The following is a 62,625-nucleotide window of genomic DNA, read 5'->3' as shown; positions in this document are numbered from 1 at the left end:
TGGGGAGACAGGCCTTTCCTGGGTAGCTACCGTCCAGTGATTGGCCAGGCTACTTCCATGAGCTCCGAAAGTGTGGCTCAGGAGCTGGCCCTGTCTCTGGGAGCCTTGCTCTCCTCACAGAGTGCAGGAGTGAGGGTTGCTCCACCTGCTTCTCTTGGAAGGCAGAGAAGAGTTGGAAGGAGGAGTCATAGCTTTGGCTGCTCCCAGAAATGGATTCTCACCATCCCCATTCTGAACTGCCTGTGGACACAGCTTGGATTCATTGGCTTCTACCACAGTTGTTGCCAAAGCAAAACCGTCAACTCTAGACTGCCACAACCACACAAGTTTATTTCTTGTCTTAGGAAAAATGAGTCAGCTCACCTTTCCCTCCCGCCCAGACTGAAGATGTCTCCAGTCCACTGGAGGTGGCAGGAAACCACATGGTGGCCCTAACACTCTCAGCTCTGAGGGTCCCTGTGTCACATAAACTCACATCATCATGGGGACAGGGAAATGACATGCTTCTCTGCAGGAAATCACAGCTGTTGGGGAGACAGCTCTGCTCTGTGAGTCCTGGTGACTCAGTGAGCCCAAGTGACCTTGGGGACCCCAGTAACAGCAGGGAGGTTAGGCTGAACTCAAGTGTATTTATGGAAAAGGTCTGCAGGTCCTTTGCTGTGGGAGGTTAGCAACATGGCCATCAAGCTGGCTCCTGGAGAAAGCATGTCTACCAGACAGATCCTGGAGCATTGGACCACAGGAGTAGGATGGACTCTGGCTAGTGGGGGTGACAGATTCTACATGAGGTTGAGGGGACACTGTCCAAGTTAACTCAGTCATAGCTATTGGGGGCCATAGAGGTTTCCTAGTGAGATCTGAGCTTGCTTTACCCAGCAGGACTGCTTAAGAGGATGAATGGACCACAGGCCTGGGTACCAGGTGTTTGGAAGGGTCTACACTTGGTTGTATTGAGCAAGGGGATGGTCTTTTGCCCCTCCCCTTGGCATTGTTATAAAAAGGCCTTTTGAATCAAGTTCTGGGCTAGTAGATAAGGATCCAGGCCCTCCTAAGGCTATCCTGTGTTTCTGTCTTTCTCTCTTCCGTCTATATTTGTATCTAAATCTCTTATCCCTCACTCCTCAAGAGTACCCAGGTAGAGGTGGGGGCACACAGTCATCAACATCATGGATCTTTCTCTTATTTCTTTGGACATTCTGACATCTTTCCAAAGAGATAGCTTTGATTTTAACTGTAACAGGTATTTGATTGTTGTTTTTAATTAAATTGATAAAGTTTTGATGCAGTTTCTCTGTATCCCAGGCTGGTTTGCAACCCTTGATCCCTCTGTCTCAGCCTTCCAAGTGCTGGGGTTATTGTAAGGGTTCTGTATATGAGCAGCTCCTCTGGCGCCTTATTACATCATCAGCGGGTGACTGCATCCCAGCCTGAAAGCCGGACGTGTGCCCCACGCTCTCTCTTTGCACTCTCTTCATGCTCTCTTGCGCGGTCTTTCTGTGCGTCTCTCTCTGCTCTGGGTCTCTGTCTCTCTCTTTCTCTGCGTCTCTCTCTCTGCTCTTGGTCTCTCTCTGTCTCTCTCTGTCTCTGCATCTCTCACTCTCTCTGTCCTACCCTCTCTTCTCTCTATAAAGCCTATGCTAACTCTGGTAACCACGGCTCATGACTCTTCCGCTCGTGACTCTTCCGCCACCGACCTACCAGCGCCATATACCCTTTCAGTTATAGGTATATGCTGCTACAGATGGCTATCATTTTTATCTTTGATTCTCTCAGACAAGTTCTTACTATGTAATTCAGATAGACTGAAACACTCTAGTAGGTCAGGCTGGCCTTGTACTCATGGCCATCCTCCTGTTTCAACCTCCTGAGTGTGGGATTAGATACACGTGCTACCATATTTGGCTAGTTTGTTTACTTCACAAGAATTAATTTCTGGGGCTGGGAAGACAGGTAAAGTGCTCAAAAGTATTTGAGGCCCTGGCCAATCAGCCATGAGAGACCCTAAGTCTCAAAAAAAAAAAAACCACCAAAGTGGACAGTACCCAAGGAACAACACCCAGGCTCTCCACACTCAGGTGCACTCATGCACACTCTCACACACCCACCCTTGCCCACATGTGCATTCACATATGATGTGCATATGCCCCCAACCCATATGAACATACACTAGCACACAACATTTCTACTTTCTAGACTGTCCTTCACCACTACTACCGCATTTACTTAAGGACATCGCCTTGAAGGATTTATAAATGTTACTGAGTCAAAAGTACTGGTCAGAGGAGGGATCTTTGGTATAGACATCAGAAACAAGGAAGTTAGCCTTCAGAAAGGAGTAAGTCAGCAAATTTGTGTGAAAGAGCTGGTTTTGACAGGAAAGATGGAGCCATGGAGATTTGGCAAAACAAAGGAGAATGGCAGAAGAAAACTTGTTTTGCTTCCTCCCCTTCCTCCTCCTCCTCTTCTTCTCCTCCTTCCCACCCTTCCTTGGTGTCATCTTCCTAGTCTCCCAGAGACAGGGTCTAGCTATGTATCCCTGGCTGACCTGAAATCAGCTGTAGTCTGTCTGGTCTCAAACTTGGCCCAAGGTCAGGATCACCCTGCTAGGTTCTTCTGCATTCTTCAATTTTAAGAAAGAGGGTGTTGACCTGGTCAGAACGTCTAGGAGGAATTTGAAAACAAAGAAGGAGGTCATGAAGGTCAAGGCTAGGCTAACAAATCACCTCAAGCTGCTCGGCTGTTGCTGGCTGCTGCTGGCTGCTGCTGGCTGCTGCTCAGTTTGGAATCTGATAAGGCATGAAGCCAAACACTCAGGTTGGACCAAGATCACATTAAAACACTGCTGCCTGGAAGGAGACCCCAGAAATCAGGATCTTGGAACGGGGTAAAGCAGGTGGTGACTGACGCTCTGGGAAGGAGATTTGAGGAATCTGGTGGCTTGGTGCAACTGTTCCCCTCTTCCCAGAGTGAGCAGAAAACAGAACTGGAAGCAGAGCATTCGTGTCCACCAACCCGTGATCTCTTAAAATCAGGGCTCACACTTGCTGTGTTCTTAGTGCCTTGCCCATGGTAGCTATAGTAAATAAAACTATACATTTGACAGCAACCTTCAGAGTCTAGAGAAATTAGTGACTTACTTTTCTGTCCCTCAAAAGTCTGGTGAGGTACAGAGTCCACACGGCCAGGGTTCCAGGCTTCTGCTGTCTTCCTGTTCTGTGAACCCTCAAGAATTGACTTCATCTGCACATTGAAGATGGTCATTAGTGCAAGAGTCACGTTAGTGCAAGGGTAGAAAGCTGATGGTGAGAGCATTCCCCGGGGGTGGGGCCGATTCACACTCCCCCACACCTGTCTGAACAACAGAGCCACAGAAGCACATAGAGTTGCTATGGAGAAAAGAGGAAATGGAGAAGACAAAGGATGGGCTTCTCTTGTCTCTTGCCAAACTCCACCCTACAGTGAGAAGCAAGAAATCTCACTGAGAAGAGGAACAACCTACAGATAGTGAAAAGGAAGTGTGTGTGTAGACACATCATGTGCTCATCACTGCAGCTCCACAGTCACAGACACATGCAATGCACCTAGCAGGCCATCTCTGGACCTGTGGCACCCTCCCTGTGTCTCTTCAGGGTCTTCCATTGTGATCCTCTCCAAGGAGCAGGATGGAGGCAGGTTCCTCTCAGGGAGTGGAGGCAGGTGCTGCAAGCAAATGCCTACTGTGTGCTGCTTGACAGACTGAATAAACAGCAAAGGGAAGAAGGAAGTGGAGCACCAACATCATGTCTCTGCTTTCTACTCGTGGATGCAGCATCGTCAGCCACCTCACACCTACCACTGTGTGTTTTCCATCATGGCGGCTAAATTCCCCAAAATCATGAGCTCAAATAACCCTTCCCTCCTCAAGCTGCTTTTGGCTCGTTATTTGATCACAGTAAAGAGAAAAACAGCTAACACAAGGCCTTTGAGAAGGAAGGGAAGAAGAGAAAGGTAACAACAGACAGAGAGATTGGTGACAGTGTCTAGTAAGTTTTTGTCAACTTGATACACACTAGAGACTCCTTGAAGAAAGAACCTCTGTTGAGCATCAGACTGGACCAGTGAGCTCGTCTATAGGGATGTTTTCTTGATTGCTAATTGATATGGAAGGGTTCAGCATGTTGTGCCCAGATTGTGACCCCCAGAGAGACCACCAAGGACGAGCATACCAGAATGCAAAAGCAAGGTTTATTTCCATTACAAGTCGCCACAACAGGGAACTCATCTCAAGCACTCACTGGCCGCAGCACAGTGAGGCAGGGAGGAGTTACTCTATCTTGGGGAAGATAGTTTTTATAAGCAAAACCCACAAAATTTCTTAGAGGGGAGGGGGTTAGTACAGGTCCATCCTTGATTGGTCCAGTTTTTCCCAGGCCTGCACTTTGTCTTATTTCAGCTTATCTGTTTGCCCTGTTAGGAGATTTACAACCCATCTCCGGGGTCTGGTCATGTTATCTCCAGAGAGGGGCATCTCGTGGTTAATTGGTCACCACCAGACATCCTGACTTTGTTCTTTTGAAAACACCTGACTTCACCCTCTCCAGGAAGGAGGAACTGACTCAGTTCTGTTTATTTTTAAGGTATCTCTTCCCTCAGCTCTTTTGAGTTTCTGGGGAAACTGTGTCTGGGTCTTTGGTTGGGGTCTTTCACAGTACACCATGTGTGATGCCACCCCTGGGCAGATGGTCCTGAGTTCTATAAGAAAGCAGGCTGGGCAAGCCATGTAGAGCAAGCCGGTAAGCAGCGTTCCCTGTGGCCTCTGCTTCAGTTCCTGCCTCCAGGTTCCTGCTGAGTTCTTGCATGCTTCCTTCAAAATGTACTTGACATGGAAGACAAATAAAGCCTTTCCTCCCAGCAAGTTGGTCTTGGTCAGTGTTTTATCACAGCAACAAAGATCAGACTAGAACAGATAGGTAGATGGATGGATAGATCAGAGAGACAGACAGATGTGTTTACCTCACCACTTGACTGACACACAGGGTGGCTTTTTCCATTTGTAAGGGACATAGACTCTCACCCTCATGATCCAGCTTCTGCCTCTATCTTGATCCCCTTTTCTCAATCATCCTCTTTTATATTTATTTATTTTCTCTGTACAGGGTTAGTTCTCTGTGTAGCCCTGGCTGTCCTGGAACTCGCTCTGCAGACCAGACTGGCTTCAAATTACCTGATAGCCACCTGCCCCTGACTCCCAAGTGTGGAGATTAAAGGCATGAACCACCACCACTGGCCGCTCAAGATCCTCTTTATTGGTCACTATATTCAGCCTCATAAAAGGCAGATCCAGATGGAGAAAAACCTCTAAACAGACTACAGTGTGTTTAAAAATGTACAAAGGCTTGGGAGAGAAAAGAAAAGGGATCTAGACATTCACACACACACACACACACACACACACACACACACACACACACACACACAGATATATCCAAAAAAGAAACCATTAGTCTCAAAATATCTTACATTGGTATGGATTTTTGTTTATGGACACAAATTTAAAGTTAATTTTGTTATACTGTATTTATGTTGCTACTCTTGTGGGGAATTGTGTTTATACAGCTCATTTAATAATGCAATGTATAATTATGAAATACAGATTAATAGCTACCTATTACAATCAGTCTTATAGGTCACGTTAGGTATGTTTTCAAGGTCATACACAGATATATTTAGATAGACAGATGGCCCTTGAACACTTCAAAGACCTACAGAATATAGCATTTAATGTGTTTAATAGCCTAAAATTTTTCATAACACTGAGACATTTCTGTTCCTGGCAGCACTAATCTACTTCAGAGAAGATGATGGGCATCGAAGAAACTCCATAAGGAGTTTGCATTCTTCGTGTCAAAAGCTAACCACTGGGTAAAGAAAATCCCCTTGCCTCAATTGCTAACAGTATACTGTCCAAACTGGATCGGCAGGACACACGGAAAAGCAACTGACAAACTTTGCCAAGAGAAAATTCTCTGCTTCTGAAAAATGTCTGTCAGATATGTATATATATATTCTAAAAAACCAAAAAAAGGACATTTACAAGTAAGGATGGGCCCATTCATCTAGTGTGAAATGTTTTCTAGCACCTGCCCATAGACTGCTTGTTGGAATTGTACTCACCCTCCCTCCTTCCCTTCCTTCCTTCCTTCCTCCCTTTCTTCCTTCCTTCATTCCTTCCTTCATTCTTTCCTTCCTTCCTTCCTTTTTTCTTTTTTTGAGACAATGACTCTGTATAGCCCTGTATTCCTGAGAGAGTCTGTAGATCAGGCTGGCCTCAAGCTCAGAGATCCACCTGCCTCTGCCCCCCAAGTTCTGGGATTAAAGGCATGCACCACCACCACACAGCCCACTTCTTTCTAATGTACCCCTCTCCTACTTACATGATATCTGTGCGTGCATGCGTGTGTGTGTGTGTGTGTGTGTGTGTGTGTGTGTGTGTGTGTACATACCACTGAGTTTAATTAGGATTGATTGTCTGAGCATGGGTAGAACACAGGCAACTTACCATCTACTACTCCATTGAAGCAATGAAAAGCCTTCTCTCAACCAAGGCAGACTTACTAGAGGTTCAAACATGTCATCCAGGAGAAGATGCTCACGTGGGTCTCTTCCCACACAAAGAGGGGAGAACATCCATGTTAGGTGTGAGTTTGGGCTGTGGGTGTCAGAGCCCAGCCTGATAAGAAGATGGCGTGTTGTGGGGTGCATAACTCAGCATGGCTGAGGCTGGAGAGCTGGGAATAGCTAGTTTCAGGCTGAGCCTTTGCCTTTGAACCTTTCAGTTTCCTCTGGAATTTAACCAGGTCTTTCTCATTTTGAAGCTTGTATTTGGATGGTGTGTAGTGCTTAAACATTGAACAGATGCTTCTGAAGGAACAGAAGAACAGCTGAGTGACCTGGTGTGGAGACTGGCCCTAGAAGAATCAAGAGTGTAGCTAGTTTTTCTCTGTCCCACCAGCCAGCTCCCGAATAATGACACAGAGACTTCTTTTAATTATGAACGCTTGACCTGTAACTTAGGCTTGTTTCTAACTAAGTTCTTATAACTTAGATTAAGCCATTTTGATTAATCTCCATCCCACCACGTGGCTTGAAGCTGTCAGCTCTCTTCCTGTATGTCCTGCTTCCTCTGCATCTGGCTGGCAACTCCCCTTCTTCTCAGAATTCTCTCTGCCCTGAAAATCCTGCCTAGCTATTGGTCATTCGGCTCTTTATTAAAGCAATCTGTGTGACACATCTTCAAATTGTACAAAAAGATTATTCTACAACACAAGGGGCTGATGTGGACTCATGTTTCCTGAGAGGAAAGCAGCCTTCACCAGTTAACTCCCCTGTGGCAGGATTTTCCTTTTTGACCACCAACCAGCTCTGAAATCATGACATGGAGATTTATTATTAGATATATGAATGGTCAATCTTAGCTTAGGGTTGTTTCTGGGGAGGTGGTTTACATGGGTTCAGGGAGGTCCCATTCATGCCACTTTAAGTGTCTGGCTAGTTCTTATGAATTAATCTATTTCTCATCATCTACATTTTGCCTCGGGGCGTTTTACCTTCCTTTCTTTCTGTATGTCTTACTTTCCTGCTGTCTCTGTCTGGCTAGGGGCTGATCGTCTGGCTTCTGGTGTGTCCCTCTCTTTCTCCCTCATTCTCTTTGTTCCACTCTTCTCTCGAACCTGGATTTCTCCTTCTACTTATTCTCTCTGCCTGTCAGTGCCCATATCCCTCTCCTGCCTAGCTACTGACCGTTCATCTTTTAATTAGATCTACCAGGTGCTTTATTTAGACAGGTAAGGAGGAACAGCCACACATCTTTACATAATTAAACAAATCCACCATAAACAAATGTAACACATTTTTACACAGTTAAAGTAATATTCTGCAACATAAACAAATGTAACACATTTTTACAAAGTTACAATAATATTCCACAACACTCCTCATTTGGTCTCACTGAGCCGAATATCTGGACTTCAGGGACCAAGACTGAGCTACACCTTGGGAACCCTGACATGTGGCACAGAGACTCATTCAACTGCTCCATCTGTGTTTGGAACAGGTTTAGTCACTGAGTTGTGTTGACAAAAAGGCAGGGTGTTTTCTCTCTGTAAGCTACAGACATCCAAAATGACTTTTATGCCTCTTGGTGAAGCCGCATTTCCCAGATATTTGGTAAAACACCTGTATGGTGGCCCAGAGACTTTGTCCTCCAGGGAACTGGGGCCCTAAAAAGAAACATGACTTATCTTGTATTTTCTCCTCCACTGGAGGCCATCAGAGGAAGAAAGGCCTAGGGAGGCACTGTAGGATGTTCTGAGAGGGAGAACCTGAGTGGGTTCCAGATTCTCAGCTGTCCTGCTATAAGAGGTGTCTGACCCCACAGTACCCCAGAGTCATGGTACTGCTGACCACATCATTTCCTCATAGAAATATTCTTTTCTAGGCTGGGGAGATGGCTCAGCTGGTAAAGAGCTTGCCTTTCTTGTAAGTAAAAGCACATGAGTGTGATCACCACAACCTATGGGTTTTTTATTTTGTTTTGGTGTGTGTGTGTGTGTGTGTGTGTGTGTGTGTGTGTGTGTGTGTGTGTGTGTCTGTGTGTGTCTGTGTGTGTGTCTGTGTGTGTGTGTGTGTGTGTGTGTGTGTGTGTGTGTGTGTGTGTGTAAAGCTGGGGAAGTTTTGTGTGCTTGTAATGCCCAGCTAGGAGGTAGAGTCAGGTAGGTCCCTGGATTTCTCCACCAGCTAGCCTGGTCTACTTAAGCAAAGGTCAGAGCAATGAGAAATCCTGTCTCAGACAATAGTACAATGACACCTGAATTTGTCCTCTACATACACATATGCACCCACAGTGTATAAACACACACACACACACACACACACACACACACACACACACACACACACACCCAGGTGAGAGGTATCATTTTCTTTCATTTGGAAAGTATTTCTGTCTTTACTGGGCATCAGAACTGTGTACTTTCACCAGGCCAACTTCATCTCCCCCAGAGCACCTCTGAGGCCTGTTCACCCAGAGGACTGCACTGAGCATGCTCAGGAGCAGGGGCACCTCCAGAAAGACCAGGAGCTTGAAGTAGATGCTGCTCAGCAGGGACCTGCAGGAAATGAAGGAGACAGAAAGTAAGCTGTCACCGGGCATAGAGGTCTCAGTCTTCTTCGTGTCCATGTCCTAGACTTCAGTGAGCAGATAAGGACAACCTAGATGCATGCAGGATGGCCTCCCTGCGAGTGCATGGCTGGTCATGCTGCCTACAGGCTAAGCTCCAGCTGGGGAAGCTTTGCCTGATTCCCACCTCTCTTCTTGAACCAATCCCTTCTCTAGTTGGCTGGTCGTACAAGCCCACAAAGATTTCAACTTGTGGTTTGACTCAAAGTCAGAGAGTCAGAGTTGATGTTGCTCTCCAAGGCTGCATAATAGGGTGCAAAGGCATGGTCACCAGTGTCCTATACTTCAAGGCCTAATCACAAGATGCTTTGCCGTGGGGCATGGGTTACCAGGTATTTGGAAGGGTCTACACTTGGCTCTACCTTGTGCTTTGATCTTGAAAGGGGGAGGTCTTTTGCCCCTCCCCTTGCTAGTGTATAAAAAGCCTGTTAGAAACAACTCGAGGCTGCTGGGTATTGACCCAGAGCCCTCCTAAACCTATCCTGTGTTTCTTTTTTCTATGTCTACTTCTATATTTCCTGTCTAACATTTCTCAAATTCCTCACTTCCTCCTTCAAGGGACCCTTCAATAGGTCACGTTGGAACCCCAACCCTGGTCTCCTGACAGCTGGTCTCCCAGAAGTCCTCCTCATCTAGTCTGCATTCCAGTCAGGCTGCAGGTTTCCCTGATCCGTGACCTTTTGACCTTGGCTTCTGCTACACTGTTCACCCAGATTGACCTGCCCAACCTCATCACTGCCTGTGTGGGAGCTGATATACATCCTAGGAGGCTTGGGAACACTAAATTAAGAAATGGTTGGTGGCTGCTTCTGCTCTGTCACATGAATTGATACTCATGTTGTAATATTTTTTTCTTGTGTTCATTTATTTTACCCCATGGACCATGAGGCCCTGAACAGTATTGATCCCCTATTCCCACCTCTTTGTCATCCTCATCCCCTGCCCAGGACTCCCTCTCCTTTCTTGACCATCCTTGATTTCTCCTTTGGCCCAACACAAGGCCATCCTCAGCTCATGGAAAGGATCTACAACTGCAGATACTCTGTGAGTCACAGGTTGGCATGAACATGTTCCTGGAAGTTGGAAGAGCTGCCTCTTGTCAGACCATTCATCAGATGTCCTGACATGTTTCCCAGGACTGACCTATGTGCATGCTCTACATTCTCTTGAACTCTATACATTTCCGGAGCCTCATATGCTCTGTCTCTCCATAACTAACACTCCATCCACTTACAAAACAAATTAACAAAACACTTCCAAAGCAATAGGAGACAGACAAAATTTAAAAAGTTTAAAAAACAAGGTTGAAATATTTTGAGACATGTTTGTATACCTTAAGATTTTTTTAGCAGAAAGAACACAATAGAGGTGGGAGCGTGGGCAGGACTAGGTAAGACCTGAGGGACAATTCTCAGCGAGGGTTAGTGAGGTGACCTCTACCTTGGCTACAGGGGGATGTGGGGGCTAGTGTTTTAGCTGTGTCCATGACCTGGAGACGTGACCCCAACAGGCTGGGAAGGAATTATTCCAAAGCAGCTATAAGGTGCTGGGAACTCCTCTGGACACCTTCAAGAGTGACGAGCATAATACTGGTACAGCATAGCCCTCAGTTTCCCATGTCCTCCTCTGCACTGTGTAGACCCCACACTGGCTGCTGGCGCAGAGTTGCATTGGAACAAGATTTGTTTATGAAGCTGGAGCAGGAGATGATGGGAGAAGACTCTCTTCTAACTCAGAGGAGACCCAACCATGGCCCTTTGTCCTGTCCTCTGGGGGACACATGGGGAGACAACAAAGTCCAGGCTCAATCTCTTTTGCCACTTAGATAAAGATGTTGCCTTCCTGTAGCTGAAGCTTAGAAGGGAAGTCTTGGTATACTACAAGGTAAAAGGTTGGGGAGCCCGCCTCAAACTTTGACATGAGAATGTAGCAGCCCCAGTGTCCCTCTAAGATAGTTACTAAGTTTACCAAATAAAATTACAAGATGGCCAGGCCAATTTGGTATTCAGATAAGTGACTTTTTCAAAATTATAAATATAGCCATGTAATGCTTGGGATGTACATAGGCTAGAAATGAAAGGTTTTTGTGTATCCTGGGAGTCCTGGGCATCTATGTTTTATCCAGGGGAGAGGCCACAGGGACAGCCCAGTGATGAAAGAGCTCCCGGGGTCCAGCTCTGCTTACCAGGTGTGGGTGTTGGTTTGAGTCCCTCCATAGTTGCCAGTGTTCTCCATGGTTGGTGGTGTGGATGTCAGAACTGGGGCCATGACTGACATTATTTTAGTTGAAGTTTCTGGGGCTAAAGACACAAACAGAACATGGTTCACTTCTCCTGTGGACAGTCCAGCTCTAGATATGGCCTAATCTTTTCCCACTAATAATTAAGGAATTTGCTCTCCAGTCACCATCCAAACCTTTGCATTAATTCTTTTCTAAAGAAAGTGATGTGGGAGCAAAGCAGCCCCCTTTAAAACCTGCTTCCTCCATGGCTCACTCATTACTGCCTGGTGTGCAATATGCAGAAAAACTTCAGTTTCACACTTTTTGTCTATTTTGAAAAATATTTATTTATATGTCTATGGGTGTTTGCTTGCCCATATCTATGGCCACCACATGTATGGGCATCATGTGCCTGTAGTTCCATGGAGGCCAGAAGAGGCCATCAGATCCCTGGAACTGGAGTTGAAGATGGTTGTGAGCTGCTATATGGGTGCTGAGATCCAAATCCAGTCCTCTGGAGAAGCAGCCCATGCTCTTAATCACTGAGCCATCTCTTCAGACCTAATTTTGTCTATTTTCTTTACTGTAGTTGTTTAAACAGACATAAATCTGATCCTTATTACTCTATCTTATGCAGAAACAGAGTTTCTGTGGCTTCATCTATTTTGTGTTAAAGGGGTGGTGTTTGGGTGTCAGGATGGGAGTTTAGTTCAGTGGTAAAGTGCTTGGCTAGCACACCTGAGGTTCTGAGTTGAGTCCCCAGATCTGCACAATTGAGAATATGCAAGACTCACATGTGGGGGCAGGAAGTCAAGGCCTCCCCACCTCACCTTTATCCCAGTAGAAAACAGGACCAGCAGAGTTGGCTATGTTTATATTTCCCAGTAAGACTTTTACAGTAATGAGTTCAGGGTCCTTGATTCCTCACCCCAGCCAGAATCTTCTGGAATTTTTTCTTACCTGGGTCAATGTTCACATTAACTTTAAAATGGGGATCAGAGCCAGTTCTCTGAATCGCACACCAGTAAATGCCAGCATCGCTTATCCTCAGGTCCTCCATGATCACTGTGACGATGAAGTTTGTCTGGTCGTCCCTGATGGACACACGGTTCTTCCTTACCAACTGCTTTGATGCATCGGTTTGAATGAGGATCTCACATGTTCTCAAATCAGCTCCTCGGCACCAGAACTTCTTGTAATCCTTCCAGGATGAGTCATAATGGAACTGCACAGTCAAGGAGCCCTGCTCCTGACCCCTCATCGTGTCTGGCCCTGTGATTGGATCCGGAGCAGTGGAGCAGCCTGGAAAACACAAAACCACGGACCACTGATATCCCACTCCAAGAATGGGACACAATATTCTGTGCTGAAAAGACTTCACAACTTATCATCCATTAAGAGCAACCCCTTTCTCAAGACAGATCATCGCCATTCTATTGGTCAAAGACTCAAGAAAAAAATGCTGACGGGCACAGTTACAGGTCTCAGAAGGAAAGTGGTGACACTGAGCAATCATGACTTCTGTCATCCACACCTCTTCACTCCCCAGTAGACAATAAAAGTACATTTCAAAGGATTCTTTTGCAACCATTTTTGTGTTACCCTGGAGCAGAGGACGTGTCAGAAGGGATTGTGCACAGGACGCGATCCTGAGTTCATTGCAGTACCCGTGACCCTCAGAAGGTCCATCTGAAGACATCACATTCTGTGGCCATGCAGAGGCCACTTGAGGGAGTCCAGCAGTCTCTAGGGGTTGAGTGTGTGTGTATGTGTGGCGGGGCTTACATAGGAAGCACAAAACAAACATTTAAAAACAAGCATTTACAAACAGTAAAGGAAGCCCTTCAGGGTATCAGATTCAACAATAACAACAACAATAACACCAAAGTGTGTTCCTAATGGCACAGGTAAGAAAACAAAAATTACTAAATGTAATTATTTCAAACTAAAATGACTCAAACAACGAATGGAAAGACAAATTCCAGCCTGGGAGAGCATCTTTTCAGACTGTGCATCTGACAAGAGGTTAATTTCCAGACTATATGAGCAGGAATTCTACTCAAGAGTCCACCAGCAATCATCATCCAGTAGAAAATTATCTACTGAGGCACTGTGGAGAAGGCTTATTCAGCGAGACACCTGCTGTGTTAGCCTAAGCATGAAGAACCTGAGTGTGTGTTCCCAGCAACCATGTAAATGTCAGGAGTGTTGGTGTGTCCCTGTAGCCCAGCACAGAGGTGGACAGTAGAGACAGGGGATCCTGGAAGCCTTGGCCATCCAAGGCAGCCTCAGTGTCAGTATGGAACCCTGTCTCAAAACATAAAGGTAGGAGTAGGACATGGTGGTGCATGCTTTAATGCCAGCACTCAGGCGGCTGAGGCAGGCAGATTTCTGTGAGTTCAAGGCCAGCCTGGTTTATATAAAGATTTGCAGGCCATCTGGAGCTACATAGTGAGACCATGTGCCAAAAATAAAATAAAATAAAGTGTGCATGCTCACTTGTTCACATCCATGCCCATTGAGCAGATGAACAGCACACAGTTCTCAAAGGAGGTGTAAATGGTCAATAAATATATGGAGAAATGCTCCATTTCACTAATTGTCAGGGAGATTGATGCAAATCAGAATCACAGAGAGCCATCATCATCCCCCAGTCAGAATGGATATTACCAAAAAGACAAAATATAACAACTGTAGATGTGCGTGTGGGACAGTGGAAGTCTCACACGCTGTGGGTTGGAATGTAAATTCAACATCTGTGGGAAACAGTACAGAAGTTCCTCAGAAAAGCATAGAACTGCCACATAATTCAGCAGCTACACTCAGGGATAAAGCCTGTGTTGGTGAGCTTTTTGTCAACTTGACACCACCTGGGGGTATGCAAAGAAAGAATATCAGTTGAGAAGATGCCTCCATCAGGTGGGCCTGTAGGCAAGTCTGGGGGACATTTTCTTGATGTGGAGAGGTCTAGTCCACTGTGGGTGGTGTTACCCCTGGGTAGTGAAAGAGAGCAGGCTGAACAAGCCTTGGGGAGCAAGCCAGTAAGCAGCACTCCTCCAGGATCTCTGCCTCAGTTCCTGCCTCCAGATTCCTGCCCATCTTGAGCTCCAGCTCTGGATTCTCTCCATGATAGACTGTGATCCGGACATATAAGTAAACAAGCCTTCTCCTCCCTGAGTTCTTCTTGGCCATGGCCTGTATCACAGTGCCAGAAAGCAAGCCCAGAGCCCAGAGAATTAGTGAGTTACTGCAGTGATCCTTTTCCTGTGTTTCCTGCAGCAGATTCATAACAGCCATGGCACAGGATCAGCCTCGATGTGGATGCATGGATAATAAAGTATGATACATAAATGCAGTGGAATAGCATTGTAAAAGGATTGAATTCCATCATTTGTAGCCAGGGATGGGATTGGAGGAAGTCAAATAAGTCAGACCCAGAAAGATGCTATCACACACGTGTTTCTGTTTATATGTGGAAGCTTAAAAGTTATTCTCTGGGTCTAGGGGATGGGGAGATGGACAGGTCAGTGAAATGTTTGCTGCAGAATCAGGAAGACCTGAGTCTGGATCCCCAGAACACATGGGTAAAGCCAGGTGAGCTGGGGTGTGTCTGTAGCCCTAAGAGCTGGGGAGTCAGAGACAGGAGGATCCCTGAGGATCACTGGCCACATAGATGAGTCAGTGCGGTCCAGATTTAGTGGAAGACCCTGTCTCAACAAACAAGATGGAGAGTGATAAAGGTAACCAAGGCTAATCTTTGGCTTCCACATATATGTGTGCACCCACATATATGTACCTGAGCACACACATACACACACCAAACATTTACATGTGAATATACTTCATGACCCATATTTTTTTCAAATTAACAAAAGTTCACTTCAAAAAAGTAGTAAATAGAATAGTAGTTATCAGCCGGGGAAGGGTGCCAGATGTAGACAGAGAGAGAGCTTAGGATGTAGGGGTGTTGTTTGGTGAGAGTGACAACGTCTAGTTGTACAACACAGCTGAGAAATATGGTTGACAATTCAATATTTCAAATTACTTCATAGAGAAGATTTCAAATGCCTCTAGTACAAAGAAATGACAGACTCCTGTGGTGGATGGTGAGCTACCCGGATCTGACCATCACATCCTATATATACACATGCAAATATGACATTGTATCTATCAGTTTCTTTTTTCTTTTGAGACAGGTCTCCCTGTGTAGACCAGACTGGCCTTGAACTCACAGAGGTCCACCTATCTCTGTCTTCTGAGTGCTGGCATTAAAGGCATGCACTACCACACCCCTATAAGTATGTTTAATTACTGTGTCAATTAAAAATCGGAATGGAACTGGAAATGGAGGTTCTCACTAGAAATCCCAACACTCGGAAGGTGGAGGCCAGAGGATCACAAGTTCAGGCTCCTCCTAGACTGCAGTGAGATCCTATCTCAAGGTACCAAATATAAAGCTATAAACATATTTTAAAAGAATTAGTTTGTTTATTCACTCATCCTCCCTTGTGGAGCATCAGTATTGAGAAACACATTCTGGAAGGTTTTTAAAATTTTGTTTTTGTTTTTGTTTTCCTGCAGCACCCATAGGATCCACCAGATGCCAACAACTTGCCTTTTATTTAGGGAGTAAGCAGCTGGTGAATGAATTAGCCCTTCCTGTTTTTTCTAACCCAGGGCAGACTCTGTGTCCTGTGCCACCACTGACTCTGTGATGTCTTAAAGCCCCAGCTACTTACCTGGGAGGAAGAGGAGCAGAGCAGGGAACAGCCACATGGTCCTGTCTCCTCTCCTGGCTGTGGTGGTGACAGATGCCAACACCTTGCAAGAACTCGAAGCTCAACCTGAATTTCCTTTAGGTATCTCTTGTTTACGTCCTAGACAACTTCTCAGTTGCACTTGATTCGAGAAAGAGGATGTCAGTATTTGAGACCAAGTCATCATATGTGTGATGCAGCTGGATAAAGAGGGAACTTCCTCTGCTGCATAGATGCAAGGCTGTATCTGAACTTGAAAGATGGGTGGGACTCCTAAAGGGAGAGGCAGACAGATAGGACAGTAGAGACAAATGCAAATACGGAATACAGCAAACCCTTCTGCTCACCAGGGACACGTGTGAGTGCAGGGGATCATGGGAGAGGAGAGCATGTAACAGGCTTTTCTGTGGACTGTCAACTCCCAAATAATGACACAGAGACTTTTTATTAGTTATGAAAGCTTGGCCTTAGCTTAGGCTTGTTCCCAACTAGTTCTTAATACTTAAATTAACTTGTTTATATTAATCTACATTCTGCACATGTCTTGTTCTGTCTCATCAGAACCCTAGTCTGACTTCCTCCACATCCCACTGGGGAATCTCCTGCACCTCTATTCTTTCCCAGAGTTCCTATCTCTGCCCAGAAGTCCCGCCCGTCCTCTCCTGCCTAGTTTGGCCATTCATCTCTTTATTAAACCAAGCAGTTAGCATGGAGAGTGATACATCTCCACACATCATGCAAAAAGATTATCCCAATATTTCCCCCTTTTAAAAATCCAATAAAGTGCTTTTTCTCTAACATCAATAAACTATATGCAATGAAAACAACAATCAGGTAAGAATTACATTCCCAGTGTCCAGTCCATTTGTAGTTAGCAACTTTGGAGAAAGTACTCTATCATCTGTCCTATCTTGATGAGTTCAAAGTTTTGTACCTAAATCACTTTCTGTCATAACTTGTATTACTAGGGAAAAATATACTTTTAGACCTAGAAACACCTAAGCACATTTTCAAGCATACAGTACCTGTTCGTAGGTTTTCTCTGTCTGGCCTTGGCTTTCTGCTTGCCTGCAGCATTTCTCTGACAGCGTGAGCTAAGCCTTAAAGGGCCCCTGTCCTGACAGACTGGACAGGGAGGGGTGGTTGTATTCAACAAGCACCCACAAGCCTGCCAGGGAGACTCTGGTTTTGAAACTTCTTTTCAGCTTTCTCAGGAGGGTGACTGCAATAGCAAGAAAGCATAAGGCAGCCCAGGCTAGCCCAGTGGTGAGGGGCACTGCTGAAGGCTCAGCCTGGGGCAGCACTGCTATGAACTCAGAGCAGCGATTTCTCTGGTCAGGGACACCTGTCACAATGGCTACTGGGGCCACAGGTGTTCGCTCAGAGAATGGGAGTATTTGGGTTTGAGGCAAGGTCTCATGTCGCTCAATCTGCCTTGATCCTCCTTCCTCCAGCACCAAAGTCCCGGGATTTCAGGCGTTCACCACCATGCTCAGTGTTATGAGGGGCTGAGGACTGAACCCAAGGTTTCACGAATGCCAGCAAGCACTCTACCCACTGAGCTGAATCCACAACCCCTTGTTTTGTTTTTATAAGACAGAACTTTGCTGTGTAACACACATTGTCTTTAAACTCCCTCCAGTGTGAGCCTCCCAAGTCCAAGTGGTGGGAATCTGCAGTTGGTTTAAATCCAGAGGAGCAGTTGTGTCAACAAATATAGGTACAGAGTATGTTTGGTATCAAATTCATGGGAGGAACATTTAAGCATATATATATATATATATATATGCTTAGGATGGTTAATCTTCATTGCCCACTTGCCTGGCTTTGAAATCACCAAGGAGAATACCCTGTAGGTGCATCTCTGAGGGTGTGTACAGGGAAGTTTGAAGGGGATGTTGGCAGTTCTAAAAACTGTAGGCTGAAGTCCATATTCTGTCATACTCATAGACTGGCACTACCCCAATTGTCATCAGAGAGCCATTATCCAGTAACTGGTGGAAACAGATGCTGAGACCCACAGCCGAGCCTTGGTCCCAGCTTGGGGAATCCTGCTGAAGAGAGGGAGGAAGGATTGTACCAGCCAGGGGGGACAAGGACATCACAAGGGAATCCCCAGAAATAGCTAACTTGGGCTCATAGGAGCTCACAGAGTCTGGACCAACAGCCAGGGAGCCTGGGACTCCTGCATGGGACTAACCTAAGCTTTCTACATATATGTAACAGTCATGTAGCTTGGTCTATTTGTGTGACTCATAGCAGTGGGAGTAGGGCCTATCCCTATGCTTTGGCTGGCTTTTGCGAAATTATTTCTCATACTTGGTTGCCTTGCCCATCCTTAATACAAGGAGAGGCTTTGTTGCTATCTACGGGAGGCCTGCCCTTTCTGAACAGAAACAGAGGAGGAATGGATGGGGGTGGGGGATAGAACCGAGGTATGTGTGGGGGGGGAGAGGATAGAGGGGGAACTGTGTTCAGGATGTAAAATATAAAATTTTTTTTTAAAAGATGCTGATTGAAGGAAAGATTAACAACACACTGCCATCTACTGGCCTAAGCCACTTCAGAACATCTACCTTAAGGTTTAAGCCTGACAGGTAATAGGAGTTTTAAAGAATCTGCAGCCAGGACATTAAACTGCTACAGAAAAGGGTCTTAATCTAGGTCAGTCTCATTGCTTATTAGAAGGACATCAAGATCTGAAGGTGTGACACTACACACGCCCAGTCACAAGGCAGGCAGAAGAGCTGAATCTGCCCTGCTAACTGGTCCCCACCTCATTCCTGAAGGCCCATCTGTGCACCTTAGGTCAGTCCCCATGCCTGCTGGGAGCACCATATGGCCCCAGGCATACATCCACAGCTCTGAAGTCTCCATCCTCTGGTCAGAGGTCACAGACTAGCATCTGAGGTTCTGCGTGGACTAACAGACACGTTCTGGTTTGCCCACAATAATTTAAGGAAAATTTGTTGTCTGTGTAAGTTCCACTGTGGTTGCTCTGTCCTTGGTCCAGAACCCATCCCTTGGTAGATCCATCTCTCCCTGGGCTCTAGGTAATGTCACACATTCTTCACTGAAATGTGTTAGACTGGCTTTTGACAAAAACAAAAACAATGCTGGGAAGATGGAGAGTTCAAGAAACACTGTTGAAATATTTGGATATCCACACCCTAGAAAACTAACTGCTCCCCCCAATGCAGAACAAGAAATGTCAAAATAAATCAAAATTCGTGAGCTCAAATGTTAAATAAAAAGCTACAAAACTCAGGCCTCTGGGCTGCCAGAAAGTGGTGAGCTCCAGTGTAGGGAGAGACCCTCTCTCAAGGGAATAAGGTGGAGAGTGATAGAGCGAGACAACTCACATCTTCCTATGACCTCTGCACGCTAATGTGAGTACACACACACACACACACACACACACACACACACACACACACACAAGGTGGGGTGGAGCAAATAGATATAGTAAAGAAATGCTTTACAACTCTATAAAAGTTGCAACAAATCAAAGGCAATTATTGATTTTTTTATAGACAATACCAAACACAACATTTTAAATAAAATTTAAAGAACTGTGTGTAATCAAAGTTTTAAATATGTGGTCCAGGGAGATGGGTAAAGTGCTTGTCATGTAATCATGGGAACCTGAGCTTATAAAACCTTCATAAAACCTGGCACAGTGGCACACATCTGTAACTTCAGCACTGAAAGTGGGGGAAGCAGAGCCAGGGGACTCCCAACACCGACTTTTCAGAAACTTTCCTTCTTTTTTAAAGATTTCCTTTATTTTACATGTATGAGTGTTCTGTCTGCCCATATGTATGTATAAGTGCAGTGCCCACAGAGGCCAGAAGGATGCAATGGATCCTTTGAGCTGGGTTCTGAGACAACAGTGTGGGTACTAAGAACTGAACTTAGTTCCTCTGCTGTAGTGGGTAGCCATTCCAGCTTTGATCTGGAAGTTCCAACCCCCACTGAGACTTCGGCAACTGTCACACCTACAAGGCGGGGCCAAGGGCGGGGCCAAGGGAGGCACCTGGAGACCTGAGATCTGGATGGGCTGCACTCTCACTCTGTTCCGGGACCCTGGACGGTGGAGGTGGGCCAAGCAGAGCTCCAGAGAACACTGCTGGACTGCGATACACCTTCCCTAGACCCCGCGACCTATCTATCCCATAATTTGTAAGTTACGCCATTAAATACATCTCCTTTTAACTACGTGGAGTGGCCTTAATAATTTCACCAATATCTGGCACTCACGTGGGGCAAATCCCAAAGGCCTGGGTGGCTCCCGCCCTCAGCCTCCTCCCCGGCTAGCGGGTACCTAAACCCGCCTGCAGAGTTCCATATAACCAGGGAACCCCTACACGGTTCCATTCCCGAAAAAGGGAGCAGCTAGTCTGGTCTCAGTTCCCTAGCTTAGCCCAGAGACCAGCAAAAGAGGCCCTCCCCGGCTTCCTGAGTGCCGGCGCCAGCTCCCGCCATCTTGACTCCAGCGAGCTGCAGTCAGTCAAGATACCAGCAGGCCCTGCTTTGTAGCTGTACCAACACCACCTGCTGGCTGAAAAGTGCTACTACACCCCCCAAAACCATGAAAGGTAAGCATATCGTTTCAAGTAAAAGTACTTGATAATTTGACACCTTAAAATTGACTAACAAATTTTGAGTAATTCTTGTAATGTGGCCGACAACATTACCTCACAAGAATTTGAAAACCTTTTTGCCTGTATGATGAATGACATCTTCCTGGAAATATACGACCTTCCTAAGGCATATCTGGCCTGTACCATTTTGGCATTCATTGTAATAATTCACACAGTGTTCAAACACTGGTTTAATAACAAGAACAAAGATGAGTCATTATTGGGACTGATACAGGCTTTAAGCGAGAGCAATGAAAGATTACAGAAAAAGATTCTCTGGAATCTGCTAACCAGGATTTACAGGCTTTAAAAGATAGCAATGAAAACTTACAGAAAAAGATTCTTTCTGTGAAATCTGCTGATCAGGATTTACAAAACAGGCTTGTACCGAAAATTGATCTTATTGATAATAAATGTGAATATTTAATGGACAGAACACTAACTCTCCAGACACTATATAAGGAAGAAAGATTATCATTAATTGATAAGATAAGGTCCATGGAATCATGTGTTTCTGAGGAACATAAAAACTTCTATGATTCCATGAGAAATCTGGAGTCCCTTGCCAGAGAGGAGGTTTACTCCCTAGAACAGACCCTAGGTGCTCATTTGCAAGCCTTAGAAGAAACTCTCAGTAAACATGACAAGGGACCTAATAATCAGAAGGGCAAGACCATAGAGATTGTAACATCTCCAAATGGCTCTCATACAATGGCTTATCCTGTTATCATCCATGAGAAGCCAGCGGATGACACACACCCCGAGCCATATAATACATATACATTACAACCAATTTCAACAAGGGAATTTAAAAATAAAAAGGAAGCAGTAGTTACGTATGGGATACACTCCGCATATGTAAGACAGATGTTAAATTCGTGGTCTACCTCACATAGAATCATCCCAGATGACTGGCATCAGTTAATTTCAGCTGTTCTAGAATATAGTCAGCAGCTACAGTGGAAAAGCTGGTTGAGAGAAGAGGCAAAAAAATTTAGAACAACAAGGTAAACTCAGAGGTTTTGTGATCTCCCAAGATCAAATACTTGGTGAGGGATGTTTCGCTGACAGGAATGTACAAGCCACTTATGATGAGCATACAATATCCCTATGCCATACAGCAACTCTAAATATTTGGGAAAAAATTCCATAACCTGGAAAACCAACTGAGGTATACACAAAGATATTTCAGGGACCGCACGAAACCTTCACCGATTTTTTACAAAGGCTGAACACAGTTATAACAAAAGCTATATCAGATAAAGAATTAAGAAAAGTATTAACTGAGTCCTTGGTGTTCGACAATGCTAATGCAGAATGCAGAAGAATACTTACACCATTAAAGATCAGATCAGCTCCTTTGGAAGAATGGATTCAGTATACTAATGGTGTTGAGTCTCGTAACTACAGTAATGAGGCTTGGATAGGAGAGACAAATCCCAGAGGTGAAAGAAGGCCCCGTGTTACCAAATGTTTTAAATGTGGTACACCAGGTCATATAAGTAAAACTGTATGTGGGGTACTCCTAGAAGTAGTACTCCTTTTAGGAATAGCCTAAACAGGAGACCCCAACCACCTCCCGGATTATGTAGAAGGTGTGGCAAAGGCCAACATTGGACCAGTGAGTGCAGATCAAAAATAGATATACGAGGCAACCCTTTACTGGCGGGAAATGCCTCAGGGGGCCTCTTGCAGGCCCCCAAATCAAATGTAGTATGAACATTCCCAGTCACTGTGGAAGAAATTCCTCTCCAGGACAACTGAATAAACCAATGCCTAATGTAAAAACTGATACTGCAATGGATGATAAAACAGCTCTGATAGGTGGATCACAGTTTACAAAGAACACTATAAAACAAATATTTTGGCAGACCTCCATAAATGAACAAAGACCAAAGCTTAGAATTCGAATTAATGGCCTGGTTATGGAGGACCTGGTAGACAAAGGTGCAGATGTGACTATAATTACACTAAAATCATGGCATCCGAATTGGCCTCTTCAAGAGGTAGATGTCCAAATTTTAGGGATTGGCACCCTATCTCAAATAAAACAGAGTTTGAGATGGGTTGAATGCATAGGGCCAGAAGGACAGAGAGGAATGCTGAAGCCTTATGTAGCAAATGTAGCAGTAAATCTTTGGGGCTGAGATCTGTTACAACAATGGAATACCCAGATTAAAATTCCTACACTTTCAGAAAAGGAATATAGACTAATGCATGTTTCTAGGAATAATATCATGACATGCTATAAAAATCAGTCACCAACCATTCAGGCTGTTCACAAACAGAACACGACTGCTGTTGAACTCTCAGAAGTACCAACTGCCTTACTACCTTTAAAATGGCTAACTAATAAACCTGTCTGGGTTGGACAATGGCCTTTGACAAAAGAGAAGCTACAAGCTTTAGAACAGCTGGTTCAAGAGCAGTTAAATGCTGAACACATTGAAGAATCTACCAACCCTTGGAATTCTCCTGTATTTGTTATTAAAAAAAAGTCTGGTAACTGGAGAATGCTGACAGATCTGAGAGCTATTAATAAAGTAATTCAGCCAATGGGCTCCCTACAGACTGGGATGCCCTTGCCCTCTCTGCTACCTAAAGAATGGCCTATAATAGTTATTGACTTAAAAGACTGCTTCTTTACCATACTCTTACAAGAAAATGATAAAGAAAAATTTGCCTTCACAGTACCTAATTGTAACAATTCTCAGCCAGTCAAGAGATATCAATGGAAGGTCCTCCCACAGGGAATGATAAACAGCCCTACTTTGTGCCAATACTTTGTGTAGAAACCACTGGGGATAATTCGTGTAAAGTTTCCACAATCCATAATTTATCACTATATGGATGATATCCTATTAGCTGATCCAAAGTTAGATACATTAGAAAGCATGTTTGAAGAAGTAAAAAAAGTTTTGCCTCGCTGGGGACTGCAAATTGCTCCTGAAAAAATACAAAGAGGAGATTCTATTAATTACTTAGGATATAAGATAGAGCTACAAAAAATTAGACCCCAAAAGGTACAACTAAGGAGAGATCAATTGAAGACTCTTAATGATTTTCAAAAGTTATTAGGAAGCGTTTCCAACTTACTGGGTATCATGGGAATACCCAAAGATGGACTACAAAATTTGGCTAATACTCTAGAAGGGGACAAAGAACTAAATAGTCCAAGAGAATTATCAGCCAAAGCTGTGAAGGAATTGGCTCTAGTAGAAAAGACAATTTGAGAAGCACATGTGGATCATGTGGATCCAGAACTTAAATGCATTCTTGTCATATTCCCCTCCAGACATTCCCCAACAGGTATTTTGATGCAGAGGGAAGATATTATATTGGAATGGATATTCCTACCATGTAAACCAAATAAGAAATTAAAGACTTATATAGAAAAGATCTCTGATTTGATTCAAAAAGGTAAACTAAGACTTCGCCAGTTGACAAGAATGGACCCAGCAGAAATTGTAGTACCTTTAACTAATGAGGAAATTTCATCACTATGGAAAGATAATGAATACTGGCAGAGAGCCTGCAGTAGCTTTTTGGGAGAGATTAACAACCACTATCCCAAAAGCAAGAGAATAGAATTCATAAAGAAGACCGAATGGGTCCTTCCTCACATTGTATGACAAAAGCCAATTTCTGGAGTCCTCACATTCTATACTGATGCAAATAAATCAGGGAAAGAAGGATATAAATCAGGAGACTTAAGTAAAGTGGTACAAAGTCCATACCGCTCTGTACAAAAGGCAGAACTGTATGCCATTCTGTACTGATGGACTTCACAGAACCCCTCAATATAGTTACTGACTCTCAATATGCAGAGAGAGTTGTTTTACATATTGAAACTGCTGAATTTATTCCTGATAATACAGAATTAATTTCATTATTCATACAATTGCAGGAAATCATCAGAAAAAGGGAACATCCTATATATATATATAACACATATCAGATCCCATACAGGTCTGCCTGGACCTCTAGCACAAGGTAATGATGAGATTGATCAGTTACTAATAGGTAATGTGCTAGAAGCCTCAGAATTTCATAAGAAATACCATGTAAATAGCAAAGGTTTGAAGAAGGATTTCTCCATCACTTGGCAACAGGCTAAGGATATTGTGAAAAAATATCCTACTTGTTCCATCTATAACCAAATTCTATTTCCTGCAGGGAGCAATCCAAAAGGTATACAAAGAAATGAAATTTGGCAGATGGATGTGTTTCATTTTGCAGAATTTGGAAGATTAAAGTATGTACATCATACCATTGACACCTATTCAGGATTTCAATGGGCAACTCCTATGAGTTTTGAAAAGGCTGATTCTGATTACACACCTATTAGAAGTTATGGCCATCATGGGAATACCTGTACAAATTAAGACAGACAATGCCCCAGCATATGTCTCCAATAAAATGAGACAATTCTTTGCTTATTACAATATAAAGCATGTTACAGGTATACCACACAATCCCACAGGTCAAGCAGTCATAGAAAGATCCAATCGAACTTTAAAGGATATGCTAAATAAACAGCAACAGGTAACAATGACTCCTAGAAATAGATTGCATAGTGCTTTATTAACCTTGAATTTTCTCAATGCTGATGAGAAAGGAACAACAGCTGCGGAGAGACACTGGACAACAGACAAAACTCCTGAGCTAAACCAACCGGTTTATTTCAAGGATGTACTGACCTCAGAATGGAAACCTGGATATGTTCTACGTTGGGGAAGGGGTTTTGCCTTTGTTTCTGCAGGAGAAGAAAAGCTATGGATACCAACAAAATTAATAAAAATTCGATTCGAACAGGAAAAACCCCTTGATGAGGAGAAGTAAAAGATCATCCACCAATGTGACATCTCTACAAGTCGTAAGAAAAATTTAACAATCAAAGGTTGGGGTAGGGTTCTGTTTTTGTCTTTCCAGGATAATGGAAATACCCATCTTCCAAAAATCATAAGGCTTTGGATATCCGGATGTTTACAGCAGAAAGAAAGAATCTATTGGTACCAATCTACACATGGTAAAATCTCACTGTCTAACATCTATCTCTCTATCAATCTAGAAAAGTTGTGGTTCCAATTCAATTATAAGCCAAGCTGGCTTTGGAGATGGAATTGGCTCACTCCTTCTCTAAACCCAAGCATATTGCTAAAAGAAAAGTTTGAGAGATTCTTCAGTCCCATATCAGAAGAGCCCTCTGGTGTGGGACAGAAGGACCAATAAAAAAGGACCATTGTCTTCTAGATTCTCATTCTCTCCATGCTTACTCTTGATTTCTCAGAATCCTTTCTTACATGCTATGTCCTCTTTAAATCCAAACCTTCCATTTTGATAACCAATAAGTTTTTCCAATAGCAACCTCAGAAGTCTCCAGTAGGAAGATGGGGCCCCAACAACAACAACTCTACCCAATCCAGAATGATACCATGGTAATCATCAACATACTACACTTCTTGCCAGAATTTCAGACAATCTTACCCATTACTCTAAGACTTGCTGCAGAACCTACAGTTAGTCTAACTGAGATTTAACTATCTGAGCTCTCTCACAGTCCCCAACAGAGATAACATCACCCCCTAAACAGCAGGAAGAAATTCTAAGAAAATGACACCCCTTCTCCCTTAGGTTTCATAATTCTCATGGTTATGGATGATGGTTATAGGGTTGGGGATGGAAGAAAATATTAGACTCAGTATTCTAAAAAAAAGAGAGAAAAAAGGGAAAAGAAGAAATGGAATGGATAGGTATAAGATATTATGGTAGATTATTATATATACTAGTAAACAAATTTAGTAAAATAGGCTTAGATAATTTGCACTGTATTTTGCACTGTTATGGATTCTTATATGTTGATACAAATGTAAACTATTTTTATATTCCTGTTTAAGATAATTTGTATATTGATACAAATACAGAACTATATTTGTTATAATGTACATATATTTCTACTCTTATTTGAAATATTTGTATATTGATACAAATGGAAATTTATATCTGTCATACTTTATGTATGTTCTACTTCTGTTTAGGACATTCAGTATACTGATATATATTTAAGATTATTGTCATATTGCATATCGCACTATATACTCCTACCTCTGTTATAAATATTGATATATATTTAAGATTATTGTCATATTGCATATCGCACTATATACTCCTACCTCTGTTATAAATTTCTTGTGTATTGTCACAATTTTGAAGTCATCGTTCTTTACCATACATTTGCTTATAGACTGTTTACCTTGTTTACGTGAAGCCTTAGTCCTTAGGTTATTTCGGTAGATAAGACTTATAGATTTATACTCACCTATGCTTGTCATCTCTATAGTTACATTAGTTAGGTTATCCAGATTTACAGATACATAGGTCAGATGGACAGGTAATCTTCAAACACTTCATAGACTTAGAGAATATGTCATTTAAATAACTTAGAATTCTGTTGACGTGAGACACAATTGCTCCTGACTACACCAATTTGATCCCGAGAGAATGTTGGGCTTCTAAGACATTTCCATTTAGAAGTTTGACTTCTTGGCACAAAATGGCCTACTGGGCAAAGAACTGCCCTTGCCTCGACGGCTGACAGTACAAATACAATGCTGTTCTTTCTGGACAAGCGGGACACAAGGAAAGCGACCACTGTACTCTGCCAAGACAGGGTAAGATGGTCTTTCAGAATTCCTGCTTCTGAAAATGGTCTGTCAGATATTTTAGGCCTGTAGCCAATTTGGATGTACCAACAATGCTGAGAATCATTAGGTGATTGTCCAGGCTGCCAGTTGTCTCGGTCTGCTCTTGCAAGATTCCTGAAAGTTGCTTGCATCCATCTACCATTTCTCAGGTACCATTATATTCCTTCTCAGGTCTTTGATGGGATTGAAGACTAGCAGTTATAGTTACAACTTAGTAGATAGAACATATTAAGTATTAGATTCAGGTTCTTTAGGATAGGACACCTTTTGGAATGATCTTTGTAATATGCCATTTACCTATGCTCTATACTTCTCTGGATTTTAGTATGTGTTTCTTGCTTGATATTGTTTGCATTGGTTGTACTTCCATCTTATCTAGGTCATTATCCCTCATTATTCCTGGACAATATTTGATAACCACTCTTTTGTATATAGTCTTGTATTAGGTTAGAACCTACTTATTTAGACAAAAAGGGGGAGATGTAGTGGGTAGCCATTCCAGCTTTGATCTGGAAATTCCAAACCCCATTGAGACTTCGGCAACTGTCACGCCTACAAGGCGGAGCCAAGGGAGGCGCCTGGAGACCTGAGATCTGGATGGGCCTGTGCTCTCTCTCTCTCGGTTCCGGGACCCTGGACGGTAAAGGTGGGCCAAGCAGAGCTCCAGAGAACACCACTGGACTGCGATACACCTTCCCCAGACCCCGCGACCTACCTATCCCTTAATTTGTATGTTATGCCATTAAATACATCTCCTTTTAACTACGTGGAGTGGCCTTAATAATTTCACCAATACTGTGCAAGAGCAGGCACTTCTCCTAACCGTTGAACCATCTCTCTAGCTCAGATTTTGTTTTCTTTTTAGGAACTGATTGGCTAGTCCAAAGGTGTGCATAGAAGAGGACCTGACCATTGTTTACAGACATCCTGACGTCCACAAGAGTGACATGACATCAAGGCTTGAGACTAAAGCTCTAGCAATGAAACAGCAGTGGACCTGTTCAGAGCTGAGGAATTAGACAAACCAGAGAAGCCAGGAAAAAAATCCAAACATATTCAGAATCAGTATCTTCCTCAAAGTCGCCGGCATTGCAGGGCACTGGGAAGATGTGAGCAGTGTTAAATTAATTCAGAGAAAGAAAAATTGATTATTAGTCCAGGCTTAATTGAATAAAAATCAATAAAAAGCAGGCACGGTGGTTCACACCTTTAATCTCAGCACTTAGGAAGCAAAGGCAGGTGGGTCTCTGTGAGTTCCAGGCTAGGCTAGCCTGGTCTACAAAGAGGATTCCAGGCCAGCTTGAGTTACATAGCTAGGTCTTGTCTGTAAAACATCAGTTAAAAATTGGTCAAGAGCCAGGTGGCAGTGGAGGCAACCACCTTTAATCCCAGCACTCAGGAGGCAGAGCCAGGCGGATCTCTGTGAGTTCGAGGCCAGCCTGGTCTACAGAGCAAGATCCAGGACAGGCACCAAAAACTACACAGAGATACCCTGTCTGGAAAAACAAACAAACAAATGAACAAAAATTGGTCAAGGACTTACTTATTTATAAAAGGAAAAAAATTAAATCCTTTATAAGGACCGGGAGGATTGCTCAGTGGTTGAAGATGCTGTGTGAGCCTGGGGACCTAAATCCAGTTCTCAGAATCATTTGGAAGTGTAAGGAGAGACCTGACTCCACAAAGATGTTCACTGACTCCCAAATGTGTGCTGTGACATGCACTTGTGTGTACACACACCACAAACATACTAAATAGTAATAAATAAAAGTGTAAGGTATTAAAAATAAAAAGGTTTACAAGAAATAGGAAAACAATTAATTTTCAGGATATCGCTGTCATTTATTTCTGTTGTTGTTTGTATTCCCCCCTCTTACTCCTCCTCCTCTTCTTCAATTTCTCTGAGGTTTCTGTTTGTTTAAAAATGCTCTTATTTGTTTTTATGTGCATGGATGTCTGTGCCTCAGTGCATGTCTTTACACCAGGACAGTGCTCACAGAGGCCAGGAAAGGGAGTTGGATCATCTGGAGTTATAGATAGTTGTGAGCTGCCATATGGGTGCTGGGTATCAAACCTGGGTTCTCTGGAAGAGCAGCCAGTGCTCCTAAATGCTGAGCCATCTCTCCAGGCCCTGCTTGTTTTTAGAGACAGAGTCCTACCAAGCCCAGGCTAAACTGGAACTTGCGATGTAGGTGAGGATGACTAAACTCCAGAAATCAGACCTCTACCTCCCAAGTGCTGAGATTACAGATATGTGCTTGGCTTGGTATTAATAATTTCTTAAATGAGGGACAAAAAAGTATAATTAGTAGACTAATTTGGTTCATTATAATTAAAAGCCATTTATCAAAAGATATAAAAAAAAAGATGACTGGGGAGATAGATCAGTCAATAAAATGTTTGCTGTGTGAGCAAAAGGACTTGAATTGGATCTGCGGAACCCACATAGAAAGCAGGCCTTCAGGACACATGCTTATGACCAGAGTCATCCATCTGTGTTCTGTTTCATCACAAACACAGGATGGGGGAGGGTGGGAAGAGGAGGAGGAGGGAAGGAGGCAGAAGAAAAGGAAAAGGATGCTCTAAAGTGTTTAACCGCAGAGGAAAACGATGTAATAGTGTGTTAACACAGCCAGCCAGAGCAACACAAACAAGATGCACGGTACAGTGTCAACACATCAGTGTGCATGGACCTCAAAGACACAACGATGTCAAATGATAAAACCAAAGACTTAGAAATGAGGCATGCGAACTGAGTATGGTAACACATGCCCATAATCCCAGAACTAGGGAGGCTGAGGCAGGAGGATGAGGAGCTGGAAACTAGCCTGGGCTACACAATGAGACCCTGCTAATGAAAGAAATGGAAGAAGGAAGGAAAGAAAGAAGGAGAAAGGGAGAGAGATGTAGAGACAGACGCACCATCAGACAGACACACAGATAGATAAATAGTTAGACAGAGTAAGAGGGCTGGGGTGCATCTCTGTGACAAAGTACTTGTTCTGCATGTCAGGCTTTGGGTTTACTCCCGAAAACTGAGGGAAAAGAGGGTAACACTGGTATAGGCAGCTGGTGCTGGTGAATCTCTGTGAGTTAAAGGCCAGCTTGGTCTACAAAGCGAGTTTTAGACCAGGACTCCATAATGAGACCCTGTCTCTAGAAAAGAAAATATAACTCTGTCTATATAAAAACCCCAAGCAGAGACACTAAACAAAACACCCTGGGCAAACCCATGTGCATGTATGTGACAAAACCTTAAACCAGCAGAAAAAAAATACCAGGTTGAGGTCGTCACCAAGGAGAATAGAAAGCAGGTGTGTGACATCAGAGAGGAGGACCGTCAGTATGGACCACATTCTATTACTGCATTTGGAGGAGGGCACAGTGTCAAGAGTATTTGCATGTGAGGTGTATCTATTTATTGGACATGTTGTCAAACTGCCCTCTAAATATCTATGTCCATAAACTCTGATTAGCGCGGTCCTCAGCCTGGGTTGGAGAAGCTTCCCTCTGCTGTGGTCTTGGTGCTGAGAAAATGTGACAATTGAGTGCTCAGCCGTAAACGGGACATCTATATCAAACCCTAGCCTACGCCACCCCAAGGCACCTCCGTGTTACTAGAAGGCGCCTTCATCATACCCCAAGCAACCCCATCCTATCCCAAGGCTCAGGAACATTATGGAAGGAAGAAGGAGAGGAAAGCATTCGACAGCCAGAGGTGAGGAGGAGAGGGGTGTGAGAAGCTGGGATCGGGCTGAGGCATGGTCAGTGCACTCATGACACTGTGGCTGTGGTCACCTGCCCAAGACCAAGACAGCAAGATCGGTTAGCATTCCGGCAGGTGGCACTGTGGACTCAGTGGGTTAGGAAGAGAAAGAGAAGAATGGAAGGAAAAGAATAGACCACGAAGGGGAGGAGGGAACACATGAGGGAGGGGAGGGTGGGGTTGGAGGAAGATAGACAGAGTTCTGTTGTACATGTGTGGAATTATCTAAGAATAAGTAAAGGTATTCTATTAAAATATGTATGTATATGTATTTGTTGGGCACATTCTTTTATGTATTTAAAACAGCACAAAGAGTCTTCTAAAAATTTGAGAGTATTCTCAGAAACACAGATTTATTTGTTGTCCTCTGCCACCAGAAGAGCTGTGTCCAGGGTCATGGACAGGGCTTCGACGTCAACAGACCTCACTGATTCTCATAATCGGGACAGTGTTGCTTCGCCCCAGAGCACCGCTGAAGCCTGTTCACCCAGAGGACTGCACTGAGCATGCTCAGGAGCAGGGGCACCTCCAGAAAGACCAGGACCTGGAAGTAGATGCTACTCAGCAGGGGCCTGTGGGGACAAGGTCACAATAAGCTCATTTCCCAGAAGGTGGTGATGGTGTCCTACACTGTGTGTCGGTCTCTTTACCCAGGTGTGTGTCCAAGGTGCTCTTTTCAGGGATGAGGACAAGGAACCCTGCCTGATGACCAGTGTGACTGATATCCCAAGAAGTAGCCTGGAACTGTGGGTCTGACTTAATCTGTCCATGGACCTCCACTCCTAAGGCCTCTATCCAGGCAGGCGCTGCCTCCTCCACCCAGACCCCAACTCTCTTCTAAACTGAGTTCCCCTATTTTCTCCTGGTGGCTCTTCTTTGTTATTTATTTATGTGTTTGTTTGTTTGTTTGTTTGTTTTTTGGTTGGTTGGTTTTCTGGAAGATAGGGGGAAGGGTCTCTTCTTTATGTAGCCCAGGCTGTCCTGGAACTCACTATGTAGACCAGGATGGCCTTCAACTCACAGAGATCCACCTGCCTTGTTCTCCCAAGTACTGGTGTTAAAGCCTTGTGTCACAACAAACCGGTGACTGTATTTATTTTCATCAATTAATTAATTTACCGGTGTGTGTGTGTGTGTGTGTGTGTGTGTGTGTGTGTGTGTGTGTGTTCATATGTGTGTATGTAGGTGCACATGTATGTGCATGAACGTGGATTCCAGAGGATACCCTTGGGTGTCATTCCTCAAGAATCATCAACTTGTTATGTTGGTGTTGGAACAGGTCTCACTATGCAGCTCTGGCTAGAATGAAATTTGTTATGAAGTCCAGGCTGAGTTTCATCTCTTAGACTGGCCTGCCTTTGCCTCCCAAGTGCTGGAATAAAGGCATGAGTCACCACACCTGATGCATCTATCTTGTTATCTGAAAGGATCTCACATTGGCCTGGAGCTTGCCAAGTAGTCTAGGCTGGCTGGAAAGTGAGTCTCAGGGATTCTCCTGTCTCCACTTCCACAGCTCAGGTATTTCAAGTGTATGCCACCATGCCTGACATGTAGGTGCTGAGGCTCGAACTCAGATCCTTTACCAGCAGAGCCATCTCCCCAGACTCTGGGTGTGTTTGTGTAGTAACCTCTTGACAGGAAACTAACTCCATCTCAGCAGGTCTGGGTCTGGGTGTCATTGCTGTGTCCCAATCTGTAGATGAGCAACTGTTGTTCACAAGACACTCCCCAGGTCAGTGTGTGATTGGAAGATGCAGGAGATGCCCAAGGAGGGAGATCCAAACCCTTCTACCTCCACCTCCAGCATTACCCCCACCCCAATCCAGAGCCCTCAGGGTTCCTCACCGGGCTTGTAGGCTGGGACCAGGAGTTGTATCCTCTGTGGTCACACTGGACTGAGTGTGCACTGGTGAGGATGTGGGGGACCCCAGGATATTTGCTATGATCTTGGGTAAAGAGACTATGACTGGAGCTAAGGATGGAAACACAGACTGTCCCAGTGACCTCCACTCCATCTCCTCCCCACTGAAACCTCTGCAGCTCTGCTGCACACAGGTCCCTAGGGACACGGTGGACAGCTGTGTGACAGCCTACAAGCCCCATGGCCCCACCAAGTCCTGGTCAGCTCTTCCCTTCCCAGCCTTTCCCATGGTGCATTGGGGCTGGTTGGCACTTTCAAACTTGAGGCCAGTCTTCCTGTAGAGGAGAGTTTAAGTGTCAATGACAAGACACTTGGTTCCAGGTCCCTTCTGGCCTCAGTCACACCTTTTGCTTCCTTGTCTTCCATCCTTCTGGGGACAGACACAGAGTGATGGGACTCTGTCTGCCTAGCCCCCTCATGCCCACACTGTCACCTAGACAGGCCACTGGGAAGTCTTTCCTGAGGAATGGCCAGATGGAAAGTTCTAGAAAGACAGATGCTTGAAGGACCCTGTGGAGAGTGGCCTCTACTGAGGGGAACTAGAGACACCAGCAGGATTTGGTTCCACCCACTTCACTGTGAACCAACAGAGGATGTTGGAGGGAAGTTTTTTTGAGGGGGAAACCAAAACTGAGAACCAGAACAGGAAGCTGGGTGTGGGGATGGGAGCCTGTAATCCCAGTGCCAGAGAGGCAGAGTCGGGAAGATCAGTCATTCAAGATGAACCCCAGGTACACAGTGAGTTTGTGGCCAGCCTGGGCTACACAAGAACCTCTCTCAGAAAAGAGAAAACTGGGAATAACAGAGCAGTTCATCCTCTTCAGCCCCTCCACCACCCTGCCCTTAAAGAGATGCTGCACTAGTTAGGAGTCTGTAACAAGGGAGGCTCCATTAGGGGAGAATGACTGCAGACATGGAGAACATTGGGACCAAAGGAGCTGAGAGACTGTCTTCCATCCAGCTTCACCCTCTGCCTGGGAAGGGGCACTTTTGGGGGATTCCCTGAGTTTTACCTGCAGTAAATGTTTCCTGGGAAAGGGGGATGCAGGGGAACTTGGAGTAGTTGAATGGATTCCTCAGGGATCAAGAACCCCGATACACAATCTACCCTCCTTTTTGTGTCTCTGGTTCCTGTCAGAAGACCCACAAACACTGTGATGAGGCTGCTCCCTCAGGACCTCCATGGAAGTAAAGTGTCCACTCAGTTTCAGGCCAGGGCATCCTTTGAAGAGGGGAGCAGATACGCTGGGTACTGTTCCCACATGAGATGGGGACAGGACCAAGTGAGACCTGGAAGAGAGGACTTGTCTCCTATGAGGACAGGAAGTCACAAAGAGCCACTGATCTACGGCATGTCTCTGGGCCTCAGACTGTCATATGGAACACACAGAGAATCTCGAACAGTGGCTGATGAGACAGCTTGGTTGGTAAAGACCTTCCTTGTCAAACCTGATGACCTGAGTTTGAGCCCCAGGAATACATTGTGGAGAGAGAACTGAGTGCGAGTTCTCTGGCTGACACACACCGGGGCTATCCAACTAACTAACTAACTAACTAACTAACTAACTAACTAACTAAGTAAATGTAATGAAAAGAGAGTTTCTAAGAACCCAGGTTCCCCATTGTGCCTGTGTGTACACGCACACACATATATTGGTGTACATACACTATCACACATACCACACATGATCTTACAAAGGTACACGTGGACTCACACCCCCTGTGGCCTGAGTCACTGATTCACCAAGCTCACCATGCTCTTGTATCTGCCTTCCTTCCTTCATGAGGGAATGACAGGCCTGGACTCAGGGTGCCCTGACATGAGGGGAGCTTACCTGGGACCACGGACACCACAACCTTGAAGGACTCATCGATCCCCAAGGAGGGATTGATTCCCACAGAGGATCTGTCATCAAAAAGTGGCATGTCCACCCCACACTTGTAGGTGCCTACATCCTCCAGGGTGAGGTTCTCCAAGGTCACTGTGAAGGTGAGGTTGACTGGACGGTCCCTGATGGACACTCGGCCATTCCTAGCTTCTTTTGAGGCTCTGGTCTTGACAATCTCTTTACATGGTGGTAGCAGTGACACTCTGCACCAGAATTTCTCATTATTCTTGTGTTCCTCCTCGTACTGACACCGCACACTCAGGGACTCCCCCACAGTGCCTGTCACCTTGCTGGGGCCACGCAGAGGGACACAGCCTGGAAAACACAAGGCCCAATTCTGCACCCTCACAGCTGGATGGGGTCAGGCCCCCCTTGGTCATCTCCTAGAGAGCTGTCTGGTCTGGAGGAAACATCGAGGAAGGAGACAGACTTTGTCAGACCCAGGAGTCAGGACTGAGGTGAGCACCTGTGTTGTCCGGAAGAGGGGGTGGGGAGGGGGCTTGTCCTTGGAGAAAGGAGACAGGCTTTGTCAGACCCAGGAGTCAGGACTGAGGTGAGCACCTGTGTTGTCCGGAAGAGGGGGTGGGGAGGGGGCTTGTCCCTTGAGAAAGGAAGGGCCCAGTAGGAAACAACACTGTGTGTGTGTGTGTGTGTGAGAGAGAGAGAGAGAGAGACAGACAGACAGACAGAGACAGAGACAGAGACAGAGAGACAGAGAGAGATAGAGACAGCTGGTGGGAGGGAGTCTTTACCTATGTATATATATGTGCGTATGTTTGTGTGGGTGTGACATGTATCTATGCAGGAATCAGTGCTTATGTACATTTGGTATGCAAATACATGTGTGTACACAGTAGAGATCGTGTGCTTTCAGGGTAATGACTGTCACAGCTAACCCTCTCAGCAGGTCCTGACTGTCTCAGGTGTGGTAGTCATGACTGTACTGTGCACTGAATCCTGACAGCACCTGTGAGGTGATGCTGGCCACTCCTGCCCACCCCCACTCCTTGTCTTCAATGGGCCCCATCTTCCTCTGTTAACTGCTCTCTCCCACCTACCATCCCCCTGTCCTGCACTCTCACTTACTCCAGGAGTTCCCCTTTCAGAGCTGTAACCCCACACAAACCCCCATCCCCGTGCTCACCTGGGACCTGCAAGAGGAGCAGAGCTGAAGGCAGCCACACTCCCATCACTCTTGGGGTCATTTCTTCAGCTCTGGTGTCTCCTGCCCATACCAAGCCCAAGAGGAGGAGGGGCCGTGTCCTTCTAGACAGTTCAGTGTTCACATGCCGAGTTCTCCTTTCTGTCCTCTGCTTCCTGGTCCCCTGAGAGGCTTCAGATGAACTGGTACAGGAAGTGCTCTGAAGATGCTCCAGGCCTCAGGGGCACTAGTTCCCATCACTCCCAGTGAGGGGACACATCCACGACCATGGATTGTGGGTGCTACCTATCCACTAGTCTTCAGCTAAGGGCTTCACAACCTTCCCACTCCTGGCAGAGCCCTGGAAAGTCTTTCCTTTTTTGTTCAGGCTGCTCCACCCTCTGTGACACATCATTTCCTGAGTGGACGTGAGGGCTGTCAATCTTCTCTTGCTCCTTCCCTGTGAGCAGAGGAACCATCTCCTTCCAAAATTCAGCTTACCCTTCCATAGAGTGCTCTTAGTCCATGGGGTCTCTGGCACTATTTCTGGGTTCACACAGCGGGTCCAGCAAACACTGTGATCCTGATACCTTAATCAGAGTTTATGTTGATGCTGAGTCCCCACAAAGGTACAGACCTATAGGTCACAGCTCTCTCTCCTCTCTTCCATCTTATTCTGTTTGTTTGTGGCAGATCTCTAGCTCAATCTGGCTCTATACAACTAAGGATGACCTAGAATTGATCCTCCTGCTTCTACTTCCTGAATCTACGTTTTTATACGTGTGATCTACCACATGCCATTTATGCTGTGCTCAGAATTGAACCCAGGGATTCATGCATGCTAGACAAGCACTCTACCAACTGAGATATGTGTCAGACCTTGTTTATTTGAGACAGTGTCTCACACTGCAACCCAGGATGGGCTGGAATGCACTATTTCAAGCTGAACTTGAACTCACAGAAATGCTCCATTCCTTGAGTGCTGAAAGTATGGACATCAGCCACTCTACCTGATGACTCTGTCTTTGTATGTCTCCTGGCCCCATATCTAGACATGGGCCTGTTGTCATTGTTTTGGGTGGGTGTTGGGTGTTGGGAGGGAGAATGAAGAATAACTCAGGTCTCTCCTTTCTGATAATCCAGTTCCTAATGCTGGAGGTCCATTTCCCTCTCATGTTGGGGAAGAAGGCAAGAGAATGTTTCTTAGAGCCCAGTGATGCACCTAACCTTAGAGGCATCTGTACCTCTCTGATATATGTCAGTATCTAGAGGCTGTGGTGACATTCATGGGGGACACTGGTACTTGCTCTTCATTGGCCTGGGGCTCTCCTCTGGGCAATCATACGCATTCCACTGATTCCCAATCCCTATTAGCAGATAATGCAGAATTTTCTCATTGTATCACTTTCTCCAGTTCTTGCCTCTCACATATACATCTTCAGGGTGTCTGTCTGAATTTTGTCTGTGTCCTTTGTTTCTTTATGCTCAACTCAATATCAGCTCAACAAGAGCAAATAATCTGCTTTGTGTATTCACTTGGGGACTCCAATGCCATAGTCTCTGCTTGGTGTCTTAGTCACTACTCTAGTGCTGTGAAGAGACACCATGACTACTTCTTAAACTCTGGCCCAGACTTGAGGAGTGTGGTAACAGGGAGTCACATTCAAGGTGGAGTCACAAAACCTCCTCTGTGGCAAATCAGTGTACCCAACACAACACAAAGCCACATTCCCTTTGTGCTGAAGACTTGAGTGAGGACTAGGGGCTCAGAAGTATCGGTGACGGCCACGGCTGAGCCGCCAGCTGTACCTCATGTTGATGTTGAGTCACTCTACAAGAGCTGAGTTTTTAGATAAGCTTGGACAGATGAGGAACCTGCACACACAAGAAAATCTTAGAGTTATATAGAAATTTGTAAACACAGTGTTGTAACAGGAGTTCTATGTAGGATCTGGACTCCTCCCTGTGGCCCTCTTGTGGCCACTTAGAAGCCCCAAGACCACTTCAAAGAGCCTGGTGTCTCAGGGACCTCCACGGGCTGGAGAGATGGCTCAGAGGTAAAGTGCTCACTCTGCACAGGTAATGACTAGAGTTCAGATCCCCAGAAGCCACGTCAAGCTGGACGCTGTAACACACACCTGTGCTCTCAGGGATCACTGTAACACGTGTGCACCTGTACTCTCAGGGGTCACTGTGACACACATCTGTACTCTCAGGGGTCACTGTAACACGCACCTGTACTCTCAGGGGTCACTGTAACATGCACTGTGCTCTCAGGGGTCACTGTAACACATGTGCACCTGTACTCTCAGGGGTCACTGTAACACGTGTGCACCTGTACTCTCAGGGGTCACTGTAACATGTGTGCACCTGTACTCTTAGCGGTCACCATAACACGTACTTGGACTCTCAGGGCTCCTATGTAGCTGAAGTTTTCCTGTGTCCTACCCAGTCCGCAGCCGCTCAGACCCAAGTAAACACACAGAGATTTATATTAATTAAAATTGCTCAGCCATTAGCTCAGGCTCTCTACTGAGTATCTCTTACACTTAAACTCAGTCCATTTCTGTTCATCTATATGTCGCCACATTTTCCATGGATTTACCTGTGTCCCATTACATGCTGCTCCCTGGAGAGAGGCCTGGTGTCTCCTGACTCAGTCTTTCTCTTCCTAGAATTCTCCGTATCTGCTTATCCCACCTATCCTTCCTGCCTGGCTACTGGCCATTCAATGTTTTATTAAACCAGTGTACAAAAGCAATATCCCACAGCACTGGTACATATGTGTTTTTGGGTGCGGTGTATGGCTATGTGTGAGAAAGTGTGTATGTGTACGTGTGTGTCTGTGTATGCAACAAAGCCATTGTTCATATTGTATTGTTACAACCTTGGCCATCACAGTCACCCCTGTTAACACACCCTGACTCTGTCTGAGAAACAGGACCATTGGCAAGGTATGTGTGTGGTATATTCTGCTGTGTAAAGAATGGTGTACATATATACATCTGATGTGTGTGGTATATATACATCATGTGTGTAGCATGTGTAGCATGTGTATGGTGCATAGCTGTGTGAGATATGGAATATACACATATAATATTTGCAATATATATGTATCATGTGTAGTGTGTGCACTATGCCCTGCAGGTATATATCACAAGTACACTGTGCTACATACATGTGTGTGGCATGTGTAGCAATGTCAGGAAGGTTCACATGTCTATGGTATGATATACACATAACAATGCATGCATGTGTGTGATAAGCCATGTCCCCTCTTGATCCTGCACAGGTTACAGTTGCAGTGATAGATGTGCCTTGGGGAGACAGGCCTTTCCTGGGTAGCTACCGTCCAGTGATTGGCCAGGCTACTTCCATGAGCTCAGAGAGTGTGGCTCAGGAGCTGGCCCTGTCTCTGGGAGCCTTGCTCTCCTCACAGAGTGCAGGAGTGAGGGTTGCTCCACCTGCTTCTCTTGGAAGGCAGAGAAGAGTTGGAAGGAGGAGTCATAGCTTTGGCTGCTCCCAGACATGGATTCTCACCATCCCCATTCTGAACTGCCTGTGGACACAGCTTGGATTCACTGGCTTCTACCACAGTTGTTGCCAAAGCAAAACCGTCAACTCTAGACTGCCACAACCACACAAGTTTATTTCTTGTTCTTAGGAAAAATGAGTCAGCTCACCCTTCCCTCTCGCCCAGACTGAAGATGCCTCCAGTCCACTGTAGGTGGCAGGAAACCACATGGTGGCCCTAACACTCTCAGCTCTGAGGGTCCCTGTGTCACATAAACTCACAACATCATGGGGACAGGGAAATGACATGCTTCTCTGCAGGAAATCACAGCTGTTGGGAAGACAGCTCTGCTCTGTGAGTCCTGGTGACTCAGTGAGCCCAAGTGACCTTGGGGACCCCAGTAACAGCAGGGAGGTTAGACTGAACTCAAGTGTATTTATGGAAAAGGTCTGCGGGTCATTTGCTGTGGGAGGTTAGCAACATGGCCATCAAGCTGGCTCCTGGAGAAAGCATGTCTACCAGACAGATCCTGGAGCATTGGACCACAGGAGTAGGATGGACTCTGGCTAGTGGGGGTGACAGATTCTACATGAGGTTGAGGGGACACTGTCCAAGTTAACTCAGTCACAGCTATTGGGGGCCATAGAAGTTTCCTAATGAGATCTGAGCTTGCTTTACCCAGCAGGACTGCTTAAGAGGATGAATGGACCACAGGCCTGGGTACCAGGTATTTGGAAGGGTCTACACTTGGTTGTATTGAGCAAGGGGATGGTCTTTTGCCCCTCCCCTTGGCATTGTTATAAAAAGGCCTTTTGAATCAAGTTCTGGGCTAGTAGATAAGGATCTAGGCCCTAATAAGGCTATCCTGTGTTTCTGTCTTTCTCTCTCAGGTCTATATTTATATCTAAATCTCTTATCCCTCACTCCTCAAGAGTACCCAGGTAGAGGTGGGGGCACACAGTCATCAACATCATGGATCTTTCTCTTATTTCTTTGGACATTCTGACATCTTTCCAAAGAGATAGCTTTGATTTTAACTGTAACAGGTATTTGATTGTTGTTTTTAATTAAATTGATAAAGTTTTGATGCAGTTTCTCTGTATCCCAGGCTGGTTTCCAACCCTTGATTCCTCTGTCTCAGCCTTCCAAGTGCTGGGGTAATTGTAAGGGTTCTGTATATGAGCAGCTTCTCTGGCGCCTTATTATGTCATCAGCGGGTGACTGCATCCCAGCCTGAAAGCCGGACTTGCGCCCCATACTCTCTCTTTGCACTCTCTCCACGCTCTCTTGCGCGGTCTTTCTGTGCGTCTCTCTCTGCTGTTGGTCTCTCTCTGTCTCTCTCTTTCTCTGCATATCTCTCTGTCTCTGTCTCTGTCTCTCTCTGTCTCTCTCTCTCTCTCTGTCTCTGTCTCTCTCTCTCTCTCTCTCTCTCTCTCTCTCTCTCTCTCTCTCTCTCTCTCCTACCCCCTCTTCTCCCTATAAAGCCTATTCTAACTCTGGTAACCACAGCTCGTGACTCTTCACTTGTGACTCTTCCGCCGCCGACCTAACGAGCGCCATATACCCTTTCAGTTATAGGTATATGCTGCTACAGATGGCTATCCTTTTTATCTTTGATTCTCTCAGACAAGTTCTTACTATGTAACTCAGATAGACTGAAACACTTCATGTAGGTCAGGCTGGCCTTGTACTCATGGCCATCCTCCTGTTTCAACCTCCTGAGTGTGGGATTAGATACATGTGCTACCATGTTTGGCTAGTTTGTTTACTTCACAAGAATTAATTTCTGGGGCTGGGAAGACAGGTAAAGTGCTCAAAAGTATATGAGGCCCTAGCCAATCAGCCATGAGAGACCCAAAGTCTCAAAAAAAAAAAAAAACACCAAAGTGGACAGTACCCAAGGAACAACACCCAGGCTCTCCACACTCAGGTGCACTCATGCACACTCTCACACACCCACCCTTGCCCACATGTGCATTCACATATGATGTGCATATGCCCCCAACCCATATGAACACACACTAGCACACAACATTTCTACTTTCTAGACCCTCCTTCACCACTACTACCGCATTTACTTAAGGACATCGCCTTGAAGGATTTATAAATGTTACTGAGTCAAAAGTACTGGTCAGAGGAGGGATCTTTGGTATAGACATCAGAAACAAGGAAGTTAGCCTTCAGAAAGAAGTAAATTGGCAAATTTGTGTGAAAGAGCTGGTTTTGACAGGAAAGATGGAGCCATGGAGATTTGGCAAAACAAAGGAGAATGGCAGAAGAAAACTTGTTTTGCTTCCTCCCCTTTCTCCTCCTCCTCTTCTCCTCCTCCCCACCCCTCCTCAGTGTCATCTTCCTAGTCTCCAAGAGACAGGGTCTAGCTATGTATCCCTGGCTGACCTGAAATCAGCTGTAGTCTGTCTGGTCTCAAACTTGGCCCAAGGTCAGGATCACCCTGCTAGGTTCTTCTGCATTCTTCAATTTTAAGAAAGAGGATGTTGACCTGGTCAGAACGTCTAGGAGGAATTTGAAAACAAAGAAGGAGGTCATGAAGGTCAAGGCTAGGCTAACAAATGACCTCAAGCTGCTGGGCTGCTGCTGGCTGCTGCTGGCTGCTGCTCAGTTTGGAATCTGATAAGGCATGAAGCCAAACACTCAGGTTGGACCAAGTTCACATTTAAACACTGCTGCCTGGAAGGAGACCCCAGAAATCAGGATCTTGGAACGGGGTAAAGCAGGTGGTGACTGACGCTCTGGGAAGGAGATTTGAGGAATCTGGTGGCTTGGTGCAACTGTTCCCCTCTTCCCAGAGTGAGCAGAAAACAGAGCTGGAAGCAGAGCATTCGTGTCCACCAACCCGTGATCTCTTAAAATCAGGGCTCACACTTGCTGTGTTCTTAGTGCCTTGCCCATGGTAGCTATAGTAAATAAAACTATACATTTGACAGCAACCTTCAGAGTCTAGAGAAATTAGTGACTTACTTTTCTGTCCCTCAAAAGTCTGGTGAGGTACAGAGTCCACACGGCCAGGGTCCCAGGCTTCTGCTGTCTTCCTGTTCTGTGAACCCTCAAGAGTTGACTTCATCTGCACATTGAAGATAGTCATTAGTGCAAGAGTCACGTTAGTGCAAGGGTAGAAAGCTGATGGTGAGAGCATTCCCCGGGGGTGGGGCCGATTCACACTCCCTCACACCTGTCTGAACAACAGAGCCACAGAAGCACATAGAGTTGCTATGGAGAAAAGAGGAAATGGAGAAGACAAAGGATGGACTTCTCTTGTGTCTTGCCAAACTCCACCCTACAGTGAGAAGCAAGAAATCTCACCGAGAAGAGGAACAACCTACAGATAGTGAAAAGGAAGTGTGTGTGTAGACACATCATGTGCTCATCACTGCAGCTCCACATTCACAGACACATGCAATGCACCTAGCAGGCCATCTCTGGACCTGTGGCACCCTCCCTGTGTCTCTTCAGGGTCTTCCATTGTGATCCTCTCCAAGGAGCAGGATGGAGGCAGGTTCCTCTCAGGGAGTGGAGGCAGGTGCTGCAAGCAAATGCCTACTGTGTGCTGCTTGACAGACTGAATAAACAGCAAAGGGAAGAAGGAAGTGGAGCACCAACATCATGTCTCTGCTTTCTAGTCGTGGATGTAGCATCGTCAGTCACCTCACACCTACCACTGTGTGTTTTCCATCATGGCAGCTAAATTCCCCAAAATCATGAGCTCAAATAACCCTTCCCTCCTCAAGCTGCTTTTGGCTCATTATTTGGTCACAGTAAAGAGAAAAACAGCTAACACAAGGCCTTTGAGAAGGAAGGGAAGAAGAAAAAGGTAACAACAGACAGAGAGATTGGTGACAGTGTCTAGTAAGTTTTTGTCAACTTGATACACACTAGAGACTCCTTGAAGAAAGAACCTCTGTTGAGCATCAGACTGGACCAGTGAGCTCGTCTATAGGGATGTTTTCTTGATTGCTAATTGATATGGAAGGGTTCAGCATGTTGTGCCCAGATTGTGACCCCCAGAGAGACCACCAAGGATGAGCATACCAGAATGCAAAAGCAAGGTTTATTTCCATTACAAGTCACCACAACAGGGAACTCATCTCAAGCACTCACTGGCCGCAGCACAGTGAGGCAGGGAGGAGTTAGTCTTTCTTGGGGAAGATAGTTTTTATAAGCAAAATCCACAAAATTTCTTAGAGGGGAGGGGGTTAGTACAGGTCCATCCTTGATTGGTCCAGTTTTTCCCAGGCCTGGACTTTGTCTTATTTCAGCTTATCTGTTTGCCCTGTTAGGAGTTTTACAACCCATCTCCAGGGTCTGGTCATGTTATCTCCAGAGAGGGGCATCTCGTGGTTAATTGGTCACCACCAGACATCCTGACTTTGTTCTTTTGAAAACACCTGACTTCACCCTCTCCAGGAAAGGGGAACTGACTCAGTTCTGTTTATTTTTAAGATATCTCTTCCCTCAGCTCTTTTGAGTTTCTGGGGAAACTGTGTCTGGGTCTTTGGTGGGGTCTTTCACAGTACACCACGTGTGATGCCACCCCTGGGCAGATGGTCCTGAGTTCTATACGAAAGCAGGCTGGGCAAGCCATGTAGAGCAAGCCGGTAAGCAGCGTTCCCTGTGGCCTCTGCTTCAGTTCCTGCCTCCAGGTTCCTGCTGAGTTCTTGCATGCTTCCTTCAAAATGTACTTGACGTGGAAGACAAATAAAGCCTTTCCTCCCAGCAAGTTGGTCTTGGTCAGTGTTTTATCACAGCAACAAAGATCAGACTAGAAGAGGTAGGTAGATGGATGGATAGATCAGAGAGACAGACAGATGTGTTTACCTCACCACTTGACTGACACACAGGGTGGCTTTTTCCATTTGTAAGGGACATAGACTCTCACCCTCATGATCCAGCTTCTGCCTCTATCTTGATCCCCTTTTCTCAACCATCCTCTTTTATATTTATTTATTTTCCCTGGACAGGGTTTCTCTGTGTAGCCCTGGCTGTCCTGGAACTCGCTCTGCAGACCAGACTGGCCTCAAATCCACTGATAGCCACCTGCCCCTGACTCCCAAGTGTGGAGATTAAAGGCATGAACCACCCACACTGGCCGCTCAAGATCCTCTTTATTGGTCACTATATTCAGCCTCATAAAAGGCAGATCCAGATGGAGAAAAACCTCTAAACAGATTACAGTGAGTTTAAAAATGTACAAAGGCTTGGGAGAGAAAAGAAAAGGGATATAGACAGTCACACACACACACACACACACACACACACACACACACACATGTATATATCCAAAAAAGAAACCTTTAGTCTCAAAATATCTTACATTGGTATGGATTTTTGTTTATGGACACAAATTTAAAGTTAATTTTGTTATACTGTATTTATGTTGCTACTCTTTTGTGGGAAATTGTGTTTATACAGCTCATTTAAAAATTCAATGTGTAATTATGAAATACAGATTAATAGTTAGCTACCTATTACAATCAGTCTTATAGGTCACGTTAGGTGTGTTTTCAAGGTCATACACAGATATATTTAGATAGACAGATGGTCCTTGAACACTTCAAAGACCTACAGAATATGACATTTAATGTGTTTAATTTTTAGCCTAAAATTTTTCATAACACTGAGACATTTCTGTTCCTGGCAGCACTAATCTACTTCAGAGAAGATGATGGGCATCAAAGAATGTCCATAAGGAGTTTGCATTCTTTGTCTCTAAAGCTAACCACTGGGTAAAGAAAATCCCCTTGCCTCAATTGCTATCAGTATACAGTCCAAACTGGATTAACAGGACACACACACAAAAGCAACTGCCAAACTTTGCCAAGAGAAAATTCTCTGCTTCTGAAAAATGTCTATTAGATATGCTAGGCCTGTAGGCCAAAGTTAGATGCTCCAACATTACAGAAGTTGACTGTCCAGATAGTCAAATGTCCCTGTTACTAGGTAACATTTCATTCTTCTGTGTTCTTGGATGAAATTTGTCTTGTTTGTGTTTCTATTGCTGTGAGGAGACACCATGATCACAGCAACTCTTATAAAGACAACATTTAATTGAGGTGTCTTGCTTAGTTTCAGAGCTTCAGTCAATGATCATCATGGCAGGGAGCATGGTGGTGTGCAGGGAGATGTGGTGCTGGAGCTGAGAGTCCTTACATCTTGACTCAGAGACAAGAGGAAGTCGACCGACTGTCACACTGAGTGAAGCTTGAGAAAAGGACCTCCAAGCCTGCCCCACAGTGACACACACTCCAACAGAAGATGTTGTTAGTTTTATTATTATGTGGCGCTGTTTACCATGAGAGAAAAGCCATGAGGCACAACAAAACCCACTTTGAGAGTTTATTACAAGGGAGGGACAGGAAAGGGTGTGCTCAGGCCTGTTTGAGAGACATGTGCAGAGGGATAGGAAGAAGGAGAAGGAGGAAGAAGAAGGGGGGAGGAGTCTGTGACCTGATTTTTATGGATTCCCCTGCACATGCACTTAGGGCTCACATAGCTAGGCCACACATGGGCATAGATTTCATGGTTGCATTGTGTGCAAATTATGTGACCACACAGCACATGGATTATGTAGGATGTAAGACCCATTGCTTGACTACTGAACAGTGCATGTGCGGTCAAGTAGCAACAGGTGTGGCCCAGATTAAAGTTGTGTCATCCAGCCTTCTCCAACAAGACCATGCTTCCTCCAATAATGCCATACTAATAGTACTTTCTGATAGTACTACTCCCTATGAGCTTATAGTGGCAAAATACATTCAAACTACTCCGTTCCACTCCCTGGCCCCCATAAACCTTTAACAATACAATAGTGCAAAATGCATTCAGTCCAATTTCAAAAGTCCCATAGTCTATCAAAATCTCAACAATGTTTAAAAGTCCAAAGTCTCTTCTGAGATTCATGTAATCTCTTAACTATAATCCCCTGTAAAGCCAAAGCAAAAAAGCAGGTCACATACTTCCAATGTATAATGGCATAGAATATACATTACCATTCCAAAACGTAGGGAAGGGAGCATAGTGAGGAAATACTGCACCAAAGCCATGTGGCAGAATGTAGATGAACATAAATGGGTTACTTTAAGTTGTAAGAGTTAGCTAGTAACAAGCCTTAGCTATTGGCTGAGCATTTATGATTAATGTTAATCCTCTTTGTAGTTATTGGGGAGTGGACTGATGGGACAGAAAAGTCCACCTACATGTGTGTGCACACCATTACACACATACACACAAATACATACTCATGCACACTTAATGATTTTTTTTTAAGGACAAGCCTCCAATGAGAATTGGACAGGACATGGATGATCTCTGCTGAGGTCTGGAGATACTGCTCTTTGTAGATGTGAGATGGGAAGCAGGACTCTGTGGCTTCCACCAATTCTTTTCCTTTTCAACTCCCCCCTCCCAGTCAGTTGTTCTGTGGCCTTGGAACCATAGGGCTTACCTGGGAATCAGAGAAAGTCTGTTCTAGATTCCAGGGAGAACAAACACGCCAGGAAAAATGACCAACTCATGTCTCACAAGATACCTCCCCAAGTGTCCAGAATGATGGTGGGGCTGACTCTTTTGGGTCCTTAACAAGATTCTATGAGTGTAGACATTGCTAAAGGAATTTTTACATAGTGTGGGGCCTGTGCAACATTTGTTATTTTGGAATCAACTTGTACAGCCTGTGGGACAGAGGACACAGCTATACTTGGGATCACAAGCCTCAGCTACTATTATCTATGTAGCATGGGGCAAGTTCTAGTTGCCCCTGATGTGTGAAGCAAAGGAGATGAATTAGTGGGTGTGTGGTTTCTTCATGATCTGTTTGTGCCCATATCAGGGGTGTTTGAGGCAATGGGAGTGAGTTTGCCTGACATTTCTGCTCAGGGAATCCATCCCAGAAAAAGTAAGAAAAAAAAATCTATCTTCATATCATGAGCAAATGACCGATAGTTCTGGCATTCTCCATGGAAGATTTTGTTTCTTTCTTTCCTTATTTTTATTGATTGATTGATTGATTGATTCATTTATCTATCTGTCTATCTGTCTATCTGTCTATCTATCTATCTATCTATCTATCTATCTATCTATCTATCTATTTATTTATTTATTTATTTATTTATTTATTTATTTATATATTTGTGAAGCCCTGGATGTCATGGAACTCATCCTGTAGACCAGGCTGGCCTCAGACTCACAGAGATCATTCTGACTCTGCTTCCTGAGAGCTGGGATTAAAGAAGTGGTCAACCACAGCCTGGCTTCTTCTTTCATTCCTCCCTCCTTCCCTCCTCCCCTCCCTCTCTCCCTCCTTACCTTGCTTCCTTCCTTCCTCCCTTTCTTCCTTCCTTCATTCCTACCTTAATTCCTTCCTTCCTTTTTTTCTTTTTTTGAGACAATGATTCTGTATAGCCCTGTATTTCCTGAAACAGTCTGTAGATCAGGCTAGCCTCAAGCTCTGAGATCAACATGCCTCTGCCACCCAAGTTCTGGGATTAAAGGCATGCACCACCACCACCCAGCCCACTTCTTTCTAATGCACCCCTCTCCTACTTACATGATATCTGTGTGTGTGTGTGTGTGTGTGTGTGTGTGTGTGTGTGTGTGTGTGTGTGTGTATACATACCACTGAGTTTAATTAGGATTGATTGTCTGAGCATGGGTAGAACACAGGCAACTTACCATCTGCTACTCCATTGAAGCAATGAAAAGCCTTCTCTCAACCAAGGCAGACTTACTAGAGGTCCAATCATGTCATCCAGGAGAAGATTCTAACGTGGGTCTCTTCCAACACAAAGTAGGGAGAACATCCATGTTAGGTGTGAGTTTGGGCTGTGGGTGTCAGAGCCCAGCCTGATAAGAAGACTGCATGTTGTGGGGTGCATAACTCAGCATGGCTGAGGCTGGAGAGCTGGGAATAGCTAGTTTCAGGCTGAGCCTTTGCCTTTGAACCTTTCAGCTTCCTCTGGAATTTAACCAGGTCTTTCTCATTTTGAAGCTTGTATTTGGATGGTGTGTAGTGCTTAAACATTGAACAGATGCTTCTGAAGGAACAGAAGAACAGCTGAGTGACCTGGTGTGGAGACTGGCCCTAGAAGAATCAAGAGTGTAGCTAGTTTTTCTCTGTCCCACCAGCCAGCTCCCGAATAATGACACAGAGACTTCTTTTAATTATGAACGTTTGCCTATAGCTTAGGCTTGTTTCTAACTAAGTTCTTATAACTTAGATTAAGCCATTTTGATTAATCTCCATCCCACCACGTGGCTTGAAGCTGTCAGCTCTCTTCCTGGATGTCCTGCTTCCAACTCCCCTTCTTCTCAGAATTCTCTCTGCCCTGAAAATCCTGCCTAGCCATTGGTCATTCGGCTCTTTATTAAAGCAATCTGTGTGATACATCTTCAAATTGTAAAAAAAGATTATTCTACAACACAAGGGGCTGATGTCGACTCATGATTCCTGAGAGGAAAGCAGCCTTCACCAGTTAACTCCCCTGTGGCAGGATTTTCCTTTTTGACCACCAACCAGCTCTGAAATCATGACATGGAGATTTATTATTAGATATATGAATGGTCAATCTTAGCTTAGGGTTGTTTCTGGGGAGGTGGTTTACATGGGTTCAGGGAGGTCCCATTCATGCCACTTTAAGTGTCTGGCTAGTTCTTATGAATTAATCTACTTCTCATCATCTACATTTTGCCTTGGGGCGTTTTACCTTCCTTTCTTTCTGTATGTCTTACTTTCCTGCTGTCTCTGTCTGGCTAGGGGCTGATCGTCTGGCTTCTGGTGTGTCCCTCTCTTTCTCCCTCATTCTCTTTGTTCCACTCTTCTCTTGAACCTGGATTTCTCCTTCTACTTATTCTCTCTGTCTGTCAGTGCCCATATCCCTCTCCTGCCTAGCTACTGACCGTTCAGCTTTTAATTAGATTTACCAGGTGCTTTATTTAGGCAGGTAAGGAGGAACAGCCACACATCTTTACATAATTAAACAAATCCACCATAAACAAATGTAACACATTTTTACACAGTTAAAGTAATATTCTGCAACATAAACAAATGTAACACATTTTTACAAAGTTACAATAATAATCCACAACACTCCTCATTTGGTCTCACTGAGCCGAATATCTGGACTTCAGGGACCAAGACTGAGCTACACCTTGGGAACCCTGACATGTGGCACAGAGACTCAGTCAACTGCTCCATCTGTGTTTGGAACAGGTTTAGTCACTGAGTTGTGTTGACAAAAAGGCAGGGTGTTTTCTCTCTGTAAGCTACAGACATCCAAAATGACTTTTATGCAAACTTTTATGCCTCTTGGTGAAGCCACATTTCCCAGATATTTGGTTAAACACCTGTATGGTGGCCCAGAGACTTTGTCCTCCAGGGAACTGGGGCCCTAAAAAGAAACATGACTTATCTTGTATTTTCTCCTCCACTGGAGGCCATCAGAGGAAGAAAGGCCTAGGGAGGCACTGTAGGATATTCTGAGAGGGAGAACCTGAGTGGGTTCCAGAACCTCAGCTGTCCTGCTATAAGAGGTGTCTGACCCCACAGTACCCCAGAGTCATGGTACTGCAGACCACAGTCATTTCCTCATAGAAATATTCTTTTCTAGGCTAGGGAGATGGCTCAGCTGGTAAAGAACTTGCCTTTCTTGTAAGTGCAAGCACATGAGTGAGACCAACACAGCCCATGGGTTTTTTATTTTGTTTTGTCCTGTGTGTGTGTGCTGTGGGATGGTCTGTATGTCAAATGTGTTGCTGATTGGTCAATGAATAAATCACTGATTGGTCAGTGGCCAGGCAGGAAGTGTAGGCGGGACTAACAGAGAGGAGAATTGAGAGAACAGGATGCTGGGTGAGGGAGACACGGCCAGCCGCCATCAGGACAAGCCGCATGTGAAGATGCCGGTAAGCCACAAGCCATGTGGCAAGGTATAGATTTATGGAAATGGATTAATTTAAGCTGTAAGAACAGTTAGCAAGAAGCCTGCCACGGCCATACAGTGTGTAACCAATATAAGTCTCTGTGTTTACTTGGTCGGGTCTGAGTGGCTGTGGGACTGGCGGGTGAGAGAGTTTGTCCTGACTGTGGGCCAGGCAGGAAAACTTTAAGCTATGTGTGTGTGTGTGTGTGTGTGTGTGTGTGTGTGTGTGTGTGTGTGTGTGTGTGTGTTGTAAAGCTGGGGCAGTTTTGCGTGTTTGTATAGCCCAGCTAGGAGGTAGAGTCAGGTAGCTCCCTGGATTTCCCCACCAGCTGCCTGGTCTACTTAGCAAAAGTCCAGGGCAATGAGAAATCCTGTCTCAGACAATAGTACAATGACACCTGAATTTGTCCTCTACATACACATATGCACCCACAATGGATAAACACACACACACACACACACACACACACACACACACACACACACACACACACACCCGGGATAGAGGTATTATTTTCTATCATTTGGAAGGTGTTTCTCTCTTTCCTGGGCATCAGGACTCTGGGCCTTCACCAGGCCAACTTCACCTCCCCCAGAGCACCTCTGAGGCCTGTTCACCCAAAGGAGTGCACTGAGCATGCCCAGGAGCAGGGGCACCTCCACAAAAACCAGGAGCTTGAAGTAGATGCTGCTCAGCAGGGACCTACAGGAAATGGAGACAGAAAGTAAGCTGTCACCGGGCATAGAGGTCTCAGGGTTCCTCGTGTCCATGTCCTAGCCTTCAGTGAGCTAGCTGATAAGGACAAACCTTGATGCAAGCAGGATGGCCTCCCTGCGAGTGTGTGGCTGGTCATGCTGCCTGCAGGCTAAGCTCCAGCTGGGGAAGCTTTGCCTGATTCCCACCTCTCTTCTTGAACCAATCCCTTCTCTAGTTGGCTGGTTGTTCAAGCCCAAAAAGATTTCAACTTGTGGTTTGAATCAAGGTCAGAGAGTCAGAGTTGATATTGCTCTCCAAGGCTGCATAATAGGGTGCAAAGGCATGGTCACCAGTGTCTTATACTTCAAGGCCTAATCACAAGATGCTTTGCCGTGGGGCATGGGTTACCAGGTGTTTGGAAGGGTCTACACTTGGCTCTACCTTGTGCTTTGATCTTGAAAGGGGGAGGTCTTTTGCCCCTCCCCTTGCTAGTGTATAAAAAGCCTGTTAGAAACAACTCGAGGCTGCTGGGTATTGACCCAGAGCCCTCCTAAATCTATCCTATGTTTCTTTTTTCTATGTCTACTTCTATATTTCCTGTCTAGCATTTCTCAAATTCCTCACTTCACTCCTTCAAGGGACCCTTCAATAGGTCACGTTGGAACCCCAACCCTGGTCTCCTGACAGCTGGTCTCCCAGAAGTCCTCCTCATCTAGTCTGCATTCCAGTCAGGGTGCAGGTTTCCCTGATCCGTGACCTTTTGACCTTGGCTTCTGCTACACTCTTCACCCAGATTGTCCCTGCCCAACCTCATCACTGCCTGTGTGGGAGCTGACATACATCCTAGGAGGCTTGGGCACACTACATCAAGAAATGTTTGGTGGCTGCTTCTGCTCTGTCACATGAATTGATACTCATGTTGTAGTTTTTTTTTGTGTTCCTTATTATACACCGTGGATCATGAGGCCCTGAACAGTATTGATCCCCTATTCCCACCTCTCTGTCATCCTCATCCCCTTTCCAGGACTCCATCTCCTTTCTTGACCATCCTTGATTTCTCCTTTGGCCCAACACAAGGCCATCCTCAGCTCATGGAAAGGATCTACAACTGCAGATACTCTGTGAGTCACAGGTTGGCATGAACATGTTCCTGGAAGTTGGAAGAGCTGCCTCTTGTCAGACCATTCATCAGATGTCCTGACATGTTTCCCAGGACTGACCTATGTGCATGCTCTACATTCTCTTGAACTCTATACATTTCGGGGGCCTCATATTCTCTGTCTCTCCATAACTAACACTCCATCCACTTGCAAAACAAATTAAAAAACACTTCCAAAGCACTAGGAGACAGAGAAAATTTAAAAAGTAATCCTCAAGATAGCTTACAAGGCTGAAATATTTTGAGACATGTTTGTATACCTTAAGGCTTGGTTAGCAGAAAGAACACAATAGAGGTGGGAATGTGGGCAGGACTAGATAAGACCTGAGGGACAATTCTCAGGGAGGGTTAGTGAGGTGACCTCTACCTTGGCTACAGGGGGATGTGGGGGCTAGTGTTTTAGCTGTGTCCATGACCTGGAGACGTGACCCCAACAGGCTGGGATGGAATTATGCCAAAGTAGCTATAAGGTGCTGGGAACTCCTCTGGACACATTCAAGAGTGACGAGCATAATACTGGTACAACATAGCCCTCAGTTTCCCATGTCCTCCTCTGCACTGTGTAGACCCCACACTGGCTCCTGGCAGAGTTGCATTGGAACAAGATTTGTTTATGAAGCTGGAGCAGGAGATGATGGGAGAAGAATCTCTTCTATCTCAGAGGAGACCCAACCATGGCCCTCTGTCCTGCCCTCTGGGGGACACATGGGGACACAACAAAGTCCAGGCTCAATCTCTTTTGCCACTCAGATAAAGATGTTGCCTTCCTGTAGCTGAAGCTTAGAAGGGAAGTCTTGGTATACTAAAAGGTAAAAGGGTTGGGGAGCCTACCTCAAACTTTAACATGAGAATGTAGCAGCCCCAGTGTCCCTCTAAGACAGTTACTGAGTTTAGCAAATAAAATTACAAGATGGCCAAGCCAATTTGGTATTCAGATAAGTGATTTTTTCAAAATTATAAATATAGCCATGTAATGCTTGGGAATGTACATAGGCTAGAAATGAAAGGTTTTCGTGTATCCTGGGAGTCCTGGGCATCTATGTTTTATCCAGGGGAGAGGCCACAGGGACAGCCCAGTGATGAAAGAGCTGCCGGGGTCCAGCTCTGCTTACCAGGTGTGGGTGTTGGTTTGAGTCCCTCCATAGTTGCCAGTGTTCTCCATGGTTGATGGTGTGGATGTCAGAACTGGGGCCATGGTTGTCATTGTTATAGTTGAAGTTTCTGGGGCTAAAGACACAAACAGAACATGGTTCACTCCTGTGGACAGTCCAGCTCTAGATATGGCCTAATCTTTTCCCACTAGTAATTTAGGAATTTGCTCTCCAGTCACCATCCAAACCTTCACATTAATTCCTTTCTAAAGAAAGATGATGTGGGAGCAAAGCAGCCCCCTTTAAAACCCACTTCCTCCATGGCTCACTCATTACTGCCTGGTGTGCAATATGCAGAAAAACTTCAGTTTCGCATTTTTTGTCTATTTTGAAAAATATTTATTTATATGTCTATGGGTGTTTGCTTGCCCATATCTATGTGCACCACATGTATGGGCACCATGTGCCTGTGGTTCCATTGAGGCCAGAAGAGGCCATCAGATCCCTGGAACTGGAGTTGAAGATGGTTGTGAGCTGCTATATGGGTGCTGAGATCCAAACCCAGTCCTCTGGAAAAGCAGCCCATGCTCTTAATCACTGAGCCATCTCTCCAGACCTAATTTTGTCTATTTTCTTTACTGTAGTTGTTTAAACAGACATAAATCTGATCCTTATTACTCTATCTTATGCAGAAACAGAGCTTCTGTGGCTTCATCTATTTTGTGTTAAAGGGGTGGTGTTGGGGGGTGTCAGGATGGGAGTTTAGTTCAGTGGTAGGGTGCGTGGCTAGCACACCTGAGGTTTGAGTTCAGTCCCCACATCTGTACAAGTGAGAATATGCAAGACTCACATGTGGGGGCAGGAAGACAAAGCCTCCCCACCTCACCTTTATCCCAGTAGAAAACAGGACCAGCAGAGTCGGCTGTGTTTATATTTCCCAGTAAGACTTTTATGGTAATGAATTCAGGGTCCCTGATTCCTCACCCCAGCCAGAATCTTCTAGAATTTTTTCTTACCTGGGTCAATGTTCACATTAACTTTAAAATGGGGATCAGGTCCAGTATTCTCAATCGCGCACCAGTAAATGCCAGCATCGCTTATCCTCAGGTCCTCCATGGTCACTGTGACGATGAAGTTTGTCTGGTCGTCCCTGATGGACACACGGTCCTTCCTCACCAACTTCTCTGATGCATCGGTTTGAATGAAGATCTCACATGTTCTCCAAACAGCTCCTTGGCACCAGAACTTCTTGTAATCCTTCCAGGATGAGTCATAAGGACACCGCACAGTCAAGGAGCCCTGCTCCTGACCCCTCATCATGTCTGGCCCTGTGATTGGATCCGGAGCAGTGGAGAAGCCTGGAAAATACAAACCCACAGACAACTGATCTCCCACTCCAAGAATGGGACACAATATTCTGTGCTGAAAAGAGTTCACAACTTATCATCCATTAAGAGCAACCCCTTTCTCAAGACAGATCATCGCCATTCTATTGGTCAAAGACTCAAGAAAAAAATGCTGAAGGTCTCAGAAGGAAAGTGGTGACACTGAGCAATCATGACTTCTGTCATCCACACCTCTTCACTCCCCAGTGGACAATAAAAGTACTTTTCTAAGGATCCTTTTGCAACCATCTTTGTGTTACCCTGGAGCAGAGGACGTGTCAGAAGGGATTGTGCACAGGACGCGATCCTGAGTTCATTGCAGTACCCGTGACCCTCAGAAGGTCCATCTGAAGACATCACATTCTGTGGCCATGCAGAGGCCACTTCAGGGAGTCCAGCAGTCTCTAGTGGTTGAGTGTGTGTGTGTGTGTGGGGTACTTACATAGGAAGCACAAAATAAACAATAATAAATACCTGCTTTAAAACCAGTAAAGGAAGCCTTCAGGGTATTAGATTCAACAATAAAAACAACAATTGTAGCTAGAGTTTTTCCTGCCTGGCCCACAGTCAAGACAAATCTTTGTCACCCGCCAGTCCCACAGCCGCTCAGACCCAACCAAGTAAACACAGAGACTTATATTGTTTAAAAACTGTATGGCCATGGCAGGCTTCTTGCTAACTGTTCTTACAGCTTAAATTAATCCATTTCCATAAATCTGTACCTTGCCATGTGGCTCATGGCTTACCGGCATCTTCACATGCTGCTTGTCATGGCGGCGGCTGGCAGTGACTCCTTCTGCATTCCTGTTGTTTCTTTTCTCCTCTCTGTTATTCCCACCTATACTTCCTGCCTAGCCACTGGCCAATCAGTGTTTTATTTATTGGCCAATCAGAGCAATTTAACATACAGACCATCCCACAGCAAACAATAACACCAAAGTATGTTCCTAATGGCACAGGTAAGAAAACAAAAATCACTAAATGTAATTATTTCAAACTACAATAACTCAAACAACAGAGTGGAGACACAGATTCCAGCCTGGGAGAGCATCTTTTCAGACTATGCATCTGACAAGAGGTTAATTTCTAGACTATATGAGCAAGAATTCAACTCAAGAGTCCATAAGCAGTCATAATCCAGTAGAAAATGATCTACTGAGGCACTGTGGAGAAGGCTTAGTCAGTGAGACACCTGCTGTGTTAGCCTAAGCAAGAAGAACCTGAGTGTGTGTTCCCAGCAACCATGTAAATGTCAGGAGTGCTGGTGTGTCCCTGGAGCCCAGCACAGAGGTGGACAGTAGAGAGAGGGGATCCTGGAAGCCTTGGCCATCCAAGCCAGCCTCAGTGTCAGTATGGAACCCTATCTCAAATAATAAAGGTGGGAGTAGAGCTTGGTGGTGCATGCTTTAATGCCAGCACTCAGGAGGCAGAGACAGGCAGATCTCTGTGAGTTCAAGGCCAGCCTGGTTTACAAAAAGAGTTGCAGTCCATCTGGAACTACATAGTGAGACTCTGTGTCAAAAATAAAATAAAATGAAAAGATAAAGGTGTGCATGCACACTTGCTCACACCCACACACACATGAGCAGATTAACAGCAAACAGTTCTCAAAAGACGTACAAATGGTCAATAAATATATGGAGAAATGCTCCATTTCACTAATTGTCAGGGAGATTGATGCAAATCAGAATTACAGAGAGCCATCATCATCCCCCAGTTAGAATGGATATTACCAAAAAGACAAAATATAACAACTGTAGATGTGCATGTGGGACAGTGGAAGTCTCACACGCTGTGGGTTGGAATGTAAATTAGACATTGTGGGAAACAGTATGGAAGTTCCTCAGAAAAGCATAGAACTGCCACATAATTCAGCAGTTACATTCAGGGATAAAGCCTGTGTTAGTGAGCTTTTTGTCAACTTGACACCACCTGGGGGTAGGCAAAGAAAGAACATCAGTTGAGAAGATGCCTCCATCAGGTGGGCCTGTAGGCAAGGGGATGTGAGGAGGTCTAGTCCACTGTGGATGACAACACCCCTGGGTAGTATAAGAGAGCAGGCTGAAGAAACCATGGGGAGCAAGCCACTAAACCACACTCCTCCAGGATCTCTGCCTCAGTTCCTGCCTCCAGATTCCTGCCCATCTTGAGCTCCAGCTCTGGATTCTCTCCATGATGGACTTGATTCGGACATGTAAGTAAACAAGCCTTCTCCTCCCCCAGCTGTTCTTGGCCATGGCCTATATCACAGTGATAGAAAGCAAGCCCAGAGTCCAGAGAATTAGTGAGTTACTGCAGTGATCCTTCCCCTGTTTTTCCTGCAGCAGATTCACAACAGCCATGGCACAGGATCAGCCTTGATGTGGATGCATGGATAATAAAGTGTGGTTCATAAATGCAGTGGAATAGCATTGTAGATGGATTGAATTCCATCATTTGCAGCCAGGGATGGGATTGGAGGAAGTGAAATAAACCAGACACAGAAAGACACTACCACACATTTCTATTTATATGTGGAAGATAAAAAGTTATTCTCTGAGTCTAGGGGATGGGGAGATGGACGGGTCAGTAAAGTGTTTGCTGCAGAAGCAGGAGAACCTGAGTTTGGATCCACAGAACACATAGAAAAATTCAGATGAGGTGGGGTGTGTCTGGAGCCCTAAGAGCTGGGGAGTCAGGGACAGGAGGATCCCTGGGGATCCATCACTGGCCACCTAGACTGAGTCAGTGAGCTCCAGGTTCAGTGGGAGAGCCTGTCTCAACAAACAAGGTGGAGAGTGATAAAGGTATCCAATGGTAATTTCTGGCTTCCACATATATGTGTGCACACACCTATGTACCTAAGCACACACATACACACACTAAACATTTACATATGCATACACCTCACAGACAGATTTTTTTTCAAAAAGCATGAAAGTTAATATCAAAGAAGTAGTGAACAGAATAGCAGTTATCAGCCTGGAAGAGTGTAAGGGAAGAAAGGTGGACAGAGAGAGTGCTTAGAATGTAGGGGGTCATTTGATGAGTTGACAACTTCTAGTGTTGTACAACACAGCTGAGAAATATGGTTGATGATTCAATAATTCAAAATAGCTCATAGAGAAAATTTCAGATGCTTCTAGTACAAAGAAATGACAAATGCCTGTGGTGAATGGTCAGCTACCTAGATTTGACTGTCACATCCTATATACACACATGCAAATATAACATTGTATCTATCAGTTTCTTTTTCCTTTTTGAGATAGGTCTCCCTATGTGGACCAGATGGGCCTTGAACTCACAGAGGTCCACCTACCTCTGCCTTCTGAGTGCTGACGTTAAAGGCATACTCTACCACACGAGGCCCCTATAAGTATGTTTAAATACTGTGTCAATTAAAAATCAGAGTGCGACTGGAAATTGAGATGCATGCTAGAAATCCCAACACTCAGGATGGAATCCAGAGGATCACAATTTCAGAATCATCCTAGGCTGCATGAGATCCTATCTCCAAGTACCAAATATAAAGTATAAACATATTTTTAAAATAATTCATTTATCCCTTCACTCAACTGCTTTTGTGGAGCAACAGGGTTGAGAAACACACTCTGGAAGAATTTTGAAAATTCGTTTTTTATTTTGGCTTCTCTGAAGCATCCATAGGATCCATCAGATGCCAAAGACTTGCCTTTTATTTAGGGAGTAAGCAGCTGGTGAATGAATTAGCCCTTCCTGTTTTTTCTAACCCAGGGCAGACTCTGTGTCCTGTGCCACCACTGACACTGTGATGTCTTAAAGCCCCAGCTACTTACCTGGGAGGAAGAGGAGCAGAGCTGGGAACAGCCACATGGTCCTGTCTCCTCTCCTGGCCGTGATGGTGACAGATGCCAACACCCGGCAAGGACTTGAAGTTCAGTCTGAATTTCCTTAGGTCTCTCTCATTCACTTCCTTGATAACTTCTCGCTTTTGCGTATTTCCTGAAAGAAGAAGTCAGTCTTTGAGAAGACCAAGTCATTGCAAGTGTGGTACAGGCGATAGATGCAATGCTAGATCTGAACTTGAAAGATGGGTGGGACTTCCAAGGAGAGACACAGACAGACAGGACAGTAAAGACAGATGCAATACAGCAAATCCCTCTGCTCACCTGGGACATGAGTGAACTTCAGGGGATCATGGGAGAGGAGAGCATGTAACGAGCTTTTCTGTAGACTGCCGGCTCCTGAATAATGACACAGAAACCTTTTATTAATTGTGAAAGCTTGGCCTTAGCCTAGGCTTGTTCCCAACTAGCTCTTCTTTTTTTTAATTTTTATTTCTTTTTATTTTATGTATGAGTGCTCTGCATATATACCTGTATGCCAGAAGAGGACATCAAATCCTATAATAGATGGTTGTGAGCTACTATGTGGCTGCTGGGAATTGAACTCAGAAGAGTAGCCAATATTCATAATCTCTGCGCCATCTCTCCACCCCTCTCAACTAGCTCTTAATACTTAAATTAACTTGTTTGTATTAATCTAAATTCTGCCACATAGCTCATTACCTCTCCTCAGTACCCTAAGTCCAACTTCCTCCATGTCTGACTGGGGAATATCCTACTCCTCAAAATCTTTCCCTGAGTTCCTATCTCTGCCCGGAAGTCCTGCCTGTCCTCTCCTTTCTAGCTATTTGCTGTTCAGCCCTTTATTAAACCAATCAGTAAGGGAGGAGAAAGAGACATCTTTATACTTTGACAAAAAGATTATCCCAACATTTCCCCCTTTTAGAAATCCAATAAAATGCTCTTTCTCTAACATCAATAAACTATGTTCAATAAAAAAAATTATCAGGCAAGAATTACATTCCCAATGTCCAGTCCATTTGGATGTTTCTTCCAACCGTGGAGAAAGTACTCCATCATCTATCCTCCTTGATGAGTCAGTTGTTTTGTACCCAAATCACTTTCTATCATAACTTGCATTACTAGACAAAGATAGCCTTTTAGAGATTGAAACAATTTTAGATAAACAACTTAAGCTTATATGTTTCTCAACCTTTATAAACTTTAAATCTCTTTCTGAGTTTCTTTTTTAAATTTGGTAGCAATGAAAACTATAAAACCATAACTATCTAGTCTTTAATGCCATCAGAGACCTGAGAAGAATAAAATATTACCTGAGTAAACAGAAAGTACAGAGCAAGAAACTTTCAAAACTAAGAAATGACAGAGACAGCTGGCTGCCTGGACAGTCACCCAAGGTTCCTCTGCAATGTTGGAGCATCCATCTTCAGCATTCAGGCCCAGAATATCTAACAGACTTTTCCTGAAGCAGAAATTCTGAAGGACTGGCCTACCTTGTTTTTGCAAAGTTTAACAGTCAACTTCTTTTGTCTCCTACTTGTCCAATTTGAATAGCATACTGTCAGCAGTCAAGGCAAGAACAGTTTCTTGCTCAATGGTCAGCTTTGTCACATTTGACGCAAACTTCATATGGAAGTTCTTCAGTGCCTATCATCCGCTTCAAAGTAGATTGGTGCTGGCAGGCAGTGTCACTGTCATAAAAGCTTTATGTTATTAGAACATCTTAAATGTCATATTCTATAAATCTCTGAAGTGTTTAAAGACCACCTATCTATCTAAAATGTACCTCTGTTTAACTTTGAAAACATACCTAATATGATGACAAGCTTGATTGCAATAGATGACTATTAACCTGCATTTCCTAATTATCCTAAACAGTTTATAACAGTAGCTTTCAGGGCTAGAACACTACATTACATTTTTAAATGAGTTGCATAGGTACAATACCTTAAACAGGAGCAGAAACATCTATACAATATGCTGTAACAAAAATAAACTTAAATTCATATCAATACACAAAAATCCATGCAGTGTAAAATATTGAGACTAGTAGTTGCTTTTTAGTTTCAAAGTAGATTCAAAAATCTGCCCTTTTATCCTATCATTCCTATATCCCCCATTTTTTCATCCCATATGCCCCTTTCTTTCCCCAACAGTAGATAAAAGGGGAAGGAGGATAGAGGAAAGAAAAAGAAAGAAATCCCTTAATTTAACTCTTTGTTTAGTTTCCTCCATGATCGTGAACAATAATAACTTGTACTCAACTGCCCTAAATGACAGCAAACATCTGTAACCCACCAAATGCCAAAAAAAACAACAACCTTCCATACCTCTCGGGAATGTGGGTGTCATGTTCTTAAAATTGCTTCTTGTTGTCTGGGGGTGATGGCGTCTTCAGGTGACCCGGAGAAAACTGGGACAATGGTCATGTCTTGGGAGAGCTAGTTGTATCATTGGTGGTCCAGTTTCTCTGTGATGGAAAAGTGCGGGGCTTAACTGAAGTCCTGGCTAGCAGTCTGTGAGGATGGATCATCTGAGCCAGCAGCTTTGAAGTTGTCCTGTATGCAGATTTCTGAGGAAGCAGCAACACAGGCGTTCTGTGAGTCTGGATCACCTGGGCTACTTGTCTTGTCTTCATTAATGTCTGGTCCTTTTGTTTTGAAAACATACAAACTTTTAAAAGTAACGTACATATCTACATTAACACAAGTATGGAATGTGTGGTGTGCACAAATCAGCTAAAGATGATTCTCTGTTCTATATTTGAGCAGGTAAAAGGCACCTGTCAATTTTATAAGTCTGTTTGGACTGCATAACCAAACTGTCATGAGAACTCTGTAGGCAACAAGATTTATCATGGCTCATCCAGTTTCAGAGCTGTTCCCATGTAGAGGGACCAGCATATAATGTTACCTGTCTTATAGTTTTCTTGGTTTCTTCCTCATGTCTGCAGCCAAGATTTCAGGAGGTCTCCCCTGATCAAATACGATCTTTATTAATTTTGAAGGAGTCCATAGCTTTTTCTTTCCTGTGGAAACAAAGGTATAACCTCTCCCCCAATGTAACACATTTCCTGAATTTCATTCTGAAGTTAAGACATCCTTAAAATATATATGATGGTTTGATTCAGCAGTTTTTTTTACTGTCCATTGTTTCTCCACAGTTGCTGGCTTTTGTTCATTAACATTTAAAATATTTGAAGTAAATAAAGCACTACATAATGTCTAAATGCCCTGTGTATGGCATTTCCCATCCTTACATGGCTTATTCTGTTTATATTACTTTACTCTCTCTTTGAAGACTTACTTTATTATTTTCTAAGTATTTAATTTTTTCCCTATGGCTGTCTACACCCATTTAATTTTCCTTCTTCAGCACCTAAGCACATTTTCAAGCACACCTTGGACCTGTTCGTAGGTTTTCTCTGTCTGGCCTTGGGTTTCTGCTTGCCTGCAGCATTTCTCGGACAGCGTGAGCTAAGCCTTAAAGGGCCCCTGTCCTGACAGACTGGACAGGGAGGGGTGGTTGTATTCAACAAGCACCCACAAGCCTGCCAGGGAGACTCTGGTTTTGAAACTTCTTTTCAGCTTTCTCAGGAGGGTGACTGCAATAGCAAGAAAGCATAAGGCAGCCCAGGCTAGCCCAGTGGTGAGGGGCACTGCTGAAGGCTCAGCCTGGGCAGCACTGCTGTGAACTCAGAGCAACGATTTCTCTGGTCAGGGACACCTGTCACAATGGCTACTGGGGTCACAGGTGTTCACTCAG

At 44.7% G+C, this 62,625-nt stretch overlaps 3 protein-coding genes across 4 annotated transcripts; all 3 read right to left on the bottom strand.

Annotated features, from left to right (window-relative positions):
• Window positions 1–8,729: 8,729 nt before the first annotated feature.
• On the bottom strand, window positions 8,730–16,622 carry LOC128123252 (CMRF35-like molecule 3). The gene is made up of 4 exons (XM_052759449.1): window positions 16,178–16,622; window positions 12,399–12,740; window positions 11,403–11,517; window positions 8,730–9,146 (listed from the first exon to the last, which is right to left on the bottom strand). Exons 1-4 carry the CDS (start codon window positions 16,212–16,214, stop codon window positions 8,987–8,989), a joined length of 654 nt encoding a protein of 217 aa, XP_052615409.1. The 5' UTR covers window positions 16,215–16,622; the 3' UTR covers window positions 8,730–8,986.
• Window positions 16,623–31,648: 15,026 nt separating this feature from the next.
• LOC128123253 (CMRF-35-like molecule 4) lies at window positions 31,649–36,617 on the bottom strand. 2 transcript variants are annotated; one of them, XM_052759451.1, is made up of 3 exons: window positions 36,263–36,617; window positions 35,065–35,433; window positions 31,649–31,880 (listed from the first exon to the last, which is right to left on the bottom strand). In XM_052759451.1, the coding sequence occupies exons 1-3, from the start codon at window positions 36,321–36,323 to the stop codon at window positions 31,870–31,872; spliced, it is 441 nt and encodes a 146-aa protein (XP_052615411.1). In that variant the 5' UTR covers window positions 36,324–36,617; the 3' UTR covers window positions 31,649–31,869. The 2 variants fall into 2 exon arrangements, with proteins under 2 accessions (XP_052615411.1, XP_052615410.1); XM_052759450.1 differs by having other exon boundaries at window positions 31,649–35,433.
• A 13,106-nt stretch (window positions 36,618–49,723) lies between these two features.
• Window positions 49,724–60,548, bottom strand: LOC128123070 (CMRF35-like molecule 3). Its single transcript, XM_052759035.1, has 6 exons — window positions 60,354–60,548; window positions 59,164–59,238; window positions 58,831–58,996; window positions 54,668–55,009; window positions 53,673–53,787; window positions 49,724–51,407 (listed from the first exon to the last, which is right to left on the bottom strand). The coding sequence occupies exons 3-6, from the start codon at window positions 58,865–58,867 to the stop codon at window positions 51,215–51,217; spliced, it is 687 nt and encodes a 228-aa protein (XP_052614995.1). The 5' UTR covers window positions 58,868–58,996; window positions 59,164–59,238; window positions 60,354–60,548; the 3' UTR covers window positions 49,724–51,214.
• Window positions 60,549–62,625: the final 2,077 nt, after the last annotated feature.

Source organism: Peromyscus californicus, unplaced genomic scaffold (genome assembly GCF_007827085.1).
Source record: "Peromyscus californicus insignis strain IS unplaced genomic scaffold, ASM782708v3 Scaffold_3__1_contigs__length_106647218, whole genome shotgun sequence".
In the NCBI taxonomy this organism is placed as follows: domain Eukaryota; kingdom Metazoa; phylum Chordata; class Mammalia; order Rodentia; family Cricetidae; genus Peromyscus; species Peromyscus californicus.
The sequence above is the reverse complement of the archived record's forward strand: the minus strand, read 5'-3'. Positions and strand labels throughout refer to the sequence as shown.

Bases quoted from the DNA above. Each gene is read 5' to 3' on its own strand.
- LOC128123253 (XM_052759450.1), bottom strand. From the start codon at position 36,323: ATGACCCCAAGAGTGATGGGAGTGTGGCTGCCTTCAGCTCTGCTCCTC. The intron at 35,434-36,262 runs GTGAGCACGGGG...TGTGTTTTCCAG, and splicing joins GCTCCTCTTGCAGGTCCCAG to GCTGTGTCCCTCTGCGTGGC.
- LOC128123070 (XM_052759035.1), bottom strand. From the start codon at position 58,867: ATGTGGCTGTTCCCAGCTCTGCTCCTCTTCCTCCCAG. The intron at 55,010-58,830 runs GTAAGTAGCTGG...TGTATTTTCCAG, and splicing joins TCTGCTCCTCTTCCTCCCAG to GCTTCTCCACTGCTCCGGAT. The intron at 51,408-53,672 runs GTAAGCAGAGCT...CATTTCCTGTAG, and splicing joins CAAACCAACACCCACACCTG to GTCCCTGCTGAGCAGCATCT.
- LOC128123252 (XM_052759449.1), bottom strand. From the start codon at position 16,214: ATGTGGCTGTTCCCTGCTCTGCTCCTCTTCCTCCCAG. The intron at 12,741-16,177 runs GTAAGTAGCTGG...TGTGTTTTCCAG, and splicing joins TCTGCTCCTCTTCCTCCCAG to GCTGCTCCACTGCTCCGGAT. The intron at 9,147-11,402 runs GTAAGCAGAGCT...CATTTCCTGCAG, and splicing joins CAAACCAACACCCACACCTG to GTCCCTGCTGAGCAGCATCT.